Below are 72,089 nucleotides of genomic sequence, written 5' to 3'. Positions count from 1 at the left end.
ATAAAAGTAAATTAGTTTTTGGGTTAAATATGTTTTTAGTCTCTATAAAATTATAAACTTTCAAGTTTAGTCCCTAAATTTTTTTATTCACTTTTAGTCGCTATTTGCATTTTATAGGGACTATTTTGGAGGACTAAAAGTATCCGCTTTTTATAAAAAGTTTTTAAAATAGGGACTATTTTTAATTCGAAATCCTTGACCTCTTTGAACCAGATTTCTTCAGTGCAGAGCATGATCTCAAAATATAATGCACAACATCCTAAGAGCAGCCAGGTTCGAAAACTTGACTCTTGGAAATCGCTTTAATTGATTCAATTTTCGTTGTAAGTTGATTTCCAACTTCTTCTAATTCACGCAATTCTTCCTTGGCTACCTGATAGTACTATGTAAGATCTTCATCCTTGTTCTGCATATAAGAACAGGTCAAATTACAAATTCATAATGTATGCTTGTAGATTAGTTGCATAGATATAGTTCAAAATTTTCCCTTTCATAAATACAATCAAAAGTAGCCAGGGGCTAGATGCTTGATTTTTTTATGATTAAATTATTTGTTATTATTCAAAATTTCAGACGATAATTGCACTATTGCAGCACGAAAGATAAATACATATCAACTCTCACATAACTTTTACAAGTGTATGTCCTGGAAGTGAGGGATGCAACTTTCATGTGCAAATATGTACAACAAAAATATACCACTACATAACGGTACCACCAAGGATATTCAACTTTGTATTTCAACAATTATATGATGCTCAAACGATATTCGATCAACATTTTCATTGTTTTCTCTTATGTTTTCATCGCATTTATCCGTGCTCTGAATTTCCATTTCTAATCTTGATTAAGAGTTATTATTGGGCCACCGACATTATGATCCAGGTATTCAATATTGAGCATTGTCCCAATTTTAACTTTTTTTTTTGGGTTCAAATTTTCCCTCCTAAGTGAGAAAATTTGGAGCTTGTATGCCAAGAAATGCGATGCAAATCTAACATATTCATATATCTATCTGTGAAGAGGCAAAAAGAATAGGTCATATCTTAATTTTGGTTCCCTTTCTACTCTCAACATATATCTCTTAGAAGTAACTCTTCATGGTTGGGAGATTTTTGTCGTTTAAGTTTGGGAAGATGTTAGAGGGACAAAGACTTCACATTTTATGAAACATGACGCAAACAAGTATTTATAAATAGAGACAGTATCATTTTACAAATCAGTTTTGTAGGGTTGAGTTATGTTCAACCCAGATTCTAATATGGTATCATAATTTATTCAAAATTCATTGGACCACCTGCTATTAGGTCAACGCTATCAAACCACTCGGGTTCAATCTGTTTATTATTTGACAACTAAGCCACAGTCTCATGAAATCATTTTGTTACACACATTTATTATAAAAAAAGGAATATGAAAACGGTTAATTTACAAGACCCTTCAATTAAAATTCATCCCTTCTCGACATCAAACGAAACACAAACATGTTTTGATTCCACCACACTAATCATACATAATCAAAGGAAAAACAAAGTTTACTCCACAACTTATAGTTGATAAAGTTGTGTAAAGCAACTTTATTCAATAATCCACCCAAAACAAAAACAATAGTACATGAAAATTCAACCATAACACAACATAGGAAAATAAGGATTGATCAATGAGCACGCCTACAAATAGTGAAACCATCACCAATTGAAGCAAGACAAATTTCAATACGAGTGTCACTTGCAATTGCATTGTTGAAAGCAATTGCATCTTGCCTTATTTTTTTTCTCCTGGGATCTAGAAGAGCTTCTTCAGGCCATGCAACTGTTCCACCCCAAAGGGTGTTATCATAGATAATTAATCCACCAATCTTAATCAGTTTAATAAGCCTCTCATGGTAATTCCAGTAATTATGTTTATCAGCATCAACAAAGGCAAAGTCAAAATTTTCATCATTTGAAGGCTGCAAACATATATAGCAAAATCAAATCACTAGCCAACAACATAATTGCCTACTAGAAATAATGAAGACACTAAAATTAGAGATAGATAATTTTCCTTTGGTTTTTAATGTATGAAGCATGGATACTCCTCGGATAAGACGTGTTCCGGTGTCAGACACTTGTCGTGTCCGACGTCGACACGGCACGGACACATACTTACACTGAATTATGTGATTTTCTCAAATTATTAACGATGTCGATGTCCGTATCGTGTTCGTGTCCATATCCATACTTCATAGTTTTTAATTAATTTTTTATCGTAGTATTAAATATAAAACAAAAAGTAATTCAAAGTCATAGTTTTAAATTGCAATCCACAATTGTAGTAAAAGATTTTGAGGTATACACATCACAGCGACATTAATTACAACCACAATTTCGACTCTATCAATCACATATTTTTCGCATTTTGCCACAACATAAAGGTTCGCAGTTTAACGACAACTGCATTTTAAAACAATGTCCAAAACATAAACAAGTTTAGGCAAAGAGTTGTGAATACTCACATCTTCTAAGAGTTTATCAAGAACTGGTAAAGCTGGAGACTCTATGAAGTCAATTTTGTGTTCTACACCAGCCTTTTTTATGAATGGAAGTCCTACTTCATAAGCTTTTCGGTCTGGATCCAAAGCTATGATCTACAACAACCATGCAATGGAGTTAAATCACCTTTACACTGGATGCAATTGCAATTTAGTTGTGCGTGAAAATCAACAATACTGGAAAATTGAACGGTTGGTAGAAACATTTCATAATATATACATGAGTCTGAGTTCGAACTCCAGTTTCTAACTCATTCACCTTATGAAGTAAATTTCTAGCAATTAGACTACTGACATAAAAATTTATTTGAATTAAATAAAAAATATCCATAAATAGAACCATTGTATTAATATAGATAAGAAAATTGAAACTAAATTCAATTTTAAAAAATACAACATGAATATTTAAATCAAAATTTAGATAAGTTTAGATAATATAAATATTATAAAATTGAAATATGCAGTGTCAGATTTCGAACCCCGAACGCCTCACTTATTCACCTAAAAGGTGAATTCTAAACAACTAGGCTACTTAACCAAGAAAAATAAGGTAAAGAGAGTTCTCGTGAGCTTAACTAAGTTGGTTGAGACATTGCATAATGTATGCAGGGGCCGGGGCTCGAACCTTAAACCTTGCATAATATACGCAGGATTCATTCATGTACACATGCAGTGTTAAGTTAATTTTTTACATGCTTTCAATTATGTGTTGTCATATCAATTTACGACAAATCACATGTTATCAAATACATTGATTAAATGCTTCTTTAAAAAAATACATTAATTAAATGACATGGTATGAAAGCCCGAGTACGATTTCTAGTGGAAACAATATTTGGTCAAACTTTACTTACATCCTGACTGAACCCCGAATTACTATGACCCTTTTCTCATATAAATCGGAGTGTTAACATAAAAAAAAATACATTATTAATTGATGTGACAACACATCATTAGATATATGTGTAAAATAATTTTACATTGACAGTACATAAACAAATTGAATTCTTAGTATTATTATTTGAACAATTCTTTTATAAATGGTGTTTAGAAGCAAATCGATAATTAGCAACAAAGAAATAAGAGATTAATTTCATATTTCCTCTACAACTGTACAAGAAAAATCTAAGGATCATTAACATGTACATATTTGGACAAGGTTAAATTTTTACTATGATCTTAGATCAAGTTCAAATCTAGGGGATTTTCATTTGATTTTCATGAGTGGAGCACTCAACCTCTTAGATGTTTAGAAGTGGCTCTATCTATAACTTAATTTTTTGTTTTTTGTTTTAGTTTCGGTGGTGTCGTTGTTTAGATGTTTTGAATGTAATTGTTTTCTTTGTAACATTTCGATCTTAGCACTCCTTCTACTATGTTTGTTTCGCTTTAATATCTCTTTGGCCTTTTCAAAAGGGAAAATGCTTAAGGTAGCGATAAACACTACAGCGAGAACATTACTAAAGCTTATTACCGCTATGCAATTGAAAATCCACTACCCACTATCCCATTTTTGCCGGCCAGCATGAGATGTGATTGGTTTCACAGCAGTTTGCGAAAAGTTTGCGATAAAAAGTCAGGCGAGAAAAAGCGCCGCTGTTTTAAAAAAAAAATCGTACACCAAAAATACACATGGATATGTTGGAGATATATGAATATGCAAACCTTTCCATCATCAGGAATGTTAAGTGCTGTGAGGAAAAGAGAGTATCCAGTGAAAACTCCAATTTCAATTGTCTTTTTAGCATTCAACAGCTTCAAGAGTATGCCCATTAGCTGACCCGCATCAGGGTCAGTGCCCATGAAGTGCCTAATATAAGTAATAATAATAATGAATGAATGACAATGACATTACATTAAACAAATTACTTGCATCATAAATTTATAATATTAGAGTTGCCAACACACATGTATGGTAAAAGGAATTTTGTCTTTCTCGTAATCACCATTGATTATGTTTGCATATAATAGATTCAATGTGATTAACATTAACTATCCAACTTGGACCTCAAGTTATCATATTACATCTTGCAAGATGTATGATGATTTGAGGTGCAAACGGCATTGTTAACATTAATCGCATTAGAGATATTATATACAAACATAATCAATCAATAATAATAATGAGAAAGATATAATTCCTTTATATGGAACATGCATAATCTAATTGAAATGCGGGGCCGACTTAAGGTCCAACCTCTTAAATTAATCAAGGGTTGAGAGCCTAATTTTTTTTAGTTAATAATGGAAAAAGGCCCCCAAATAAAATAATTTATATTATTATAATTTACACGTTTATCTCATTTATGCAATTTCACAATTTTATTTTACAATCTCAAAGATAACAATTTTGATGGACAACCAAAAAATAATTTTATTTTATTATTAAAAATCATAAATATTGTCAATATTAAACCATACTTTTTGACATAATTAATTGTGTAGCTAATAAATTACGTACATAGGGTAGCTTGCAGTGGCATTCCTTAATTCTTTGAGAGTCTCTTGTTCTCGTGGGTAAACACTGGTTTCAAGTATATACTAACACAAAACTTTTGGTTAATTAAGCAAATAAGATTGAACAATTTATTTATTGAAGCCAACTAATTAGAAAAATATAATCCAACATAATAAAGTTAAAAAACGAACCTTGGTCAAATTCCCACTCTGCAATATACCATCATATTTACTTGCTACGTTTTCCATTTCTCTCAATTTATTTTTAGACTTGCAACACCTCCCCAACTTCGACCATTTTTAAAGGAAGATTTTTTTTACTGGAAGTGGGGGTTGTGTGTTGCAAATGTGCAACCTCCACATGCTCATGGCATTAGATTTGGTAGGGTGGTGGGGGTTGTGTTTAGCAAAATTTTCTTCTACAATTAATTCATTCAAGGTACAAACTTAACAAAAATAGAATCATTGCATATGCTTATGGAACAACGACAAGTGCTTTTTACTATTCTTTCTTGACCATAGTAAAATTAAGTCTTGTCACGGTGAACTTGACTCAATTGATAGAGACATTGCATAATATATGTAGAGGTTGTGGTTCGAACCAAACACCTACTTATTAACTTTTAAAAAGTGAATTTTTATCCACTAGATTATTTGACAAAAAAAAAAAAATTAAGGCTTTAACTTGAGACTTTAACTAGAGTCTACCCGAGTATTGCACGGGTCAACTATATGAGATTTTTATTATTAATTATTATGGTTTATGTAAATTGATATCTCAACTATCTGGTTAAACAACAAAAGATATTTGAATTTTTAAGAGATTGATTTAGTCATAAAAAAAAAAAAAAGAAGAGGTCTTGGATCCACAAGTTACATGATTGAAAGAAGAGGTCTTGGATCCACAAGTCACATCATAGATTATTTCGAGAGAAACATGAAGAGGTTTTGAGTGAAGTTCAAACATGTCAGTTTCTTAATTGAATGTTTTTGGGTGAGGTTCCAACGTATTATGTTTTCAACATTACTTTCAATCAAATCTCGTTGGTTTTTTTCTTTCTTTCTCATCTCATTGTATTGAAATTGTTTTTTATTTATAAGGAGATGTTGCATCCACGTAATTCAACTACAATGTGAGACCACAAGGATAGTACTTTAAAACTCAAAGACAATTCAACATGTTGTTGTCCAAATTGTTGTTAGAGGGACATAATCTAGTGACTTTATTGCACAAACTTTCAACTACATATATTTTCTTTTTCAAAAGATTAGCTCTAGTGGAAATATATTCATATTACAATTGTTAAGAGTCCCACATCGGTTAGGAGTTGGCCTGACAATTTGTTTATAAGTGGGGGCAATCCTCACCTCACAAGCCGGTTTTGTGGGGTTGTATTAGGCCCAACCACGATTTCTAATATGGTATCAGAGCCTCTTCACGATTCTTTGGGCCACCTGTTATCAGGTTTCCGTTATCGGGCCACCCGTCATTTATGTTCACGCTTCAGATGTCTAATCCTGAGCGTGAGGGGGTGTGTTAAGAGTCCCACATCGGTTAGGAGTTGGCCTGACAATTTGTTTATAAGTGGGGGCAATCCTCACAGCCTCTTCACGATTCTTTGGGCCACCTGTTATCAGGTTTCCGTTATCGGGCCACCCGTCATTTATGTTCACGCTTCAGATGTCTAATCCTGAGCGTGAGGGGGTGTGTTAAGAGTCCCACATCGGTTAGGAGTTGGCCTGACAATTTGTTTATAAGTGGGGGCAATCCTCACCTTGTTTATAAGTGGGGGCAATCCTCACCTCACAAGCCGGTTTTGTGGGGTTGTGTTAGGCCCAACCACGATTTCTAATAACAATCACATTTGGTTTGAGTTTTAGCTGTCAGTTTTTCTTGTTGCATTTGCTCAGATTTTAGATGGTGGTTTCATATTGATATTGTTACCAAGTAAATTCGTTTCTGGCATGTCTTATGCCATCTGATACTTATGCCATCTGATATATTTATTTGTTGGCCTTTAAAAAAAACATAAATATCCGCAACGACTTTTTTTTTGGAAAGGAAGTATTTAAAAAAAAAAGGACAAAATTTAGATACAATTTGATCTGTCCAATGAAGATCGAGAAAAGAGTACGGCTGTGTTGGACGTTCTGTTGCGGTGAACATTGATCTTTCACAGTGGTCTTCACAACAGAGGAGAATTGTGTCTGAGCATATTAGCACTCTGAAACTTAAATCAGTATGAGAATGTGGTGAATATGTGCGAAACGGAGTAAAAGTGAATCATATCTTGGAAGTGACCCTATGTCACCCTTATATAGACGTTTAGGAGAATAACTACCTCCGTGAAATGCGGCGCCTCTGTAGAAGGCAATTAGAGATGGCTTCAACAACTCAGATGGGCCGAGTTGTGCTCCAGTGCAGTGTTTCACACAGAGCTTAACCTATGTCTTCACCGTTGTTGGGTCCTAGTTTATTGGCTCTTAGCCGGTCCGAAACATAATTCTTTAAATACTTTTTATATGATTTTTCGAAATCCATAATTCTCTCAAAAAGTTTTTATAGTTAAGAAAATATAGTTTTAATTAAAATCATATGAAAAGCTAAAAATGTACTAAGTCTTGTTGTTTAAGAAACTCAAATACTGATAGCTTAGCACTAGGTCGGTGGTCCCCTTAATTGATTTGGTATTTTACAAATCAATTGAATTTTGCATATGGGGGCCATGCTGGTATAATTGGTCCGATCAGTGTGTGGTGGCTTGAGATTTTTGGTGGACCTTTAGTGGATTCTATTCTATCACATCCTGTAGGTTTTCTGTACAACAAATCTGATTGAGCATCACCTTTTGTGGAAGAATTAAACAACCATTACTTATTTTACCCAACCAGGACCTTCCAACAAAGAACAACAATCTATATATAGGAAGAGGCTATAACCAACAAGACAAATTTTTACGGTCTTTAGTAATTTTTACTTTTGAAAAACTGTTGGTAATTTAGCTGACGATCAATAAAAATTAACGACAGAGAGTGAATTTGCAAGTAGAGTAAAAATGAACTTGTTAGTATCACTTGTAAATTTACTCATGTAGCGAATTTTCAGCAAATGTTTGGATAAATTACTGATTCGTACAAGAAGATCATAAGGGTGGTTATTGAAAAAACAATAATAAAGCAGCACATTGTGTTTGTGGTTTAGTGTGTTGAAGGCTCGTTATAGGGAAGAAGGGGGGTAGGCTCGGTTCGGCTTGGTGGCGGAGTATGGTGAACATTCGTGATGGTATAGGCATGGGTGTAGGGAGTTGGTTCAATGATAATATTTTTAGGGAGGTCGGTGGTGGTAGTACGTAGTACTTTTTTCTGGACGGATAAGTGGATAGGCGATGTTCCCTTGTGTGATAGGTATAGTCGCTTGTATGCTTTAGCGGAAAAACCTTTATGTTCGGTAGCAGAGATGCATCACTTAGGATGGGATGAGGGGAGAAGCGTGGAAGTGGAGACGACAGTTATTTGCGTGGGATGAGGATCTTCTTAGGAACTGTTGTTTTCTGCTTCATAACATTGTTTTGCAAGACCATGTTCTTGACCGTTGGAAACGGTTATTGGGCCCAATCAAAGGTTTCTTAGTAAGTGATGTTTACCACATGTTTACAGCATTTGATCAGAATAATGCGCATGGTAAACATGACTAATGTTGGCTTAAGCATGTCCCACTTAAGGTGTCTTTATTTGTGCGGCGTATCTTCCGCAACCGTCTTCCAACAAAGGATAATCTCTCTTCGCGAGGTATTATTCATGCAGAAGCTAATGTTCGCGTAGGTGGTTGCGGGGTTCATGAGTCAGCGGATAACCTCTTCATTACTTGCAGTCATTTTGGTCAATTTGGTCCCTCATTCGCGGTTGGCTAGGCATCTCTTCAATTGATAATTTTTGTGCTGCATACCATTATCTTCACTTCTGCCAGCTAGGTGGTTTTCCTAAACAAACACACATGTTCCTGAAACTCATATGGTTCTCATGTGGTTGGACGATTTGGAAAGAACGAAACAATCAGATATTCAACAACAAATCTCCTGAGCTTCATCAATTGCTAGATAAAATCAAATTACTCTCTTTTACATGGCTTAAGGCTAAATTGACAACTTTTGCCTACACTTATCATGAGTGGTGGCGACACCCTTTATTTTGTCTCGGCGTTTCTTTGTAATTGTTCATGATGTATTGCAGCAACTCGCTATTGTTTAATGCTTTTGTAACAACTCTTTTTGTCCTCCCTTAGCACACCTTGTGCAAGGGGGCCCTTTGATGTGTTAATATATATCTCATTTTAGCTTGTTCAAAAAAATTAAGTTTGATGACCTCCGAGGAGTGGCATCATAAAGGCTGAGAAGGTAAATCACATGGACAAGTTGCGTGATCCTTGCCTTTGTTCCACCAAGTCGTGGCAGGGGTGTTGAGGAAGGTACTTACTCTATGGAAAATTACTTTTCTCACTTATGAAATCGCTCATTCTTTTATATCAACATCTTCAAGATCGGTTAAACTGACTTAAAAGTGATTGAACCAATATTAAAAGTACTTGCGGTAGTTAACTGCCGTTAAAAATGTCGAACAGTTAAGTGTCGCTGATATAAGGGAATGAACAATTTCATAAGTGATAAGAGTAGTTTTCTGCTCTGAGTGGCTTAGACCACTATTGATGGTGAGCCTAAACCAGAACATGTTGCCCACAATTTTTGAAGGCAGTATAAACTTTGCTCTATGTTCATTAACATACTCATATTTGATAAGATAAAGCTTCAACATGAGTTTATAAGTGAGTGTAATCCTTATTTTACTAGCCGATTTTATAGTGTTCCGCTATATCCTACTATGATTCTAAGATTGAGGCAAAGCTCATAAAAAAAAAACCGTTTAGACAACAAAATTATATGTTTTTTTTGAACTTATTTAATTACAAGAAAACAATTGTACTGAAATCCTTTAATATTTCAATGTACCATAGAAATTCCTTCAAAAAAAAATGTAAATAAAGTATGACATAATATAATTTTTTCCATTTTTCATTTTGGACTGGTAGGTCACAACTCCATACTATATTTGTCCAATCACAATTTATTGTTGCCTGATTAATTTGGGTGTTTGTTTGAGTACGACTACCATCCCGAGCAATTTCTTTACAATTAAATAGAAATAAATTATTTTACTTTCTTTTATTTTAAAATTGAATCAAATCATCTATCCACTTATTTTGAGTTAGAGTTTGGAGTTGGGATCATGACCCTAGCCAGATCTTGCTATATTTGTTCGATCAAGATTACTACATGCAAGAGGAAATTAGGTGTATTTCTACCCTCTTCCATCCACCTTTATGTTAATCTCATCCATTGCACTAATAATCTAATGAAAATATTATATTAGCACATTTTAATGGTGAGACACTATGTAGTTTGTCAAGGTCAACTGTTATGGCTCAAGTCAGATTAAACTTGTAAAAACAAACGAGAGATGTTTACTATTACCTTCTAACATACGACACTTGGTTTATTAGATAAAAGACTTCTATATTGGGATACAAGATCACCAAACTCGTTGATGAGAGTAGTGGTGGTTGTGATGTCATCATACAAAACTTTTGAATCAATTTCAATCAGGACATCATGCATTCCATTTGAAATAGTCACTTTAATCGAATCTAGTAAGTCTAAAGACTCGACCTCTAGAATTGTGGCGAACGAATGGAAGATGGTTGAAAGTAGTTGCATCTACATTACACTTGATCATGCCTACCGGCGGTTTCAGCTGAAAGTATGCTCACACTTCAAATTCAATCTGACTTGTGCACTATTAACTAACTTATTCGCTATAAATTCATATGATATCATTTAGCTTAGGATTAAATATGTTTTTAGTTCCAACAAAATGGGGACCTTTCAAGTTTATACCTTACTTTTTTTGACTTAAATGATCTTTTAGTCCCCTATTTACATATTTTTTAACTTTTAGCCCCTCATTTTTTTGAAAGCAGCTTTTTTATCCCCACTATTAAGAAAGTTAATATTGTTTCCGTCCTCCTTTTGTATAGGTGGTGCACTCACTAATGATGTGGCGCTGACTTGACATTAGCGCACCTATTCCAAGTCACTAATGTCAAGTCATAAAAATTATTCTTCAATAAAATGTCTCAATTGTGTAGGGACTACAAACATATTTAACCATTTAAGATTTAAGTTATTGTTTATCTACTATTTTTACAAAGAGTATAAAAGTAAATTAGTTTTTGGGTTAAATATGTTTTTAGTCTCTATAAAATTACAAACTTTCAAGTTTAGTCCCTAAATTTTTTTATTCACTTTTAGTCCCTATTTGCATTTTATAGGGACTATTTTGGAGGACTAAAAGTATCCGCTTTTTATAAAAAGTTTTTAAAATAGGGACTATTTTTACAAACTATAATATTTTAAAGGACTAAAATTATCATTAAAATTTCGTAGGGACTGAACTTAAAAACTCATAATTTTGCATGGACTAAAAACATATTTAACCGTTAATTTTTTAATGCATACAATTCACTTATAATATTTGTTTGTATTGAAATGGGTTATGATTCGGCTCAAAATTAGGAAAATGGCAATACACCTCTTCTGTAGAATAGACCATTGTAGTATAACATGGTATCACCATACTGTATGATAGGGGACCACCCTGAAGGTGACTTGGTCGCATCGCTTTCAACACCCGGGACAATGTACAACTACATTATGAAGACTTCAAAACCAGCAACGTAAGTGGCTACACTTCTTTAAATGCAAAAGCAATTTACATTAATGCATTTTTTTTCTTTCACTTTCCACGTCCGTTAAATCTACGTCATCAAACCAAATAATCAGACTCAAATGGTTAATGAGCTTTATCAAAGAATAAATCATTTAAAGAATCCAAGTTCGAATCAAATTGAACTAAACCATTTTTTATTATACTTACCTTACAACCGAACTCTGGATTACTAAGATCTTCTTCCTCTTGTTAGCACCAAAAATGAAAATATGAGGTATCATACAACTCTCACTTGTTAAGTTTTCCATCATATCAAGGAGAATCCCACCTCATTTCATTTAAAAGATTCAAATATATGTAGAGCTACAATGATAATACTAAGGTCGAGGTGTATATGTGGCTCCCCGTGTTAGAAAATGAGCAACCACGCTTACTTGTTAGAGTAATCAACATCAATTTTTTTTAAAACTTATGCTTTCAATTATAACTATTTAAAAGTTGCATATATAATTTAGGCTTAATTGCATGTTTGGTCCCTTATGTTTATTTTAGTTTTCAAGTTGGTCCCTTACGTTTTGAAAGTTTCAAGTTGGTCCCTTACGTTTTAAAAGTTTTCAAGTTGGTCCCTTACGTTTTGAAAGTTTCAAGTTGGTCCCTTATGTTTATTTTAGTTTTCAAGTTGGTCCCTTATGTTTATTTTAGTTTTCAAGTCGGTCCAAAACATAAGGGACCAACTTGAAAACTAAAATAAACATAAGGGACCAACTTGAAAACTAAAATAAACATAAGGGACCAACTTGAAAACTAAAATAAACATAAGGGACTAACTTGAAACTTTCAAAACGTAAGGGACCAACTTGAAAACTAAAATAAACGTATGGGACCAACTTGAAACTTTCAAAACATAAGGGACAAACTTGAAAACTAAAATAAACATAAGGGACCAAACATGCAATTAAGCCTATAATTTATTAACAGCCTATTTGAATTGGTTTATTGAGTTTATACATTGATATAAGCACTTTAAGGCTGTTTAAGAGAACTTGTAAAACAACTTATGACATATTCATAAGTTGCTTTCGATTAATTTCTATAAGCGCACCAAGATAGCTCGTGAAATAAAATAGAATTGAAGGTATATCCTAACGATGATTGAAGGTACTGTAGCTATTAAATTAACCAGGGTAGCACTGTTTTTGCTATAAACACAAAATTATCAAGCAAATTTGAAATGAATTCTATATTGGTGATCCTTAGTTGTTTGAATTTTGTGGTGAATTTTGGTGATCCTAACCTTATCTTTGAATACAAGCTTAGCACATGATTATGCCTGCCCGTAAGGATTAGTAGAGACATTCATTCGCTTAATTAATTTATGGATGGAACTTTTATTTCTGTACTTTATTAATGCAAATGTAGTATACAGCCAAAAGAAAAGGACTAAGACATTAGTGAACTTCCTCTAAACGAAGCAAATTAGAGATTCTCATTGTTTTCTTATAATGATTAATTTTTCACTGTAGGAAACTTGTGTTTAGTAGAAGCAAAAAATCATAGATTAAAGACAAAAAAAAACGTGGGTATAGTCCTAAATATTTATAATTACTACCGACGATAAATTATTTCGTGGCCAATAGTTCACAGTACCAACAGTTTTAATTTGTGCGTCCCTATAGATTATAGTGACGGGTTTCTATCTAATTGGAAAAAACCACGGGGTTTACCTTCCGTTCTTGGAGTTCTGTCGAGAAGTAAGTAAAACATGGTTAAAATTTGCTCCATCTAAAAATCGAACTTGGTTCTTCCAAATGGGGGCACTTCAGTGCCTTTGTAGCGGGAAAAGCATGTGCCTTTGTCCCAATAAAGCGCTGACACGTGGCACAGCTTTGTTAAAAAAAAAACGAGAACAGCAACAGAAAAGACAATGGGAACAAGGGAAAAACGTAAAGCGCGTATGATTGACTCCCACATCAAATGTTTACTTTTGTGAATGGACGTCTTTTATATAAGATTTTTTTTGCATCGAGGGGCTTAGGCAAAAGGATCCTATTCCTCTTCTAATTTTCTCATCATGGTGGAAGGATTAGCTAGTTTGGTTGATAAGTGAATTTGGGTTATCTAAGGGTTATACAAATTTCCTTCTCACTTCTCTAGTTTGTTGATGGTACTTTATTTATAGATGAAGCATGTGGAGCGATCTTTGGGCTTTAATGATAGTTTTAAAGGTTAAATAAGTTTTTAACCCTATAAATATATCATATTTTACACAACGGTCCTTTAAATATTTTCCGCCAACATTTTTTTTTTTGGTTCAGAATTTGGAGTTTTGATTCGACAAAAATCGGGGCACGTTAGGATGAAATCGCAGCACAATTTTGTGGATAACGATCAGTTCGTACTATGTACGAATTGCAAATCGTGGCACGATTGGTGAAAATCAGGGCACGATTTTTCTCAGGATCTGAGTACTATATAAGGTTTTATTCTTCATGTTTTGTGAAGGCTTCAAGAGAGAGAAACTTGGGTAATCAAAGGAGGTAACTTTAAGGTTGAGAGTCTTTGGTGAGGTTTCTCTTGAGAGTTTCTCTTTGAAGAAATTTACTCGTAAACCATAGACGGACAATTTAATTGGTGTGATGACATGTCACCTTACATTATTTTTGCATGTTTTTAGTCATTTCAGTAGTTAATTGAGTCAATAAAGTGGAGTTTTAGAGAAGTTGTTCATGATTTAAGGGATATTTTATAATGTTTTCAAATTGAGTCATGTAATTGTGTTTCTTCCTTAAACCAGACAACCTAGGTGTTTTAAGTCTTTTAGTGAAAAATCATGTAATTCAGCAAATCAAGACACCTCCCTCATAGAAGTTTGGAAGACATGAAATGAAGTTCAAGAAGCTTGTAAAGACATCACAAGTTGGGGAATTATGTTCCAAGTCCCAAGACTAACGTGGAGAAAGAAAACACTTGAAAAGACGAAGAAAAAGGTGAAAACGACACAAGAGACTGAGACCACGCGCGGGGAACAGAGATAAACATGTTCTCTCTTTGCTGCCACGCATGAGGCCAATATCAAAGTAACCTCAAGCAGCAACAACAACAACAATAACAAACTTAGATCTAATCAAGAAACCAAGTGTAAAGCACAAAACCACAAGTAAAAGATAAAGAGAAAAGAGAAACAAACGCATCAATAAATATTAAGATTCATAGGAATAAAATGTTTCAGAAAATGTTATTCTCAGGATTGTAAATTTAATCTTTGAAACAAACACATCCTATAATCACATAAACATGTTCATTGTGCTTCACCATGTAAGAAAAAAATTATTGACATCAAGTTGATGCAAATATCAAGGAAACTGTGGTGAGTTTAGCCACTAGTGAATAAGACTGTAACATTTGACAATTAGTCTTGCTCTGAATCTCTCCCTAGTACCATATGTGTTATGCTTATCTTATAAATCCATCTAAAGCCAATTGGTGTGACATTAAGAGGGCGATCAACAACTTTTCAAGTATCAATTTTGTCCTACAAGTTAAGTTTGAATTGCATGATTCAAGCACTGAAATTTACTAGCTTCAACATAGATTTTTGTCTCATTATGTGTTGTAAGGGGAAAAAGTTATAAAGATTTTTGTATGATGATATGTAGTACGTAGAAGCAACAATCTTCCGAATTATAATCTACCTTTTTTCTATTCTTTCTATAAATCCAGTCATGGTGGCTATAAAATATTTCAAGAATCTTTTAAGTTCATCTACTACTCAGGTACGTCCCCAGGCAGAGAGTAGGTCTCAATTCTGTCCCCAATTAGATACGCTTGCTAAAGAAACTCTTAGCCAAACTATGGCTTATGAGGAAATTACTACTACCTTGAATCATATGCACCCTTATAAAGCTCCGGGGCCAGATGGTTTTCAAGGTATTTTCTTCAAACAATATTGGCACCTTATTGGAAAAGATGTGTGTGATTTGATTAACCAAGCTTTTGCAACGGGGAAGTTTGATAATTCTCTTGCTCACACTCTTATTGTGTTGATTCCTAAAGTTGAGCAACCCTCTAATTTCAAAGATTTTCGCCCTATAAGCTTATGTAATACAATATACAAGCTCATCACAAAGGTCCTTGTTAATAGACTAAGACCGATGCTAGATCAAATTATTGGTCCCTTTCAAAGTAGTTTTCTCCCTGGTCATAGTACTAGCGACAACGCCATTATCCTTCAAGAAGTGATTCACACCATGCGAAAATCGAAAAGAGAGAAAGGAGATGTTGTTTATAAACTGGATCTGGAGAAAGCCTATGATAATGTTAGTTGAGATTTTCTCAAGTCTTGTTTGGGGGACTTCGGATTTCCTACTTTAACTATTAATCTAATCATGCACTGTGTGACCTCGTCTTCTCTTTCTCTAATTTGGAACGGGAACCGACTTCCATCTTTCATCCCTACTAAAGGTCTCCGCCAAGGCGACCCTCTCTCACCTTACCTCTTTGTGATGTGCATGGAAAAACATATGATTCTGGAAGCAGTTGATGACTCTAGATGGAAACCGGTGACCTTATCGAGAAATAGTCCTCCGTTATCCCATCTTTTTTTCGCAGATGATGTGTTGCTTTTTTTCAAAGCAACGGTTTCCCAAGCTCGGGTGATGGAAGACATTTTTTCTAAATTTGCTGGTGCTTCAGGGTTGAAGGTTAGTATTTCTAAGTCAAGGGCTTTTTTCTCAATTCTTGTCACGCGCTCAAAAATCAATACCATGGTATCTGTCACGGGGATTCGCAACACTTCTTCTCTTGATAAATACTTAGGTTTCCCCATTTTTCATGGTAGAATGAAAAGGGTCGACTATGAGTTTCTGATTGACAAGGTCCAATCCCGTTTAGCTTCGTGGAAAAATAAATTATTAAATAAAGCTGGCAGGTTGACTCTGGCCAAGTCTGTCATCAATGTTATTCCTACCTATTATATGCAAATCTCTTGGATCCCTAAAAGCATTTTTAATCAACTAGATAAAATGACTAGGAAGTTTATCTGGAAGGGCACTGATGGTAAAGGAGTTCACTTGGTGAGTTGGGATAAAATCACCGGCCCAAATCTCTCGGGGGGCTTGGTGTTCGTGTGACTCGCAATGCTAATACCGCTTTACTTGGAAAATTGGTGTGGGATATTCATACTAATGTTAACAAATCTTGGGTTCACATCTTGTCCAACAACTTGGAGTAGTGTTCTAGATGTTCCAAAGAAGAATGGTTCCACCACTTGGAACTCAATTTTGAAGGCGAGGTCGGTTTGCGAGATGGCTTTATGTTTCGGCTAGGTAACGACACCACTTCCTTTTGGTATTCCTCCTGGACCACCTTGGGGAACTTTGCTAGTATGGTTCCGTGGGTTGATATTCATGACATATCCTTGTGTATTCGTGACTTAATAATAGATGGTAATTGGAACTTTAACCCGTTGTATACTATTATTCCCAACAATATTCGAAACCATGTGAAATACATGCCCCCCTGCTTGCATAATGATGTTCCAGATCGCATCACTTGGGCCGACCATCTGGATGGTATTTATACAGCTAGGTCGGGATACTCCTGGCTCCTAACTACTCATTCTGAAGACCACCATGATGAAGATGTTTCTTGGAATTGGATTTGGAAAATGAAAGCCCCAGAGAAGATCTAGCTTCTCTTTTGGACCGCTAGTCATAATTCACTCCCCACAAAATCGCTTTTGCACCGTCGCGGTATGGTTTTGTCTCCTATATGTTATAGATGTAATGATCATGTGGAAGATGTGTTGGAACAAAATATGTTTAACAATAAACCTTAAAGAGTTTTGATGATAACAAGGTATTAAAAATTGTAAATTGGATTAGCTAATATTTGTTCAAGTGTACAGGACCATAATTATAAAGTTACATCATCATTGGTTCTGAATGAGCAAATAAAGAGCTATGGAAACAACAAAAATTTGAAGCTTGGACGCTCCTGAAGGCAACTTGCTCCTGAAGAAAAAGCGCTCCTGAAGAAATAGCGCTCCTGAAGTAAGCTGCTCCTGAAGAATAGTGCTCCTGAAGACAAGAGGTCCAGAAGTCACATCATCAGAAGCTGCATCATCAGAAGCTGCAGAAGTCATCTCATCAGAAGCTGCTTCATCAGAAGCCATTTCACCAGAAGCTGAATATCAACTGGATTTGCAAAGAATCAAGAATTGAAGAATTATCAATGCAAAAGCTGTCTATTGGATTCGAAAACACAAACAAAGGATTAGTGGAGTTTGCAACGGTCATTTCAAAGGTGTTTGAAGGCATGTGTTTGCAATTTGGACGAAAGCGTTGACATTGTACTTTGTACGAATTGTACAACCACGTTCTCCACTACTCTGTTTTGTGTCTGCACTTCAAGACAAGAAAACAGCTCCAGAATACGGTCTCGCCTGCATAGATGTTCCTTTGGATAAGGAATGGATTTCAAATTTGTTCTTCATAGGACAACAACCAAATCAGGCAAAAGATCATTGGTGAAAGATCAAGCTTCAACAACGACTCTTTGGTGTGCTGGCAATTTCACAACGTCTCTTTCACACCTCTATATAAAGGAGTGAAGACCTAGAGAATTGGTAATGCAAGAACGCTGAACGAAAGACTCACAAAGATTTTCACAAGTACCAAACCTCTGCTGAAATTGTTCTGCATTCACTTAGAATTTCTGTGTCTCAAAGTCATATCTTAGAAATTCTTAAGTCCATTGAGTCTGTATCTGATTTGTATTGTGAGCACCTCTGATTGTATATCAAGTGTTCAACCTTAAACAATTTTCTGTGTAATTTTGTTTAGTTAGGAAGTCTCTTGCAGTTGTGCTTGAGCAGGAAGTCTCTTGATTGTGTTCTTGAGCAAAGGAAGTCTCTTGCTTGTGTGCTTGAGCATTGGAAGTCTCTTGCTTGTGTGCTTGAGCATTTGTAATCAGATATTACTCATAGTGAAATCTCCTTGGAAGTGCAAGGGGGACTGGACTACTTCCGGATTGTGGAAGGAACCAGTATAATTGCTTTGTGTCGTTCTTCTTCTCTCTCTCTGTTTTATTCCGCTGCATTTAGATTCTGATCATCACTTCAGAAGCTGTCTCACTTAGCTTCTGATCAGTGTATTCAGTTATTTAGAGAAACGAAGAATTTTTCAAAACACAATTCAACCCCCCTTCTTGTGTTTTTCTCACCTTCAATTGGTATCTAGAGCCTTGGTCTGTTGTGTATCACTTAACCGTGCAACAGTCAAAGATCTGAGAAAAACATGACTACTCCTCCTCCTGATGGTGATACTAGCTATAAAAATGTCTCACATGATTATAGTGATAGTAAGAAAACCAGTGTTGGAAAAATTCCAAAGTTCAATGGAGATGCTGAAGAGTTCTCTTGGTGGAAGACCAATTTTTACAGTTACATCATGAGCCTAGATGAAGAATTGTGGGATATTCTGGAAGACGGCGTTGGTGGTTTAGTCCTTGATGAAGAAGGAGCTGCTGTGGATAGAAAGAAACATACTCCAGAACTGAGGAAACTTTACAAGAAGCATCATATTATCAGAGGAGCTCTTGTCACTGCCATACCCAAAGCAGAATACATGAAGATGAGTGACAAATCCACTGCTAAAGCTATGTTTGCTTCTCTCTGTTCAAATTATGAAGGGAGCAAGAAGGTCAAAGAAGCAAAGGCTCTCCTGCTTGTACATCAGTATGAGTTATTCAAAATGAAGGATGATGAAACTATTGAGGAGATGTACTCAAGGTTTCAAACCTTAGTTTCTGGTCTACAGATTCTAAAGAAGAGCTATGTTGCTTCTGATCATGTAAGCAAGATACTCAGAAGCTTACCTGCCAGATGGAGACCAAAAGTGACTGCCATTGAGGAAGCTAAAGATTTAAACACTTTAAGTGTCGAAGATCTTGTTAGTTCTCTCAAAGTTCATGAGTTAAGTCTTAATGAACATGAGTCTACTAAGAAGAGTAAATCAATAGCTCTTCCATCCAAAGGCAAGTCATCAAAAGCTCTCAAAGTGGTTGAATCTGAAGAGGAAGAACAGTCAAGTTCAGACTCTGAACCAGATGCTGCTGAAATGGCCATGCTCTCAAACAGACTTCAATATCTGGCCAAGAAGAACAGAAAGTTTCTCTCCAGAAGGGGTAACTCCAGAAGCTTAAGGAAAGAAGATCAGAAGGGATGCTTCAACTGTAAGAAGCCAGGTCACTTCATTGCTGAATGCCCTGATCTTCAAAGAGAAAAGTCAAAGGACAAGTCAAAGAGGTCTACATTCAAACCAAGCAAATTCAAGAAGCAGATTAAGCAGAGTTTAATGGCAACCTGGGATGATTTGGGTAGTGAATCTGGATCTGATAAAGAGGAAGCTGATGAAGATGCAAAGGTAGCTGTTGGGTTGGTAGCAACAGCAACTTCAGAAGCTGGATCAGATTCAGACTCAGAAGATGAAAATGAGGTATATTCCAAAATTCCCAGAGATGAACTTGTTGAGTCACTTAAAGAACTTCTTACACATTTTGAAGTAAGAACCAATGAGTTGAAGGATTTAAAAGAAAAATATGCTGATTTGGTACAACAGCAAAAATCAACTTTATTGGATCTGAAAGCTTCTGAACAAGGACTTAGGGGCTTTGACTTCATGTGTAAAACATATGAAGACCAGCTCAGGTTCTTATGTCAGAAGCTACAAGAAAAGTGTAATGAAAAACCTTTAAGTAATCATGAAATTGCTCTTGAAGACTTCATTATATCTGGCATTGACAGAAGCAGAGTGGCTTCTATGATTTATAGCATTTACAAGAACAATGGCAGAGGAATTGGCTTTCCAGAAGTGAAACTGGAGAAAACCAATCTAAAGTCTTGTTGTGAATGCATCAAGGAAGGTCTGAAAACATTCTTTGTACCAGAAGGGGCTGAGTTGGAAACTGTTGTTCAATCAGAACCTGAAGCTTCTAGTTCTAAGGCTAAGATTACTTCAAAGCCAAAGAACTCTAAGTCAAAGGCTATGATCAAATCTGATTCCAAAACTTCAAAGGTTAGGATCCTGAAAAGATCAGAACCTATTCCTCAGAGTCTGGTGAAACCAAAATCTGGGGTTCTGAAGTCTAAGTTTCAGAAGAAGACAGTTACTGCTTCTGAAGTACCAAAACCTAAGGTGATGGTTAATCAGAAGCAACCCAACTCACAGCACAAGGTACAAGAAGTGAAGAGTAAAGCCTTAAGTACTAACCTTCCAGGACCCATAGAACAATGGGTACCTAAATCTAAAAATGTCAATGATGCAGGTATGTCTAAGAGCAGTGCCAAAGCAAAGATCATGGTACCTAGACAGCGGTTGCTCAAGACACATGACAGGAGACAAGTCCATGTTCCTCAGCCTAACAATGAAAGAGGGAGGAAATGTGAAATTTGGAGGCAACCAGTCAGGCAGGATCATAGGTACAGGAACTATTGGTAATTCCTCTACCTCAATTAATAATGTATGGTTGGTAGATGGTCTTGAACATAACCTTTTGAGCATAAGTCAATTTTGTGATAATGGTTATGATGTGCTTTTTGAAAAACCCAACTGTACAGTAATCAACAAGAAAGACAAATCCATTGTGTTCAAGGGAAAGAGAGTTGACAATGTCTATAAAATCAATTTTTCTGAACTAGCTGATCAGAAGGTGATTTGCCTACTATCAGTGAATGATAAGAAATGGATGTGGCACAGAAGGTTGGGACATGCTAACTGGAGGTTAATCTCTAAGCTTAGTAAGTTACAACTTGTGAAAGGGCTACCAGACATTGACTATCATTCAGATGCACTTTGTGGTGCATGTCAGAGAGGGAAAATTGTGAAATCATCTTTTAAAACCAAAGACATTGTCTCAACCTCAAGACCTTTAGAATTACTCCATATTGATTTATTTGGACCAGTGAGTACTGCATCCTTATATGGAAGTAGATATGGATTAGTCATTGTTGATGATTACAGCAGATGGACTTGGGTGAAATTCATAAAGAGTAAAGATGTTGCGTGTGATGTATTCAGTAGCTTCTGCACTCAAATTCAATCTGAAAAAGAATCAAAAATTTTGAAAGTCAGAAGTGATCATGGTGGAGAATTTGAAAATGAGCCATTTGAAGCTTTTTGTGAAAAACATGGAATTTTCCATGAATTCTCTTCTCCTAGAACACCACAACAAAATGGAGTTGTAGAGAGAAAGAATAGAACTTTACAAGAAATGGCCAGAACCATGATTCATGAAAACAATTTACCAAAACATTTTTGGGCAGAAGCAGTGAATACAGCATGCTATGTTCAAAACAGGATCTATATTAGACCTATTTTGGAGAAAACAGCATATGAACTCTTTAAAGGAAGAAAACCCAATATCTCTTACTTTCATCAATTTGGATGTACTTGTTACATTCTGAACAACAAGCTCTACCTAAAGAAATTTGATGCCAAGGCCCAAAGAGGAATCTTTTTAGGTTACTCTGAAAGGTCAAAGGCATACAGAGTGTATAATTCAGAAACACTCTGTGTTGAAGAATCTATGCACGTTAAATTTGATGACAAGGAGCTTGAAGATAAAACTTCAAAGCAGGGTGAAAGTTTTGCAGAGATACAGGTTCCTGAAGCTACTCCAGAACCTGATCAGATAGCTGAGTCTGAAGATAGTCCAGAAGCTGAACCCACATCAGAAGCGCAAGATGAAACTGCTTCTGATGAAGCACAAGATGGCTCACATCAAGAAGATCCTCCCAGAAACACATTCAAACACAAGTCTTCACATCCTGAGGAGCTAATCATTGGAAACAAAGATAGTCCAAGAAGAACAAGATCACATTTCAGACAAGAAGAGTCAATGATTGGACTAATCTCAATGATTGAACCTACAACAGTTGATGAAGCACTTTCAGATGATGGATGGATCCTAGCTATGCAAGAAGAGTTGAATCAATTTCAAAGAAATGATGTGTGGGATCTGGTACCCAAACCTCAGCACAAGAACATTATTGGAACAAAATGGGTATTCAGAAACAAGCTAAATGAGCAAGGTGAAGTAACAAGAAACAAAGCCAGACTTGTTGCACAAGGGTATAGTCAACAAGAAGGCATTGATTACACTGAAACGTTTGCTCCAGTTGCAAGATTGGAAGCAATCAGGTTACTTCTTTCCTATGCAGTTAATCATGGCATAATATTATATCAGATGGATGTCAAGAGTGCATTTCTCAATGGTGTCATAGAAGAAGAAGTGTATGTTAAGCAACCTCCTGGATTTGAGGATATTAAATATCCTGACCATGTTTTTAAATTGAAGAAATCACTATATGGCTTGAAACAAGCTCCCAGAGCTTGGTATGATAGACTAAGTAATTTCTTAATCAAAAATGATTTTAAGAGAGGACAGGTTGACACTACACTCTTCAGAAGGACCCTTGGGAAAGATATTCTTGTTGTGCAAATATATGTTGATGATATAATATTTGGTTCTACTAATTCATCTCTTTGCAAGGAATTTTCTGAGTTAATGCAGGATGAATTTGAAATGAGCATGATGGGAGAGCTGAAGTTCTTCCTTGGCATTCAAATCAATCAATGCAAAGATGGAGTCTATGTTCATCAATCAAAGTACACAAAGGAGCTTCTGAAGAAGTTCAAACTTGAAGATTGTAAAGTGATGAACACTCCAATGCATCCTACGTGCAACCTGAGCAAAGAAGATGAAGGAGCTAAAGTAGATCAGAAGCTGTATAGAGGTATGATTGGTTCTTTGTTATACCTCACTGCATCTAGGCCAGATATTTTATTCAGTGTATGCTTGTGTGCAAGATTCCAATCAGATCCTAGAGAATCTCATATGACTGCTGTCAAGAGAATCTTCAGGTATTTGAAGGGAACAACTAATCTTGGACTCCTTTATAGGAAATCCTTAGATTATAAGCTAATTGGATTCTGTGATGCTGATTATGCTGGTGATAGGATTGAAAGAAAATCAACCAGTGGCAATTGTCAATTTCTGGGTGATAATCTTATATCCTGGGCTAGCAAAAGACAAACAACTATTGCTATGTCTACAGCAGAAGCAGAATACATTTCAGCTGCAAGTTGTTGTACACAACTACTTTGGATGAAACATCAGTTGGAAGATTATCAGATAACTGCTAACAGTATTCCCATTTATTGTGATAATACTGCTGCTATTTGTTTGTCTAAAAATCCAATTTTGCATTCAAGAGCTAAGCACATTGAAATCAAACACCATTTTATCAGAGATTATGTTCAAAAAGGAATTTTAGATATACAATTCATTGATACTGAAAATCAATGGGCTGATATATTTACTAAGCCTTTAACTGTTGAAAGATTTGATTTTATAAAGAAAAATTTGAACATGCACTTCGTGTCTGATTAAATGTTTGCTTGCTCCTGAATAGGATTTTAGGTTCTGAAGTTAGTTCAGAAGCAGTAGTCCATCAGAAGCTCTTTATTGAGGTTCTGAGGAAAACTCGCTTCTGATGATGACATCAGCATCTGAAGTCCAGAAGCTGGATTTGTTGCTTCTGAATAGTTGGATTAGTGGAAACGTTAGGAGTTACTTTTTAAAGTAACTTCTGGCCCACTAACTTGGTAGTTACTCTGTGAACTTCTTACGTGGCCTGTATGTGTTGGTGTATAACTAAAAGGGCAATGATGATTTAAAAGCTATGAAAGTACTTTTCACGCGCCCCCAATTTTGTCATTAATGTTATGTTTGTTTGTCTCTTTTGAATTGCAATCGTTTTACTTTTAACACTTTGTCAATTCACACACTACTCACTCACAACAAACACATTTGCTCTCAAACCGTTTGCGAAGTAAGCGCATTCTCTCAATCTTAGAACCCTAAAAATCTTCATCTTCTTCAAATCTTCGTCAATCATCAAATGGCATCATCAAGCTCGCAACGAAAAGTTTCAGTATCTACTTCAAGAATGGTCCCTGAATATGACTACAGAGGAAGAAGCATGAAATTGGAAGAATGGGATTTGCAAGTTCAGATAGAGAATCCAGTGGACTTTGATTCTCTGAATTTTCATGGGTGTTCTATCAGAAGCTACTATGAAGAGCAAGGACTCATGGATTATTTCAGAATGTTGAATGGACCAACATATGAAGCTCTGGTTAGACACTTCTGGGTTAGAGCAAAATTTTACAACAAAGCGGCATCCTTATCTGAGGAAAGTCAAATGGTGCTAATGTATCCTGAATTAGAAGGGAAAACAAGAGAAGAAATGGGTCTTGCGCCATTTGTTGAAGATGAAATCAGGTCCAGCATCTGTGGTATTCCAATAAGAATTGCACAATGGCACATAGAGTATGTTCTCAAGGCTGTAGCCTCTGGATACTACTCTGGAATTGATCTTTCAGATGCTGCTGAAAAACGCATTTGGAAAAAGCAAGCCAACTTGGTGATTTACAATTCTGAGAAGGAGAAGAAATATGCTGAATTGAGCATGGAAACCAAGATGCTTCTGAAGATTCAGAATGAGACCCTGTTTCCAAGTGGTGACTGTGTGAAGCCAAATCTAGCTCAGAAGGTCCTTCTCCAGCACTTCATCAAGAAGGAAAAGGTGAATGTGCCCAAATACATGTTCAAGTACTTGGTAGAGTGTTTGAAACAGAGTCAGCTACTGGATAAACCCTTGGTTCCTTATGGAAGACTCCTCTCAGAGATATTCTATCAAGGAGGTATCTTGGACAGTCTCAGTCAATCTCAAGGCTTCACAGATCAGCTACTTGACACAAAAACTGGAAAATTCATTAATGCTCATACTCTCTTGAATATGAAGCTAGTCAGTGAAGTCACCAAACTTCAAACTGATTTAAGTGAATCATTTGTTAAGTCTGATCTTATGAAGGACTTTCCACCTATCTGCAAGAAGGATCCCATTGAAGTGCAGATGTACTATATCAAGGAACATTTTGAGGCAACCAATGAGAGAATCAGATTGGAAGATATTCCAGAGGAAATGTATGGTGGTGCTCTGCCACGAGCCAGAGGCAGAAAGTCAAAAAGGAAGATGACTGCAGAGCAATATCTAGAGGTTGAACAACCTACTAAAAAGGCAAAAGTTGCTGCTGACAAGCTCAAAATTGGAAGTTCATCAGTACCTTCTATTGAAGAAGCCATTGAAGACATGGACTCCAGGATGATCATGGGTGTTGACATTTCTCTTGATCAACCTGCTATACCAAAGAGGAAGAGAAAGCCAGCCTTGAGGAGAACCAAGGATTTTCCTCATATCACCTTAAGAGCTCAAGCTGCTTCTGATTTGAAGTTAAAAGAGTTACAAGAGAAGAAAGCAGCCGCTGAAAAGGTTCTGGAAATTGCTGCTGAGCTACGAGAGTCTGTAGTTTCAGAAGCCAAGCAACTGTTGCAGGTGTCCAGTGAATCTGCTAAAGAGGATTCTGATCCTGAACCAGAAAAGGTAATTAATATATCTTCAGATTCCGCATCCGCATCATTATCAGATTCTGATGATTCTGATGATGATATACCCTTAGCTCAACTATTTCGAAAACCAGTAAAAAGCCAATCAACATCATCCAAAACCAACGATAAGCCCTCTCAGTCAACTACTTATGAACCAGTTGGTCACATAATTATTGAGAAGTTGGCTGAACTGGCTGAGCAGAGAGAAAGAGTCATTGACACTATTTTTCGCCTTCACCCTCAACCTCTTAACATTCAACCTCTCAACATGATTCCTCCTGAAAATGTTGAGTCCACCTCAGAAAAAGCCTCTGAAACAACTCCAGAAGCAGCTGCTTCTGAAAATGTTGTTTCAGAAAACCCTCATCAACAAACACCTGAACCACATAAACCCACAACACCCCCACAATCACCAATAGCCATCACTGACCCCCAACTCAACACTCAAACAACAACTTCACCACAACAACCACCATCTGAAACTGAATTTCAACCTTTACCTGAACACTCTCCTGAACCAACTCCCATGGATGTTGACATCTCTCTAGTCAATGTTCAAGCCTCAACCTCCACCACACACATTGATTCTGACCAGCCCTCATCTTCTAACACACAAACACACCTTACCATTCCCGTTCCTAACCCTATTCAAGACTTAGAAATCAGTGATTCTGATCTTGAAATCCTTGAACATCCACCCACAAACATCCTGGAATCTGGATATATCAATTCTGAGCTTCTGACAATCTTGAGTCAGATGCACAATCTGGTGGATCAAAGAAGGACAATTGATCTCACAGGTGCATATGAAGACTCCTGGGCATCTCTTCAGAACAGGGCAGCTGAGCTTATTGAAGAAATCAAGGCTAAATGCATCAGAGTCAAGCAAGCTTCAGTCAGAAGGCTAATGGAAAATCTGAATCAGAGTCTTAGAGTAAGAAGTTCTACACTGCTTCTGGCAAACCAGCCTTTCTTCTTTGAAACGGATTACTTGACCAGAGAAGCAAGGCTGTGTAAGCTTCTGAAGAAACAGATGGCACAGCAGCAGCAAGAAGCTAAAGAAAGGGAACAAGCTCTTCTTCAGAGGCAACAACAACTTGAAGAATTGTTGAAGAAGAAGATTGAAGAAATGGAAGAGATGAAGAAACAACAACAAACCAACCCTTAGTTGCACACCCTTGTGTTTTTCTTTGTTTGTTGTTTGTTTTATTTTCTTAGTCCTTGCTTCTGAAATCATCTTGTCTTATTTCTTTTGCTTCTGAATGCTTACTGATTCTGACTGTTTAGCTGCTTCTGACAATTGAATATACATGATTTTTGCTCTGATTTATTTAGTTCATTGCTTAGTATACTCTCTCACGTTTGAGTTTTTCTCATATCTTTTTGTCTTTTGTGCTTAGATTTATTTTAATTTTTGATAATGACAAAAGGGGGAGTATATGTGACAAGTATTTAAAGGCTCTGAGCCCCATTAATGGCATTTGAAATTTTTGAAAAACTTCTATCTTTTTACCTTATTGGTATAAGCTATGAATGAACGAAGGAGTATCAAAATTCAAGTAAAGTTAATTGAACCATTCTTCTTATCTATAAGTAAATTCTTTCAATGATTCAATTTTGCTTTTAAGCTCTGATAATAATTATTGCGCAAAATGAATTTAATTAACCTGGATAGAACTTAGGGGGAGCTTACAAACCTCACCTTAAAGACTGTCAGACTCAGGGGGAGTTTGAGCTTACAAACCTCAGATTCTGAGCTTACAAACCTCAGAACCCCAAAGTCAACTTGTTAATTAGATTAACAACAATTGATCAATTTTAAATACTTTTGTTTGTCATCATCAAAAAGGGGGAGATTGTTGGAACAAAATATGTTTAACAATAAACCTTAAAGAGTTTTGATGATAACAAGGTATTAAAAATTGTAAATTGGATTAGCTAATATTTGTTCAAGTGTACAGGACCATAATTATAAAGTTACATCATCATTGGTTCTGAATGAGCAAATAAAGAGCTATGGAAACAACAAAAATTTGAAGCTTGGACGCTCCTGAAGGCAACTTGCTCCTGAAGAAAAAGCGCTCCTGAAGAAATAGCGCTCCTGAAGTAAGCTGCTCCTGAAGAATAGTGCTCCTGAAGACAAGAGGTCCAGAAGTCACATCATCAGAAGCTGCATCATCAGAAGCTGCAGAAGTCATCTCATCAGAAGCTGCTTCATCAGAAGCCATTTCACCAGAAGCTGAATATCAACTGGATTTGCAAAGAATCAAGAATTGAAGAATTATCAATGCAAAAGCTGTCTATTGGATTCGAAAACACAAACAAAGGATTAGTGGAGTTTGCAACGGTCATTTCAAAGGTGTTTGAAGGCATGTGTTTGCAATTTGGACGAAAGCGTTGACATTGTACTTTGTACGAATTGTACAACCACGTTCTCCACTACTCTGTTTTGTGTCTGCACTTCAAGACAAGAAAACAGCTCCAGAATACGGTCTCGCCTGCATAGATGTTCCTTTGGATAAGGAATGGATTTCAAATTTGTTCTTCATAGGACAACAACCAAATCAGGCAAAAGATCATTGGTGAAAGATCAAGCTTCAACAACGACTCTTTGGTGTGCTGGCAATTTCACAACGTCTCTTTCACACCTCTATATAAAGGAGTGAAGACCTAGAGAATTGGTAATGCAAGAACGCTGAACGAAAGACTCACAAAGATTTTCACAAGTACCAAACCTCTGCTGAAATTGTTCTGCATTCACTTAGAATTTCTGTGTCTCAAAGTCATATCTTAGAAATTCTTAAGTCCATTGAGTCTGTATCTGATTTGTATTGTGAGCACCTCTGATTGTATATCAAGTGTTCAACCTTAAACAATTTTCTGTGTAATTTTGTTTAGTTAGGAAGTCTCTTGCAGTTGTGCTTGAGCAGGAAGTCTCTTGATTGTGTTCTTGAGCAAAGGAAGTCTCTTGCTTGTGTGCTTGAGCATTGGAAGTCTCTTGCTTGTGTGCTTGAGCATTTGTAATCAGATATTACTCATAGTGAAATCTCCTTGGAAGTGCAAGGGGGACTGGACTACTTCCGGATTGTGGAAGGAACCAGTATAATTGCTTTGTGTCGTTCTTCTTCTCTCTCTCTGTTTTATTCCGCTGCATTTAGATTCTGATCATCACTTCAGAAGCTGTCTCACTTAGCTTCTGATCAGTGTATTCAGTTATTTAGAGAAACGAAGAATTTTTCAAAACACAATTCAACCCCCCTTCTTGTGTTTTTCTCACCTTCAAGATGTTTTACACTGCCTCAGGGATTGCCCTCTTTCTGCTTGTATTTGGAGATCCTTGGGGTATAATGGTATTGCGTTCTTCCATGAGTTAAACACTCACGTGTGGCTCAAAAAAGGTCTCCGACTCTCGGATCCTTTGATTTTTTTGGCAGGCATCTGGTGTATTTGGAAAGCCCGGAATGCAATGTGTCTTGGTAATGAACATGTTAGCTATCATCAACTGCGACACAATGATGGGAGCTATCTTAGTTCTCTTTCAACGTCTTTGGGTGAAGGTCTTGTCTCTCGCTCGCAACAACGCTGGACTTCTTGGCACCCCTCCAGTATGCAAGCTATAATTCTTAATGTTGATGGGAGCAGTTTCGGCAACCCTGGCCGTTCTGGCTTTGGCGGTGTTCTTCGTACTTCAGACGGAACTTGGCTTTGTGGATTCTCAGGTTTTTTAGGTTTTTCGAATAACTTGCACGTGGAACTGCTTGCGATCATGCACGGTTTGAAGTTGACTTGGGAGAAAGGGCACCGAAATGTGATTTGTTATTCTGATTCCCTCCACGCTATAAACTTAATTCAAGCTCCCCTCAATGCTTGGCATGTTTATGCCACTATCATCAGAAATGTTAAGGATCTTCTTAATCTCCCTTGAAATGTGCAGTTAACTCACACCCTTCGAGAGGCTAATGCGTGTGCGAATTTTCTAGCTAAACATGGTGCCATTCACGATTCTTCTTTGGAGAACCCCATCCCGAGCTTGGAAGATTTACTTCTTGCTGATGCTTCTAGAGTACAGTTCTTAAGGCTGTAGCCTAGTTTTTTTTTCTCTTTTTCTTTTTCTTTCCTTTTTCTCCTTCTATCAAAAAAAATTAGTAGAGAAATCTTATCGAAGAGACAAAAATCTTTGGAACATTAATTCATAACTTCCATCAAGTTACAAATATTTATAAAAACTTATTTTCGTATTTTCATGCATATTTTCACATTTTCACTTTTGTTGAATAACATAGTTGAATTTATATGATTTTTATTTGTCCATGATAGCGAAATAAGCTTGAAAACTAGTTACAAGTCATAAATCTTTGGTTACTCAAAGTTAGGGGTGGGAACAGGTCAGACCGTCCGACAGGGGCCTATGGCCTAGCCTATTTAAAGCCTAGCTCGGTCCAGCTCGTTTATTAACAAGGTCAGGCTTAAGCTTTTTATAAAGCATATTTAATTAAATAGGTCAGGCTAAGGCTTACAAAAAAGCCTATTAATCCCGTCGGGCTGGCCTATTAAGCTTTTTATGTATAATATATCTTTCATTATTGATATCGTTGAATTTTTTTCTCATAAACTCAAGCCTTCATATGATTGGTTATTTAGTAGCACATATATTGGTGTGATTAGACCTTCATAAGATTTCATTATTTAGTTGCAGATATATTCATGTGCTTTAGGCCTTCGTAAATTTTGGCCTATTTAGTAGTAGGCTTACATGTGTTGCTAGACTTTAGTGTAAAATATGCTTTTAAATAGGCTTTCAGGCTTCATCGGACCTTTAAATAGGCCAGATCAGACCTCGAAAATGAGCTTGTGACAGGTAATAGGCCAGACTCAGGCCTATAATTTTTGAAGTAGGCCAGGCTTAAGCCTTACAAAGCCCGGCCCGGCCTAGCCTATTTCCACCCCTACTCAAAGTCTTAAACCTAAATATATATAGAGCAATGATATTTGAACAACCATTTAGTACAACCTATTTGACAACCTTCCTTTTCTCTCTTTTCATTGGTCAAAAACAATGGAGAGAGAAAAAGTAAGAGAGAGAGAATAAGAATATAATGTGAGTATGAGAGAGAAAGTTGTCTAAAAGTTGTCACAAAATGGTTGTACAAATATCATTTCTCTATATATACTATCCCAATGGGGACTTTTTGGAAGCAAAGATTGGTCATAATCCTAGTTTCAGTTGGTTAAGCATTTCTACATCTCGTGTGTTGCAGGCCCGACCTTGAGGGAGTGCAAGGTGCTCAATCAAGCCGGGCCTCCAAAAGCAATGAGCCTCAAAAAAATTAACTCTAATACCCTCCTCCATTTAAATAAAAATTATATGTGTTACTTCTTTACACGTTTGAGTTTTTTCTAGACTTTAGTTCTCCTATCTGGACATAAATCTAATACAATCAAACCACCCCCAATTTATATAATCACTTAAGCAGTCAATTTGAAAACCTATTTCATTGAAAGAATCACAACAATCATTTCTTTTTCACATAAACCATTCGTTTTTCCCTTTTCCCCAACGGATAAGTGACAAATCTAAACAACGACGTTAGTAAATTCTACCTCTCTTTCGCTTAATTTTTTTGTATTTCGTTTCATGTTTAGAATCCCTTCTGATTCTGATTTTTTAATAAAGCTTAGCTACACAAAAAAAAATTGTTTTTATTTTATTGGGGGCCTATTTTAAATAGAGCCGAGCCTCCTATTTCATAGGGACGGCCCTGGTGTGTTGGTATCCATTGAAACATAGGCGATGTTAATAACATTAGGGGAAATACTTCCGTGACATAGTTTTGGTGCCATTGGTGCCATTGGGGAAATCCTAGCCATTGATGTGTGTGGATGTGTGTGGGAATGTGTGTGTGATGTGTGTGTGTGTGGTGGAGATGCAAGCTATGGCACCAATGACACCAAAGCTATGACACCAAAGTGCTACTCTAACATTAGAGTGTGGATAACTTTTATAATTCAATTCCCTATTTTTTTTATTTCTTATTATGAGTTTATCATTAAACATTGTATTTTCACTTTACATAATTCATCTTCAAACTCATTGGTTAAGTTCTCTAGGAGACAAGTTAATTACTCCCTCCGTCCCATATTACTTGACCTATTTAGAATATTTGCACTATTCATGTAACATGTTTTGACTCTATTTTTCTACTAATATATAAAAACAAAATATAGCATATAAGATGTTGTTAGATTCGTCTCGATTAATATTTTCAAAATATCAAATTTTCTTAATTTTTTCTACTAGATTATTAAAGAAATTTAAGCTTAAAATTGTGCATTGGCATACGTGACGGAGTCAACTAGGTCAAGTAATATGGGACGGAGGGAGTAACATAGTAGCCCATAAATTAACTAAGGCAATCATCGACCTCCACTTTATAGTCTCCGAAAACCTTCTCTAAAGTCAAATTTCGTTGCATATTCCCTGAAAGGTGAATAATTTCTCTAACCAATGCCTTATGCAATGCTTATTCCTTCTTTTGAGATCCCATTTTTTTTTATTCTCTTCAACCAACAATGAGATTTCTTTCATACTCATTTCAGCTTCTTTATTAAGGTCTTCAAACAGGTTGACTCTAGAGGAGGCTTTAGGAGAGTATGAAAGTAGGAGAAATGGTATACGTACTAAAATCCTATAAATTTTTCAATTAAACCATGTGTTTGTTTTCAAATAATAAAAGTGTCATTTTAAGCGCAAAAAAAAGGTGTGCCATCTCCAGGTGAAATTAGGAAAAATTGTGGAGAGCTACCAATTATTTTATTTTATTTTTGAAGGAGGAGAGCTACCAAATTTAATTTTTTGAAGGAGGAGAGCTACCAAATTATTATTTTTTTTTTGAAGGAGGAGAGCTACCAAATTTAATTTTTTGAAGGAGGAGAGCTACCAAATTTAAAAGATAAGAAAAATATCACTTCTTAGTCAAGAAGAAGAAGAGAAAGTACTCCTTCCGGTCACTATTATAAGTAAAAGTTGATTTTTTAGGTTCATTCAATAAATAATGTATGTAGTCCATATATAGACCACATACATCATTCTTTGAATGAATCTAAAAAGTTAACTTTTACTTATAATAGTGACCGGAGGGAGTATTATTCAACCAAAACAAAAATAATATAACGTGTCACATTATTATTACTTCTACAAGTTGTTCCACTGACATTTTTGACGAGATGTTACACCGACGTGACATCCCTAAAGTAATACCCCTATGTCCTACAAAATAATCATAACACTCAAGTTAAAGACGAGGCATTCTTTCATGACACAAACATAAATGATTAGAGCATTATTATAATAGAGAGACTCGTTTTTTATTGTTAAATGGGTCTCATGTGTACACATCACTTATTTTAAATTTTTTAATAGTATTATCTAATGAGAACTCAATCTCTCATAAAAATTTCTTAAATTGGACCCATTAATCAATTATTAATTTTATACTCCCTCCAGTCCTATTTATAAGAGAAATTTTGGTCAACAAAAGATGATGTATCTAGTTACAATTCAGTCCAAATCCATCAACTTTTTTTTACTCAACTTTCTCTTGTAAATAGGACCGGAAGGAGTATCATTACATTTCAATTTTTTAATATTAAAAGAGTGAGGGACTCGCTTAAAAGTGGGGGTCTTAAATAAGACCCCGAATCTTATAAGACCCTGAAAAAGATTCTCCCTAATGAGGGTACCTAATAGGTACCGGGTCTTAAATGGTTAAGACCTTCCCATTTGAGATGGTCTTAGTGTTTGGTCACACATATATAAAAAAGTTTTTTTTTAACATTAAATTATTTTATTATTAGAGAAAATCTATTAATGCGTGTATGTTGAAACTTCATTTATGTTTGTGACCATAGTAGACTTTCCCATTAAAGATAGGAGAAAGTTAACCATTAGGGTATTTGTTAAACATCCTAAACAAGTAACTTTTTATTAAAACTTGTGTAATCATTACTTGATCAAAAGTAACATCTTATATTTTCAAGGCAAAATATTTATTTTGTAGATTCCTTAATCATTGCCCTGAGGACACCGATTAGCAAAACCCTTAAATATAATCTATTCGTTTTAAAATGAATGTAGTTTAAGGTTTTTACACACAAATTAGAAATTATAATAATGATGTCAAAAGATATGACAGTTTTACTAGACTACATTTATTTACTATTGATGTAATGCTTTGAAAGTATTGTACACTCAATTAATTATAGGATACAATTGGACGTAAAATAATAATTCTACATTGAAAAGTGCAAGTGACATTCATTATGAAACAATTTTTTTGATTAAAACAACACTCATTTTAAAACGGATAGAGTATTGCTTCCTCCGTCTTATTTTAAGTGACATACTTTGAAAGTATGCACTATTTACATAATATATTTTTATCGTGTTTTTCTATTAATATACAAGACAAATAACATATAACATGCTGAATTCGTTTCGATGAATATCAAATTTTTATAATTTTTTTCTAATAGATTATTAAAGATATTTAAGATCAAAATTGTACCTTGACATGTGTGACAGAGTCAACGGTCCTATTTAAAGATATTTAAGATCAAAATTGTACCTTGACATGTGTGACAGAGTCAACGGTCCTATTTATAAGAAACATTTGACTTTTTAAATTCATTGAGTAATTGATGTATTTTGTTTAGAATATAGACCAAATACATCATTTATACAATGAATCAAAAAAGTCAAATATTTCTGATAAATAGGACCAGATGGAGTAATATGGGACAGAGTAGATATAATGATCATTTAATGTATCAAAATTTTAAATAGATAAGCGACAATTTTTTTACAACTCTCTTGTACTCACCTTATGTTCTTGTTCTCTCTGTTCTTTTCTCTCTTTTATTTTTTACCAATTAGAAGAGAGAAAAAGAATATTGTCACGAAAGTAGTTGCCACAAATTATTGTATAAATATCATTACTCTTTTAAAAAAATGTCTTTGATTGTACACTTCATTAGTTAAATTAGTTTCAGACATTAAAATAGTCTTTCAATATTGATATTAACTATTTTCATATTGAGATTAATAGTAATGAATACATCCTTATAGAACCTTTTTTATAACATACTATAGAAATTTTATAACAATAAATATGTATATTGAATGACTTATATAACAATCCTTATAGAACTATTGTAGTTATTTGTTACACATTTAGATATCAAAATGACTATTAATCTTTTGTTTGTGAATGGAGTATCGACGCAACAGTAAAGACTATTTTTATAGACGCGTATAACTTTTATGGACAGTGAAGCTTTATCTCAAGAATTAAAACAGAATTACATTCCTCGAGAGAGTGGTCGCTGGTCTGCATTAAATATGACCTATGAAGCTCGGATACTCCAAAATGGAGAGGTATCCGTATCAGATACGTATCGGATACCGATACTTTACGGATACTCGCGGATACGTATCCACAGAATATCATAATTAATTATTATAATTTTTAAAAAATATTTTATCGGATACATATAAGATACTCCACAGATACACAAAGATATTTATAAGATACTTCATAGATACATATCCTAGAAAAGATGAAGGGTAAAAAAGTGAGATAATGTTGTAAAAATTCAGTAGAGATGTGTATGGTTCAATTTTAGACCTGCATCATTAGAATTGTTTCTCGATGAACCGCTAAATTTATACTTCTTGTGGATGAAGGTAATGAGAGAGAGGTGAGTCAATTAATCAACATTAGATAAAATTTGCGTTGAGTTCTTTTAATGATGTTTCTCTCGATATCCCAACATATGAAAATATAATATTGGTTTATAAGAAAACTTTACTTTTTTTTTATTTTGATCACATGTATTATTTTTTTTAAATTGTGACTTCTATAATAATATAATAATAAAAAGTAATCAATGCTTATTTTCTTCAAGTATTTTACACACATATGAGTTTTACTATCAAAAATTTGTCAACGTATCTTAGCCGCATCGTATCCTAAATTTAAAAAAATTCGTGTATCTGCGTACCCGTATTGTACCCGCACCCGTATCCGTACTCGGGCTTTATAGGATATGACATACATGAGAGGAGATTAGTTTTCATATTTTTTTATTTATCTTAAATAATTATTGATTATTAATGTGAGATCAATTTCACCGTCTGCTAATAATAAGAGTTTGTTTAACGCAAAAACAAACATCTATATGAACTAAGTGTCTCATTTATTCCATTTTCAGAGGAGCCAAAATTTATTCTGAAATGGTAAAATTGATTCTAACATGTTTGATTAGAAATGATTTTGGCTCTAATTTATGTGAATTAAACATTTATAATTTTAAGTATGATCAATTTTAGAGCCAAAATCATAAATTTTAAGAGAAAAGTAATACCTAAAGAATGATACATATGTTTTTAATTAGAAAATTTATTTTGGTGGTGGCCGGGTTCGAACCCCGGACCTTGCATATTTTTATGCATCGTCCTTACCAATTGAGCTAAAAGTAATTGATGTTACATTGAATATTAAAAATAACAGATATTTTAGGATAAGTTTTTATTGCAAATGTGGTACTCCATCCGTCTCAGATTAACTGAGTCATTTGCACATTTCACACAAATTAAAAAAAAATGTATAAATAAATGAGAGAGAAAATGATTTTAAGTGATTTTGTTAAGTATTAGTGCATTCTCCACTATCATAAATGCAAAGTGAAATATATTGAATTGAGAGTAATGAAAGTAATACTCCCTCCGTTTCAAAATGAGTGTCGTTTTAACCAAAAAAATTTGTTTCAAAATGAATGACACTTTACATTTTCAATGCAACTTTAATTTCTTTTTTCCAACTTTGCCCTCAATGAATACTCCAACTTTTCTCTCTCTCACAATTTTCAATGCAACTTTAAGTTTGTCTTTGTCAAATACAGTAAGACTATTTTAGAAAAATTGTTATGACATTTGACTACTTTATTCCATTCCTTAATCTGTGTGCAATTTGTAACACCCTATTTCTATTAAAGTGATAATACAAGCGAATAAAACATATATTCAAGAAATAGACGCTACGTCTCAACAAAATCCAAAACAACATGCATGTATAAAATATCTCAACAGTCGCAGCGGATACAATTCATACATCTCCAAAATATACATGACATGATATCAAAATACATCAACATATAAATCCTCCAAATCCCGACAAGTGGGAAAATCTCAATAATAAAATAAAAACCAACAACAGCATAAAGACACTGACAACCTAATCAGAGCCTAAACCTACGACTCCAAAACGATAACGGAGATTAGCTCCCGCTATCCAAGCACTCACCAAAAGCGAACTACTCTGCACAGCGTCTACCCATCCATACAGACAGGTAGGCGGTCAAAACCACTGGAGGTTAACTTTACATTAATCATAATCAATAAATAATAATTTGACATAAATCAATTCAATTCTTCACTAATCAACATGAGCAATTAACTTTTATATACACATTCACAAAACAATTCCAATTGTTGCAAGTATATGAATTCGTCACAAGCTATACATCATCATTCTTCGTTCAACGGCAACAATCAAGACTCATGTTAATATGATATGCACCTATACTCGACGCATACATGCATGTGGTACCAAATCTCCTCAAGGTCGTCACCCATGATGCCACAAAAACATCACTATCAACGGCTATAGTCAACGGCAATATGGATATAACATCCGACACGACATATGATGCATGAACATATGACTCAATCCACCATGCATATGTTCACAACAATTCAACGACTATAGTCAACGGCTATGAATTAACGGCTATAAATCAACAGCTATAATCAACATTCGACTATATCATATAGTTCAACAACTCCATACCATTTCTCACAATTCAATTAATGAAGAAAATACAATACATTATGATAAACATCATATTCAACACCGAACAACCATTCACATATCTTCATTTAGTCATATCAAACTATCCACGAAAGATTTATAAAGTAATCGGCTCAAAGGAACCATTTTCAACCATGTTCGTCTATCGTTATCCGATTTTCAAAATAATTGAAGCTATTGAACCAAAACCAAGTAAACAAGATCCAATGCCTCAACTAAGTATACCTCTAGACTACATATAAGTCCAGTAGAGTATACAATTACGTTTCACCAGCTAAACACGATGAATTCATGAGAATCACAAAGTTCGTCTCTCTTTATCACTTTTCAAGAAAATCCCATTCTTAAAGCAAAACAAGTTAAGACTTGATGAAACCGATCACAACCATTTTTAGAAATCATATAAACATTATACAACCTTAACCCCACTCCATTTTCCGGAGAAAACGAGTTCCGGAAAAATCGACGTTCTTGGACCATTTTTCAAAAGTTAAGTTAAATTCAAAATTTCAAGTCCAATTCGATTCACCCGATGTTCCAGTATGTTTAAGTGTATAAACAGAGGTTAAACAAGTCAAAAGAATCATTTTAGAAAGCCCGGATTGGTCCCTAAGTGCACGAAACGAAAAATCAAAAATTGCTGAACAGGGGGTAGCACGCTTAAGCGACCGCTGCTCGCTTAAGCGTCCAAGTTACAGAAGCAACAGGGACTGCTCGCTTGCAGCACGCTTTCAGCATGCTACTGGCTCGCTTAAGCGTGGTCTGCACGCTTAAGCGTCCTGCTTCAATTCTGTCAAAAATCAGTTATGGGTTCCAACCCTTTTTCACCCAAAATCCCAATTTTGATCATTCTAAACCCCAAAACTTAATTCAAAAGATGTTTACAGGTCATATACAATTCAAAACACTCAAACATACACAAGTTTTGAGATTACAACTTCAATTTATCAATAATTCACCAATTCACCAAACTCTCACAACTTTCAACAACTACAACAAACTCATCAATAATTCATCATTTCAATGATACCCATTACATCAATTCAACAACAACATATGTCAAGATAACAACAACAACATTTGAACATGAATTCATTCACAATTCATCAACCACAACTTCATTCATCACCAATTTCACACAAAAACACATCATGTTCATATAAACCCATTTTAACATACAAATTCAACAACAACAACAACACAATTATCATTCAATTCATGTATATAATCTTATCATGAAAATTAAGCACGAATTTCTACAACTAAAATCAAATTAACCACTTAACCACAACAACAATTATGCAAAGAATTAGGGTAGGAATTAAACTACAAGATTATGATTAAAGTCTAACCCCCTTAACTTAATTCTTCACAAACTCTAACTAGGGCTTCACCTTAGCTCCAATCCTTGAAGCTCTACCTTCCTCTAGCTCTCCCTAGCTTTCCTTCTTCAAACCCTTCTCTTCTCTCTTGCTCTTTCTCTCTTTACCTCTTCTCTCAAAATTGTGAAATGATTATGTAAACCCTATTTTCTCTAAGAAAGTTGCTTTTTTGACATAGAAAACTTCACATTGACACAAGTAAAATACGTAAATGCCCCCAGCGGTAGTTAACTACCGTTCTGGAAACCGCCGACAGTTAACTGCCGCTGGCACTCAGCGGTAATTAACTACCGCTAGAAATTGCTTTTCTGCACATGCCCACTTTTCTGCCACCAACTTCCATTTTTTAATTGCTTTTATGATTTTTTAATTTTGTAGAAAACACGTTCTTCACCCTTCTTCAATGGAATCAAGCAATATTTTGGAATCAAGCAATATTTTTCACCGTTCTTCACCCTTCTTCATTGATTCCTTCATCGTTCAAACACCAAACACCAATAATCCTCTCTACAATGGAATCAAGCAATATTTGGAAATTTTTCTGAATTTGCTTGAACTGAGTTTCACAACACAAATATCAGTGAAAGTATTATTGGGTGAAAGTTCAATTGGGCGTTTAAAATACAATCAATGTTTCAATCTGTTTTTCCATGCTTAACGGCCTCACAAACGATCCTTGTACATCAATTCCAGTTTTCGGACCATTCTCCTTTTCTCCGTCAATCGCCTCAGAGCACGAATCCGACTTCGTTTTAAACGATCTATGATTCATGTTGGTACAACGAATCCAGCTTGGGTTAGATCCAGTACTGCTTGAGGATGCCATAATTTTGTAAATTTACAGTTGAAGAACGAAGAGAAAGGATTGTTGAGGGTTTATATGAACATGAATTAAAACGAAGAACAAAAGCAATTAAAAAATGGAAGTTTTTTTTTTTTGAAGTTAAACATACCTTCCATTAATAAGGAGTTGTGGCAGAACAAGTGTGCAGAAAAGCAATTTCTAGCGGTAGTTAACTACCGCTGAGTGCCAGCGGCAGTTAACTGCCGGCGGTTTCCAGAACTGTAGTTAACTACCGGTGGGGGCATTTACGTATTTTACTTATGTCAATGTGAAGTTTTCTATGTCAAAAAAGCAATTTTCTTTCTCTAACACTATAGTTTATATAGGCTCTACATAATTGGGCTCAACTCACAATGCCTTAATGGGCCTAACCCATTACCAATCTAATTCAAAATGTTACTACCCACTTAACGGTAAAATGTAATAATAACGGTCACTTACCGGTTATAAAACAATTCACTACAACTCCATAGTACTTAGTAAAATAACAACTCTCACTAAGCACCAAAAACAATTCTCATCAAAATTACTAAATTACCCCTTCTCACAAAATGACCAAAATACCCCCTGAGTCCAAAATGACTAAAATACCCTTCTAACACCGAATTCTACAACTCCCAACCAAAAATACACACAGAGGCAATTAATCACATAAGAGCACATATAAATACACATAAAAACAATTAAATTAAATCTAGCGAAAAATCAGGCTGTTACACAATTGGCTAAAACGACACTTATTTTGAAACGGATGGAGTATTAATTAGAGTTATATTTGGAAAAAAGTAATTAATGTTGCATTGAAAAGTTAAATGGGTCAAGTTTTTTAGGACAATATTTTTTGCAAATGGCTCATTTGTTATGGGACGGAGAGAGTAAAAAAGATATAGTTTAACTATTAACACTTTGACTCTCCTTCTTTCAAGATTTAAGTTTGAATTATCTTGATATTGATTTATTTGGATTAGTGTATATTCTCTCTGTCCCAAAATGTAAGCAAAAATGGATCAACGTAAGTTGATGTATCTGATATAAATTTTGAACCACATACATTAACTTTTGTTGACCTATTTTTGCTTACATTTTGGGACGGAAGGAGTACTTATTTTTGCGATGACAATAAAAGAAGCACACTTTCAGGTCCCAAACTAATATTACATGGTCAATCCAAGTGGATTCAAATAATTTTAACGATTAAAAGTTAGAATTTGCAACTTTTGATTTTAGAATTGGCTTTTACACGTCAATTTATACTTTAATTTACTTTTACATGAATGTACACAAACACAAATAACTTTACATTCAATTCATTTTTACTCAAAATCAATTTTATAGAATTAACTAGCATGGACACCCGTGCCAAGCACGGGCTAGAATGTCGTTATATTTGATGGAGGGAATATTGTAATGTATCAGGTGTTACTTAAAATTTTAGATGGAGTTTTGGTTGTATCATTATCACTTGTGTGGTTTCTCTTTATCCAAATTGTCGATCTACATCAACGTAGGCTCCCACAGAAAGCCCAACGGTGGTATCACATCCGGGTTCGACATTGTGGGGGATCGAGAGTTGTTCTTGGTGGTGGACTACAGACACAAAGATCCTAACACTTAATGGAGAGATGTTAATGTCTCAAGTGTGAGTTAAAATTCCGTATTGTATGCAAGAGTAGATGTGAGAAACATATAAGTGAAATGACTCATATACATAATGCCTTAAGACTTTGAAAGAAGATAGGATGTGAATCTCACTTCTGTGATTGATCTTAGCTTTATGTGATAATACAATCCATTGTAGGATCCTAGCCTAAGGTGATGATTTGTTTCGTTATTTTTTGAGTGTCATTTGTTTAATTTTTCATCTTAAATTTTAGTTTTTGAATGTGATTAGCTTTCATGCACAAAAAAAAAATTAACCTTTGTCATTTCAAATTCCTTCACTTATGGTATTTCATGGGATCTTGCAATGGAAAAATGTATATGTATGATGAGTTGACAAAATACATATTTGTTAGACATTTTAAATAGATGTACATATTTTCAATAAATCTAATATTTTGGTAGCATAACTGCCCGGTAATATTCAACTTCTTCAACAAATCCATAAAATCACCAGCAATTCATTATGTTTCCTATGCTCTCACGAATAAAACGATACACTCCTTATTTTTTTTCTCTTTTCATTTCTATCAAGTTCAAATTCATTTTTAATCTTCTTTTCTTTTATAATTTACTTTATCTCTTCTCATGAAAGAAAGAAACAAACACCCCTCTATGAAACTGCCGCCAACCCATTTTTTTTTACCATGTCGTGTCTCTGACCTTATGTGATATCTCACCAGATCACATACATAATAGTCTCACACTTAAGGGAGAGATGTTTATGTTTCATATGTGAGTTAAACTTGTGTGCAATAATATACATTTTGAGTAACATATAAGCAAGAAGAACAATATACCTAATGTCTTAAGATTTTACGCAAAGATTTGATGTCAATCTCACTTGTGGAGTTTCTCATAGTCAAATGTGATGGTCCAACCCATTGTAGACTCCCACAGAACTCTAAACATTATAATGAGTTAAACTTGTGTGCAATAATATACATTGAGTAACATATAAGCAAGAAGAACAATATACCTAATGTCTTAAGATTTTACGCGAAGATGTGTTGTCAATATCACTTGTGGAGTTTCTCATAGTCAAATGTGATGGTCCAACCCATTGTAGACTCCCTCAGAACTCTAAACATTAAATTTTTTTTTAGTTTTTGAATTTCATTTGTTTAACTTTTTATATCAAGTATAAGTTTTTGGATGTCATTTCCTTTCATGCAATTTTTTTATCCAATCAATATTATATCAAATACCTCCATATTTGGTCTTTGGGTGAACGAACATGCGAATGAAAAAATACAAATGTGTTATGCTGAATTGAAAAAGTACATGATTATTAAACATTATATAAAGATGTGGCGTTTTTTTAACCGAGTATATTTTTGGTGAAATATTTACTCTTAAATTTCCAACACTTTTTAACTGACCCATAAAATTGTCAGTAACTCGCTATATTTCCGATACTTCCATGGACAAAACACACACTATTTTTTTCCCTTATCATTTCTTTCATGTTCAAATTTCTTTTCATATTCTAATTTAATTTTATTGTTGCTAAATTTATTTCTCTCGTTTCATGAAAGATGGGAACACAAACTTCCCTCCGCAAAAACACCATTAATCCATTTTTTTTAACCATGTTGTGTCTTCGCCAAACCTTATTTGACTATCAACAAATTACAGACGCATTGAGTCTCACACTTTAGAGATATATGTTCATGTGTACATTGTGACTTAAAGTTCCACATTATTGGATGCCAAAGTAGACGTTGAGAAACATATAAGTAAGATGACCAATACACCTAATGTGCTTAGTAAATTCTTTATATGTTGTTGCGTTTTTTTACCCGAATCTAACTTTTTGGTAAATTAGTTTTTTTAACGCAATCTAACTTTTTGGTAAATTAATTACACAAAAATCTTCAACTCCTTCAACAATTTCATAAAATCACTTGCAACTTACTTCGTTCTTTATAACCTCATGGACAAAATACACAATTCTTATTTTTTTTAACCGGTATCAGTTCTCTCAATCTCAAATTTATTTTTCATCTTCTAATTTCTTTGATCTCTTCTCATGAAATAAAGGAAAAAAACACACTTTTAGTAAATTACCATTAATCTACCTTTTTGATCTAATTTCTTTGATCTCTTCTCATGAAATAAAGGAAAAAAAACACACTTTTAGTAAATTACCATTAATCTACCTTTTTGATCATGTTGTACATCGGTTTGACCTTATTTGGCTATGTCACGTAATTACGGACACAGAGAATGTCACACTTGAGGGAGATATGTTATCGTGTAAAATAAGAGTTAAAGTTCTACAATGAAAGGAATAGTAGATATTGAATAAGATATAAGTGAGATGACTCACAAACGTGTGCCTAAATAATTTGGGAGAAATTGTGGTGTCGATATCATTTGTCTAGTTTCTTTTAGCCTAATGCAAAGATACAACCCAATGTAGGTTACACTTGCAGTCCCGAAATTATGATGATTTATTTTGTTAGCTTTTGAATGTCATTTGTTTAATTTTTTTATGTTAAATATTATATTTTGGAAGTCGTTCGCTTTCATGCAATTTTTATTTGTCAAGGCGATAACTTTTTTTTATTTAACCTCTATTATTTTAAGTTCCTTCACTTTTAGTCTTTAGTGGGATATGACAAAGGAAAAACGTTTATGTGTTATGCTGAGTTGAAAAATACATGTTTATTGTACATTTTAAATTGATGTGACATTTTTAATGAGTCTAATATTTTTGGTAGAATAAGTAATATCCAACTCCTTCAACAAACTCATAAAACTACCCACAACTCACTCGTTTTCCTTGTCATTTCTTTCTAGTTCAAATAATTTTTCTAATTTAATTTCTCTCTTCTCATAAAATAAATGAGAAAAAAAAAACACATCTTTATGAAACCACCACCAAGCCACCTTTTTTTACCATGTTGTGCCTCTGGCCTTATTTGACTATTTCATCATATCATAGACATAGAGAGTCTCACGTTTAAGGGAGAAATGCTAATTTGTCATGTGTGAGTAAAAATTCTATATTGCCAGCAAGATTTGATATTTATGAACATATAAATGAGATGAGTAATATACATATTGTCTTAAGGTTTTGGATGAAGATGTGGGGTTTCTCATTTTGAAACACAATACCTTGGTATATGTTCCTCATCAATATTATTGGACATCCAACTTTAAATCTTAATTTGTGGTTTGAAATATGCAACTGTTAATATCATTCAAGAACTCAATTGAATACCATTTGCTTTGTAGCTTTTTATTTTGGTCAGATTGACAAATCAAATCAAAGCTAATATTTTCCTTCTCGTTTTCTGGAAACAACGATAGAATAATATTGTTAAAGTGCTCAAAAGGGTCCAAAGTTTAAGCAAGTATCCCTCGCTCTTGATTTTTTTGGAGATCTATATATTTTCCAAATTATTTGGATAAACAAAGTCAATAAGGGAACACAATGAATAAGTTTGATCTAACCCACTTGTTTTGGCCTGGGACTACTTTTAAGGTCTCGTGTTTGATTATCTCTGCTGCCTTCATATCAATTTTAAGGTCTCGTATTTTCTTTTCAAATCCATGTATCAATGCTTCATTGATTTTCAATGGAATATTGAAGGATGAACTGGTTGTACGAACACCTGGAATTAACATGTAAGTTATGACCCTAGGAAAAAATGGTCAAATTGATAATAGATTAGAGCCTCGTAAGTATGTGGATAGCAGTTCAATTTCTGCCTCATGTGTATGGAAAATATTCAGCTGAGATGAGAGAACTCGTCTTATGTATCCCACAGGTTTTCCAACTAAGATTAGTCACTGCTAAGCGGTGATGTAAGCTTTATACCAATTTCATGATAACTCGAAAAAATATCAAATATAAAATTAGTTACCAAACTTAATTGAAACATTTAATTAGTATATCTAATAAACATTAAAAATCAATATTTATTATTATTAATAATAATATAATAATAATAACAATAATATTTAAAAATTGATAATTTCAGCAAGCATTTATTTTGTATTATTTTCGACCAAAAATTTTCATCAATAAGTTAATCGATTGTTAGAGCATCCACAATGGACCTCTCCTTTTGGTTGCTTAAATGAGTCTCTATGTACATGCCACTTGCTCTTATAATTAATACTTAATAAGATTTAATCTTTCAAACTCTAGGAGTATATATGTTACCAGAATAACTCAAGGACTTTCTCTTAGTTCGTTCCTTTTATTTTTCTTTTGGTTTTCTTTACTTTTTATTTTTTTGTTATTTACTTTTTTCTTGGTTTGGTGTTTGCCCCTCAGCTTTTTGCTTAGCTTTATTGAGAAGGTTTTGGTCCATCCTCCAACTCCTTTTGTTTTTGTTTCCTTTTATTTATGCATTTATAAAGTGATGCAGCTGGTTCATAATTGAACCCCATTTAACTAAAAAAATAAAAAATCTCTCAAACTCAACACTTCAAAAAATATTAAATGGGTCTTAGTAATAAATAATTGTTGTGCATTTTATATTAAATGTGTAGTTTTTTAATAAATAATAGTTGTTTTCAATAAGAAGTTATTACTTTCAGTTGCTTTAACATGTGCAATATTGCATCTAAAAACCCATAGGTCTAGTAGCCACTGTATATGTTCTACGACTAATTTTCTAGTTCTATCTAGTGGAGGTTCGGTTTAAAATTAACATAAAAAAAAATACACATATGTTGGCTAGTGCCCCTTTTAAAATAGATATATTTTGATTAATGTGTATATACACTCTTTACAACTTTGTTTGTATGAGAGGTAGTACAATACTTATATTATTGAGTAAACGTGTTTTATTCAAAATATTGATTGTTATAATGATTTTTTTAAATTACCATTTACATGCTCTTCAAAGTCGAATGAGGTTTGGGTTTTATCATTTTTTAAAAGTGAAAACGAACCAAACTGAATCGATGGTGTACAGTTTGGTTCGACCAAAACTGCATTTAAATAAAAGAGGAATTCCCTCAAAAAAAAAATAAGAGGAATTTTTTTTCTTCAAATGTTTGTATTTATTTAATACTGAAAATAAAATATATGAAATTTCGTGAGAACACATAATTCAGAAATAAAGTTGCAATAAAAATTTAGATTTTTTTTTTAGCAAAATTCAGAAATAATCATAGTAATAAAATTCAGAAAAACTTTTGCAACGTAAGAATCTAGAATATGTCAAAAAAGAAACTTAAGAATCCAGAAGAGAAGCTGCAACAAAGAAAAATGAAACCCTAATTCAAAATTCTTATAATGTAACACTAATCCAAACAACACAAAGAAGAAAAATAAACAAAAGCCTTAAAAAGACTAAAATACACACTTATTACATATGATTCGTGGTATAAAATGAGTAAATGACAAATTACCAAAAAAAACTAAAGTTTGGCCCTGACAGTTAATATAGGATGCGCGACCTTGAACTGAATATATAGATAGGAAACTACTTTGTTCTCAATATTATAAAGGTCTCTGCAAAATAATGAACACATTGTAACCAAAACCGATAAAAGAAATTTCAATAATGTTGAGTTTTCTCCCAATTAGAAGAAACACAACCAAACTGAAAGGAATTAAAGTCGATTAAACTGAGATATACTTTAGTTATAAATCCGATAAGTTCTTTGTAAATTTGAGGAACATTGAGTAGAAATATGGTCATCTGCAAACAAATATATGGGAAAATAAATATGTTACATTAATAGCAAAAGAAATTTAATAAATAAGATCATATCGTTATATGATGAAAATAATGTCTCAAATGAAGCATTTTCAAAAATGATATATAGTAGACAATTATTTGGAACAAAATATAAATCATGAGAGAATTGGAACAAAATATAAATCATGAGAGAAGATTCAAGATCCCTTTCGTTTATGCCTTTCTTCAGCTTCAAAATCAATTTCTCAACAAATTATTTGATAACTAACATTCTCCCTCTTATTTTCTCCTGTACAGCTAAAAATCTAACTATTAGCAATAAAATCCTAAACCATGGTTACAAACCATGATGAAGGGGAACGGTCTCATGCAATCAACAATAAAATTTGATGAAATTGTAGGAACTAAAGGTGTTCTTGATCTTCTTACCGTTCTCAAAACCATTTTTGAAAAATAGTAATAGTGATGAGAATAGGATGGGAGATAAAGATCTGAGCTATTTTATTTCCTTTTTGTGACAAAAAGAATCATTACCTTTCACTATTTTATTTTGGTTTTAATTTGATTTTAATAGGTGAGAAACAATTCAACGATAGTCTTGAATTAGACCAATTGTCAACATTTTTTTTTAGGACTGTTATAAGTGTTGAATAATTTGAATTTAATTTCATTAATTGGCAGTTGATAGTTTCTTGTTTGATTTTTTTATGGGCAGTTTCTTGTTTGATTTGATATCAGGCGATTAAATTTCTAGATATCATTTTGATCATAATAATAAATCGAATGATTTCTTAAAATAGAGGCAGTATATGGAAGTATGTGTTGAGACTGAAATATCAGGTGCTAAGCATATACCATGTAATGGAAATTTGAATTTTTCTAGCATTAATTAGCATGACATTAATTAGAATGAGACTATAACATGCCACATGTACTTTTGAATGAAAATGGTTTCACTTGTTTATATTGTAGATGTAGATGTAGATGTAGATTGTAGATGTAGATAAGGATACGGATAGAGATATTGATAGTTTAGCCGAGATTGTTGTCTTTTTTTTTTTAATATAATTTTAAAATAAATAAAAAAATATGGGTATGAAATAAAGGCAAATAAATATTATCGATGTTGATGAGTGACTCAAACAACCATAAGTATGTGTTTTATCATGCAATTTGTAAAAAAATTAACAAAGAAGTTTGAGTATGTGTTGATGGCAGAAATAAATAAATATGGGGAGATAAAAATGGAATGCTTGATTAGGTGATAAAGAGTATTTGATGCATGTGAACTAATTTATCAAATGAAATGAATGGATGAGATTTGATGTTAAAATAATTTATGTGAAATAATATATATCAACGCCATGTTTAGTGAAAATGAGTGATTGACAATAGAAACGAAAAAACTTAATAAATTAAATCAGTTCTTTTGAATAGGAGCAAATGAAAATAATAAAGAAAATAGTGAGGTTTAGATAAAATTCATTGAAAAAAAATAACTAAAATAAATTTGCTACATTTTCGCAGGGGTCGGTCTTGTTCTACAACATACATGAATAGTTTGCACCACAAAAATGTAAGATAAAAATATAATATCTTGAGAACTATCAACTAATATGTTACCCAAAAATACTTGAGAATTCTCTGTTTTTTTTTTTTTAAGGAAGAATTCTCTTTTATATGCACAACTTCAACGTTGGAAGAACAAAACATTGACATGCCTTTCACATATCTCTCATTATTAATAGTGGCAAAAAAAATAGTTTTGGAATGAAGAAATCTGATTCAAAACGTCTTTCAATTACGTCGCTTCAAATTAATAGAAAAATAATGAAATTCATTAAAACGTGAAGCAAACTTTTTCAAAAGGTGTAAATATATATGGGGATGAAAACCCTAAAATTAACAGAGCCGACAGCTAAACCTATAAAAGGGAATCAAGGGAAAAAAAAAGGTGCCTAAATCAATTTGATAATAATGAAATCAATAAAATTGAATTGGTCAGGAGGTAGAAATATTTGCATTTCAAATAAATGATATTATAAACAATTTGTACGAAAGATGCATATACAAATGATGAAAGACAAATTGACTATATATAGGAAAAAAAAACTCAAGACTGGCTAACTTAATATGATGATGTGTTGATTACAATTTGATTGGATGATAATTAAGAATTATGTACCAACATGTAATTGGTACATATCTTGTCATAAGCCGTTAGAACTCGAGGGTATCATAGGATGAATATGTGAATTTGAACAAAATACATGGATATATACAACATGTAGTGGAGTAATATCATAAATTGAATCAATTTTTGAAATTAGAGTGATGAAAAAAATATGTTAAGAAGAAAAGTGTTTCAATAAAATAAAAGAGAGATTTTGAGAATAATTTTAAAATTTTAGTATGAATTCTAAATGATGTGAAGATGTTTGAGACGGACAAACAATATTTATAGGAAAAAAGAAGCAAGTAAGTCACATCAATTATGCCATTAATTTAGTAATGAAATTAGTAACACATTAAATAGTAAAAATAATTTGAATAAAATATTCCATTTATTTTTTTGTCATTATAAGCCTTTTAGTCAACTTGCATAATCATGTTAATTACATAAGTCTTGCACAAATCACATAATATGTACCAATTACACAAAACATTAAATGCACCTTCAATATAAGGATGCCATGTGTACTATCAAAATAAAATAGTGTAAATATATATAATAGAGATTCACTCAAAATCAATCATTATCAATGTGGAACCAAAGATACACTTTATAGTTGTTGGTTACGTAATTACTAATTTTTAAACACAAATTTTAGTTGAACTCATTTTTTCATGAAATATATGCAAATATAAACATATCTTTACCCCATTCTATTGGTATTACTCACCCCGTCCCGCAATAGACGATCCATTTGAAAATGTGCAATTTTGACATAACTTACTTTGATCGTATTTTTCTATTAATATACAAAGATAAATAATATCATATAAGATGTCGTTAGATTTGTCTCGGTGAGTATTTTCAAAATATCAAATTTTCATAATTTTTTCTAATATATTGTTCAAGATATTTAAGCTCAAAGTTATGCATTGACATTCGTAATAAGATCAACTGTGTCAAATATTATGGGACGGAGGGAGTACTTTTCTTTAAAATTTATGATAATGAGAATTAAATAGTTAATGGCAATAGTTTTGTAAAACTGTCATTTTTCCCTTCATTAGATAAGGAAGTATTAGTCAAAAGAAAAAGAAAAATCCTATCCAATCTTGTTCTGACAGAGTTAATACGAAAACGACTACTACGAATTTAAGTTACCTCTTCCTCTTCTCCCTCTTTCTTCACTCTTCTCCTTTCTTTCATTCATCTTCTTCCTCTTCCTCTTCCTCTTCCATTCATCTTCTTCTTGAAAACCATAACCTTCACATTCCTTCTCAAACCCCTAACAAACTCTTCCTCTCTAATCTCTCAACAAACTCGACGCAAAATCATCATCTCCGATGGCCGGACAATTCTCCAGCTCCGTCGAATTCGGTCTCAACCTCTCAAAACGAATTCAGCACACAAAACTATCAGCTCCAGCTCCAGCACTGGAGATGACGAGGTCGATAGATGAACACCTACCGTCAGCGCCGATGTGTTACGCGGTGATACCTGATCCAGACATAGTAGACAATCCTGACATTCGTAGCTATCAACCGTATGTGTACGGACGGTGTGATCCTCCGGCGTTGATACCGCTTCTGCTTCATGAAATCGCTATGGATGTTGAGTGTTGTTTGGATACGGCGTTTGTAACTGTCACCGGACGGTGGCGCGTGCACTGCGTGAGGGGAAGTTGTTTGTGTGATTGTCAAGTTGCTATTCCTATCGGAGAACAGGTGAATCAACTTTTTCTTATTTTTAATTATTTTTTATCAATTATTTTAATTATTTTTATTGAGAGAATTATTTTAATTTTTTATGTAAAGCATTTATATAAAACGTATATATATTCATAATAATCAATTCAATCTAAAGTTATCAAGCTCATCAATACAAATAAGTTAAAACAAGTTTATAATTCTCGACCAAAATTGATATAATGGTTAAACCTTCAGCTCATATCAACGGTTTGTTGATACAATTTTTTAGCTCACATCAGTTGTAACTTGTGAGTTAGGATTATCATTTGAATTTTAAGTAAATTTCATCGTTAATCTTAACAAGTATAGTGGTTTTGTGCGACTTTGCATCAATTATATCTTCCATGATCTGAATTCTTTATGATAAAGAAAAAAAAAAACTTTATGACCGTAACAACTACTACCTCCGTCCCAATTTAATTGACACAATTTTGTTTTTCACACATATTAAGAAAAATATATAAATAAAGGGGAAAGAAATGATGAAAGTTGTATTGAAAATTGAAATGAGTCAGTTATTTTGGGACACTTTTTTTTAGAAAATGGGTCAGTTATTCCGGGACGGAGGGAGTAGTATTATTACTTTTATATTTAACAATCAGTATCATTTAAAATAAAATAAAAAACAGTTTTGATAATTAATATTAGAAAGTAGTTTCTCCTTTATATAGATGAAAATTTGTTTTAGCTGCTTAATCAATGCTCTCGGAGCACTATTTAACATTCTCTATAGATATAATATAATAACCAAAAAGTAAAGGTCTATAGTATTTTATAATATTAAAAGGAATTTTTTTTTGTCTTTATATATTTGTTCTTTTTTGTCTTTTTTCAATTTGTTTAAAAATGTTTGGAAGAAAGAAACAAAAAAGAAAGTTGGCGTGAGTCTCGTGTGAAGTCAATAATACAATTTTCTTCTAATTAAATAAATAAATCACTTCCTGGTTTTTCTGTCATTTTCTTCTGGCATTCGAACCTATTATTATAGGAACTGTTTGCATTTTGTTTTTTTGGAACTAGGGTAAATTTAACTATTATATTGTGATATATATGTAATGATTGATAGTTGAATAAAGCTCAATCTTGCTTTTTGTTGGACAGTAACAACAGCAATTGAAAGGTTGAATAGTTTGTCGTGGAAAGTTGTCGTTTTCAGGATGATCAAAATATCTGTTTTCTTTCTTTATAAATTAGGAGTAATGATATTTTGACATCCATTTGATGACAACTTTGTTGACAATCTTGTTTTTCTCACTTATTATTGGTAAAAAACAATGGAGAGAGAAAAAGGAAGAGAGAGGATAACAACATCATGTGAGTATGAGAGAGAAAGTTGTCCAAAAGTTGTCAAAAAATGGTTGTCAAAATATCATTTCTCATAAACTAGTACTCCCAGTCCCTCCGTAGAGTTAAATGTACATAGTATTACTTTACTCATTCATGAAAATAAGTAGAATTACTTTATTACTTTAGTTAATCATGGTAATATTTTTCCCTTGATTAATTAAAGTAATAGAGTAATTCTATTATTTTCATGAATGAGTAAAGTAATACTATGTACATTTAACTCTACTACTAATGTTAATATTTATAAGGAGAATGCTAACTAGAGCTCCAAGGATATTGATTAAGTATCTAAAATAAGTAAGTTTTTATGATAAAAAAGTTATGTAATTATTATTTAATCAAAAGTATCATCTTGTATTTTCAAGACAAAACTTCTATTTTAAAAAAATTGACTACTATTAAATTCATTATATCGATTATTTCCATGCCAGAATAGAAATGTGAAATTGTTACTTATGTGTCATAAAATTATGTTCTATTTGTTTTCATAAAAAAACTTTAGGTTATTTTTTTTTGTTCTGTTATTTTCTTGTTTTATTCAAGTAAATAGATATGTTCATCATCTAATATGCATGGATTTATTTTTGTGGTGATCTAATACGCATGATTTTGTAAATTAAAAGGATGTTTAAATGATTTTTTACCTTTTTTTTTGAGAAAATTAATGCTTTTTTTGTAATAATAATAATAATATCAAATTGCTATCATTTTGTTTTTCCAAATGCATGAAAGAAAGTAATCATGATTCATGACGATAACATAAAAGGGAACACATCCAAGGAGAATAAAATAAAAAGCCAAGCAATGTTTTTGTAAATTTCCTTTCTTACAAAAATTAAGGGGACCACAACTAGGGTGAGATGAGAACACAAGGTTAAAATACGAGTATTTTTCTATAAGTGTGTACCAAGGGCAAGGAACAACTTTGACTCCTTATCTTCCATTAAAGGAAACTTTAGTCCTTCTATTTTATTTTTAGATTCGTACTATACTTGCTTAATGAACACATACACGACACAAGAACATGCATGCTTTTTGCATATGAAATATTTTTAATTAAAAACTTGATATAATAAATCTTAGTTGTAGTAAAACAAAGTAAATTCTAGCTTAACGAGCCTTAGACATGAAGCAACGTTAAAACTCTTGGTGAGAGTTTACTGTCCATTTGAGTTCCACAACGCTCAAGGGATTAGTCTTTGCAGTTACGCGCACGAATACCCGATTTACTCCAAAAAACAAAGTAAATGGTAGCAACTTTATCAACCGATGCGTAAATCACAACTTTGCGATGAAATTTGGTAAACATACCATAACATAATACAATAAGTCACTCATTTTCAGTACCTTAGTTAGGTCCATAGTAGTTAATAGCGGATAGCGGCGCGTAGCTGCCGACCCCAAAAATGCTATAGCGGGATAGCGCATAGCGCTATGACCGCTATTTCGTAAATATAAAAACAACAAAAATAAGGAAACAGAGAGAGCAATATAGAGTTTTATATGAACAAAACAGAGGATTGTTTGTACAAACTACAAACAGAAACAGAGAGAGCAGAATGGAGTTTGGAATCAATAATAAGAGAGAGCAGAATGGAGTTTGGAATCAATAATAACAAAGAAAACTAGAACAAAAAAGTAACAGAACAACAGAGTTTTGAGATTGTTAAACAAAAAAATAACAGGATAACAGAGCAAACACGACAAAGTAGAGGAAGATTTATAGCAGAGGTGAAGAAGTTTTACAGAACAGCAGAAAAGCAGAGGAAGATTTACAGAAATACCCTTGTTTTTTTTTTAACCAAGGACAATTTTGTATTTTCTCTTAAAATGAAATAGCGGTTCTAAACTGCAAAACCGCTACGAAGCATTGCGTCGCTATAGCGCCACTATCTCACACCGCAACGCTATGGTTTGTTGCGTAGCGCTCCGGCACCGCACCGCACCGCGCGGCTGCTATAGCGCCGCTATTGGCCGCTATTGACTACTATGGTTAGGTCCACCATAGATAGTGAGAGTGAGAATTATTTTTTGTGTAATTTGTGCTATAAAAGAAATATTCAAGCTTAGAACAAAATTTTATGGTACAGTTCTAAGATGTGCAATGTTTTATGTGACTAACAACATTTGTTTAGACAAGAATACGCACTTTTAGGACTGAATGATTAAGTATAATCCATTCCTAGGAATCTAGGATTCATATCTTTGCAATGGGCTAGTTTAGACAATTATGGTATCTTGAGTTATGTATTCATCCTGCTTGGTAACAGTGTATTGAAGTTGGTTTATCAGTTGGGAGAACATCTTCATCAATGTACATTTGCTCAACAAAGTTGTGTTTCTTATTTGTTCATCTTTTATCATTGATATTTGGTCAAAGTGTTTGCAGTATAGAGTGTTGTCCTGTTTCTTAGTTTTATCATTTTATCTCATGATGAGAATGCATACCAATTTTTCCTTCAACTGTTGCAGACTTGTATTTTGTATTGTTTCATAAGTTCTCAAGTTAAATATGATGTGGCTAACAGGGTTCACTTCTAGGTGTCGAGGTCAATGATTTTGGAAGATCCTATCATACTGAATTGGTCTCTCTAAAGGATGAAAAAGAAAAGCAGAAAATGGCCAAAGCTAAAGACGGATACTATTTGAAAAGCCAAATATACATTGTTAAGATTCCACAGGTTATTATCACATACCAGAACACATTAATCTCCCTTCATAATGGATAGTTATTGACATGTACATCATATATATTTAAAACTTCATTCTGTCTTTCAGTTTAAGGGAGGCTCCATTTTCTCAGTTAAGATCAGATGGTCCCAGAAAATATTATTTCGTGATGGCGAGTTCTGTCTTAACATCCCTTTCTGCTTTCCTTCATATGTCAACCCTGTTGGAAGAACAATTTCTAAGAAAGAGAAGATATTTTTGAAATTGAATTCTGGTACTGCAAATGAAGTGTTATGCAAAGCAACTAGCCATCCTCTTAAGGTAAAACATATCGCATATTGTGTGCTGTTTTCAAATTTACAATGTTCAATTTGGCTTCTTTTAATCCCTAAATTTTTTTGGCTTCTTTTAGACTTAAAATAAACATCAGCTTTATTACTTTCCAGGGAGTAATGCGCCAAGCTGGAAAATTAAGTTTATCATATGAAGCAGTGGTACCAGCTTGGTCAAGTACAGACTTCAGTTTCTCGTACACGGTATTAGAAGCATAGAATTTTTTAATTTTTTTTTTAATGCGATCCCCTAAAAAGGAAGAAATTCTGCATGATAGACATTCAGGATACTATATCAGCATTAACTTAACTTGCTGGTGCTTTTACAGGTTTCTTCAAGTGACATATTTGGCGGTGTTCTCTTACAATCCCCTTTCCTGCGTGATTTTGATGAAAGAGAGATATTTTGCTTGTATCTTTACCCTGGAGATTTCCAAGATAGAAAGGTTTGTTTCAATATTATGAGAGATATTTTGCTTGTATCTTTACCCTGGAGATTTCCAAGATAGAAAGGTTTGTTTCAATATTATGCCATGTCCATTTTTTTTTCTTTTGAAAAATATAATTTTTTTATGATTGTTAAGACAGAAAAGCTAGGTAAGATAGTGTGTGTGTGTGTGTGTGTGTGTGTAACATCAAATGGTTACATTGTAGTTTGCATAGGTCCATGTTTGTTTCAAACTTAAGCAAATTTAATGGAGCATTTATACATTGATAGGTTTTTAAAAAGGATGTGGTGTTCGTAGTAGATATAAGTGCAAGCATGAAGGGAAGTCCTCTTGAAAATGCAAAGAATGCATTGGTAGCATCACTCTCTAAATTAAACCCACAAGATAGATTTAACATTATAGCTTTCAATGGGGAGGCCTATTTATTCTCGCCAAAGATGGAACCATCTACAGTGGAAGCAATTTTAAAGGCTTCCAAGTGGGTTGACACTACTTTTATAGCAAATGGTGGTACAAACATCATGCTTCCCTTAACTCAGGTAATTCTAATTAATTTACATTTCCCAAACGACGTGCCTTCTTTTCTTACTTCATTGCTTGTTAATCAAAACCGCTCTTACTTCTTGATGTCCCTGTATAATCTGCTTATAATGTTAGCCATGAATTTGGAAGGTAGATGGATTGCTGGTATGGAGTACTTTCCTTATATTAAGTAGCGTACAATGCAGTGTTTATTTGATGTCCTATTTTTGCTCTATCTTAGGCAATGACCCTACTACGGAAATCAAGTGATTCAGTCCCTCTTATTTTTCTTATTACTGATGGGTCTGTTGAAGATGAAAGAGAGATATGTGAATTTGTGAAAAGCTATGTAACGAGTGGGCAATCAGTTCGCACACCCCGCATTTGTACTTTTGGCATAGGCAAGAGTTCTAGCTTCCTCTTCTCTTTGTGGTCATTAGAAAATAGATTATCTGATATCATTAATTAACAATGTTTGTTTGACACTTCAGCCTCTTCTAACGGAAAATAGATTTTTTGTTGCAACACTTTTAATAACTTTTCTGTTTTCTAATTTGAAAATTTCAGGTTTATATTGTAATCACTACTTCCTGCAAATGCTAGCACAAGTTGGGAGGGGTCACTATGATGCCGTTTATGATTTAGGTCAGTATCTTTGCTTGTCCAGCTAACCAAACATTCCTGCTTGAAGTTAGCACTGCAGATTGATGCTTAAACAAGAAAGCTTTATTGTTTTGTCATAGAGTCGCAATAAGTACTAATCAGTGTGTATGCTGAAAAACAAGCTAACAAATTGTGTTTTTTTTTTTTTTTTGAATACCTGAATGAACCCTCAAGTATTCAGGCTTTTCAAAAGATGTCAATTATTTTGTATTCCCAAGGGATACAAAATTAATTGCAAAATAATATCGTATCTAGGCATTTCATTGATCTATCTCTCTGTCTCTCTAAATCATGTCCAGATACAATTGACATTCGAATGCAAAGGCTATTCAGTACTGCTTCATCGGTTATAGTTTCTGATATCACCATCAAAAGTTTAGAAGGGCTTGATTCGCAGGAGGTACATATCCAGTAAAGTTTTGTCTTCAATTATAACTGGATACACGTGTTCTAGTAAGCTAGTTTACTTAGTGATCATATGTTACATTATGTCAAAAAAAAAAATGTACATGTTACATCTATTTGATGTTTAACTATACTTTGATTAATGCAGTTGTTCCCAACTCATATTCCTGACCTATCATCTGGAAGTCCATTGATCATATCAGGTAGATACAATGGAACTTTTCCTGAACCTGTCAAGGTTACTGGTACTTTGGCAGATAGGACCAGCTTCGTAATGGACCTTAAAGTGAAGAGAGAAAAGGATATGAAACTCACTAATGTAATATCTCGAACTCTTAGGCTTCATTATCACTTGTTCCTCATTTTGTTGAGAATCTAAAATTCATATTATCTTGGTGTATGGTTGGATATGTGTTAGCAAAAATGGATTTTTGTTAAAATTGAGCCTGTAAGGTGTTTTATGTTTAGATACATAACGATGAGTTAACAATAAAGCTGCTGATAAAATCACGTTTGAGGACAAAAACAACAAATCTCAGCTTCAAGTTAAAATACATTCCAGAGGAACAATTAATTATATTCAAGAGCACCTAAAAGTCTCAAATAATTCTATGCATCAAGAATTATTTCTGCTCTTACAAAAGTGAATGCAACACTTAGCAAATGTTGACTGCATATTACTATGCAACTCATAAGCACGGCAGCTCTTACACGAGTATCACCTTGTTCTCAGATTCATGCTCTTGGCTATTTGTAGATTCTTTAGATATTGTGATTGCTGAATGCATACTCAATTATGCTCTGAAATGCATCTTGATATAAATTTTGGTATTTACTCCAGGTCTTTTCAAAGAGACATATTGACCTAGTCACTGCTCGTGCCTGGTTATTAAAAAGTCAAGAGCTGGAGGAGAAGGTTTGTCTACGTTATTGTACTTCTATGCTTGTTAGATTTCATTTCGTTCATTAAAACAAAAGGAAACTAAAAAAGCAAAAATGGAAAATATGTGGAGAAAAGTTTCTATTCAAATTTCAATCATTGACTTCAAACAAAGTAATTCTGATTTTACTCACAATGTTAGAAAGAGTTATACTCCAAGTGGTTAAACAGTTGTAATTTATTATTTGTATTTCTCCCCCACTCATTTCTAACCAAATGCTAAACTGCTCTCTAATAGGTTTCTAAAATGAGCATTCAAAATAACGTTCCATCAGAGTATACTTTCATGGAGATGATTCTTGTGAATAAAAATGATGTCAAGAAGGCACCTGAAGCATTTCTGTTACAAAAGGTACCTTTGGTATTTAAATATATAATAATGGCATATATTATTACCCTTCCGTAAACTATTAGAGTAGTTCCATTATTTTTCCCTTTTGCACAATATGTATCAGATTGAACCTGTGTCCGTTACACATACACGGCACTGACACATTGTATTGTATAATTACGTACAATCACTATTATTTTCTTAAATTGTTGCATTTGTCTTTGTGTCACTGTCGTGTCTGGTATCCGTTTCAGTGTTTCATAGTGTATGATTACCTACACCTCTTCAAAACAGGCATACGGCACACTTAGCTTCAAGGGATTGGAAGTTGAAATCCCAAAGTTATTTCTTGGAGGACTGAGTCATGGATTTGGTGACTTGAAAGCAACTGCTGAGAACATTCCACCAGCAACAAAAGAAGCAAAACCATCTGAAGGACTATTGGGGAAGGCAGCTTCTACTTGTTGTGGTAGGGTGGCTGACACATGTTGTGGCATGTGTTTGCTAAAGACATGCTCTTTTGTGAATGATCAATGCACCATAGTTTGCACTCAACTCTGTGCAGCATTAGCTTGTTTTGAGTTAATTAAATGCTGTATTGAGCTCTGTGATTGTGAGTGTGATTGCTTGTAGTGAAATTATATGTCCAGTTGAACATAAGGTTATTGTTATGAAAATTTACTAAGCAGTGTACTATATGTAAGATATTGTATAATAATAATAATGTTTACAATCAATAATATGATAGGATAGCTTATCCTATCATATGATAGGATAGCTTAGTCAAAAAAAAAGGATAGCTTATCCTATCCAATCTTCTTCATCTGACCACCAAACAGACAAAGCATTTAGTTTGTTGTCTAAAGTGGGAGAGGTGGTAAAATGGAGTACATATTGAACAGAAACTGATTGCACCATTTTTGGTCCTTGATTAATGGCCTTATGTTTTCTTCTAATTTCAAGAATTTTAAAGTTCTAGCTGTGATTTTTATTTTAAACAAAGAAATATATGTAATTGACTAAATTTAAATGAGAAATGTTATTTGAACATCCACTTTTCGAGACAATTTATAGGACAACCAAAATATACAAAGAAATGTAAGGATTGACACAAAAACCAAAACAATGGAGAAAGAAAGTAAGATTACAATATGAATATGAGAAAAAAAGTTGTCACAAAATGTTTGTTCAAATATCATTTTTAAATAGTATACTACTATTTTAGTTATAAAAATTAAAAAAAAAATTTAAGAAAAAAAAGAGAGATGTACAGGCCACAGGGTAAAAAAACATGTCATGTTAGTTTAAAGTAATAGTTGTAGAGAATGTATCGGACTAAGTGATTTCCTCCAATCAAGATACAACTTGTAGTAATTTGGGTATATTGCTCAATGTTTTGTCATTGTGTGAAGTTTGGTGTTTAGCCAACTAATCTTGATCAGATGGTTAGTTTGTTTGATTGTTTGATTTGTGGTTTGTTCAACTGATAAGGTGATATGTAGGTTAAATTGCACGTCGAATAATGATCTTTTTTTTATCAGGTGATTACGTTGAGTTAGAGACTCTATTTCTCAGTTGTGGATTTTTAGACTACTTTAAAGAGCGTCTGGTGTTGAATGTTGAACCTACTACCTAAGAAGGCATGAAAAATAAAGGAAAACGAAAGAGATATGTAAAGACTTGTTTGATTCATTGTGTGTTGAATATAGCCTTCAAAGAAAAACATTTATAGACTTAGACTAATTAAGCAACATGCCATGATTTTAACTACTAACTATTATATTACATCACGGTTAACAGTACTAATGTAGATAACTAACATGTAAGCTGAGTTACATCCCAAAAAAAGTCTTGTCGGCTAGTAATTTACATCCATATCAGCCAACCATGTCATCCATAACTCTATTATTAAGGGAATATGTCTTCATGCATGTCTTAGCTAATATATTGCTCATACGGCTGAGTTGAGGGCAAAAATGTTTTAGTCACTGCTCGGTTGTCATCTACTCATGTTCTCTACATTCCTAACTTCTAAGGTAGTGCATATTTGACTACATTTGTCATTCAAACGAACTCTAGGTCAGTTTTACCTGACGTTAAATCAATATTGTAGCCTTTTTGATCTCATTAACCATTACCACGACATTGATAAGGGAAAATTGCTGTTGACACATTGCATAAGGCTGTGTCACACATGTAAAATACGTTTTTGTCCCCTCGGCAGTTAACTGCTGAATTATGAAACCAGCTGCAGTTAACTACCGAGGAAAACTTCGGCAGTTAACTACCGAGGAAAATTGAAAACTTCGGCAGTTAACTGCCGAAGAATCCTCAAACCCCCCCTTTTTTTTTTTTCAAAAACCATTAATTTTTTTATTCTTTAAACCTAAATTTTCCTTAATTAAATTTAATTCTTTAATCCTTTTAAGGAATTAAACACAATTTTTTTTATGATTTCATTCATGTGATTTTGTTGCCATAAATGAAGAAATATGAGAGATGAATAATTTCTGCAATCGGTAGTTAATGGACCCAAAATGATAATTCAATAAAAAAAATGCAACAAGAAAAAACGTTACAAATGATAGAATAATTATATTTGTAATTATTAGTAATTAATTATAATATTTAAAATATTTTTTTGTTGTTCACAGATTATTTTTTATGATTTCACAATTTTTTTTATGATTTCATTCATGTGATTTTGTTGCCATAAATGAAGAAATATGAGAGATGAATAATATCTGCAATCGGTAGTTAATGGACCCAAAATGATAATTCAATAAAAAAAATGCAACAAGAAAAAACGTTACAAATGATAGAATAATTATATTTGTAATTATTAGTAATTAATTATAATATTTAAGATATTTTTTTGTTGTTCACATATTATAATATTTCAGATATTATTCATCTCTCTTTCAAATAATTATATTTGTAATTATTCTATCAATAATACCTTTTTTTTTGTACAAATAAAACCACTTTTCTATTCTTAAAAAAAAAACATTTTTTTAATTAATAAACGTGATTGAATATGTAGTAATTCTAGGATCTCATATTTTTTTATTTATGGCAACAAAATCATATGAATGAAATCAACAACTTTATAAAAAGAATCGTGTATTTAATGGCAACAAAATACATATTTCTTCATTTATGACAACAAAATCACATGAATGAAATCATGAAAAGAATTATGTTTAATTCCTTAAAAGGATTAAAGAATTAAATTTAATTAAGGAAAATTTAGGTTTAAAGAATAAAAAGAATTAATGGTTTTTGTAAAAAAAAAAAAGGGGGGTTTGAGGATTCCTCGGCAGTTAACTGCCGAAGTTTTCAATTTTCCTCGGTAGTTAACTGCCGAAGTTTTCCTCGGTAGTTAACTGCAACCGGTTTCATAATTCGGCAGTTAACTGCCGAGGGGGCAAAAACGTATTTTACATGTGTGACACAGCCTTATGCAATGTGTCAACAGCAATTTTCTTGATAAGGTCCAATACAACATCCAATCCTATTTTGACTCGAAAGCCACGTTTGACCGTCAACTGATTTGAATGTAAACTAATGAAACTTCCATTAAAATGTTGACGTCATAATGAACCATGAGGTAAATTATTGGACGTCAGTACAACATCCGATAAAACAACCATTAAAATGATAAAATACATATAGAAAAAGGGACATGCACTAAAAATAGCCTGTGCAACCTTAATTTTCATTGGAGATCAACATTGTAAAACTAATTTATAGTGCATGTCCCTTTTTCTCTTATGTATTTCAACATTTTAATGGGGGTCGAAATTTCAACAATGGGTCCATCTTCCTCATAATGTTGTGGGTGTAAAAAAACATAATCCTTTTTTTTTTTAGAAAAATGAGATACTCTCTCACTAGAATTGAGTCAAATTATTTGAGAAGCTATTAAAATATTTATTGTATATCCAATAACTATTGACAAAATTTAGATGATGAAATGCATTTGTTTAGAACATATGAAGTGTGTTTTTTTGGTTCAGATTGATATATCAATTTTGATTTATTATAATATAAATGCAACTAATGATGATTTGGCCGTCAACATTATAAATGTGTATTCCGATCACTTTAATTTTACCTTTTTTTTTGCATTATGTTATTAATTTGAATGGAATGAGTTCGTTTGCAGGTTCATCTTTTTGTTTCAGCCATACGGAATTTGTATTGTTTTTTATGTAATTTATCGGTTTGAATGAGTGAATACTTTATTTTAAATTTAATAAAAAAAACATGAAAGATTATAAAAAATAATTTGATACAAAAATCTCATGTCATGAGAATTATGCTTTTATTCATAAATGAATACAACGGCAATATTAATAATGTTTTTTTAAGCATCATAATGTTTTATTATAAACCATATTCTGATCCAACTCATTAATTTTTAAATTTTTCTTAATATATTTTCTTATAATTTTTCCAAAACTTCTTCTATCTCTAATGATCTAATTATTTTTATCTGATCTACTCATTTTACTATAGTATTTAAAAATAAATAATTTGTCAAAAAAAAATTAATAAATAAATAAAATCCAAAACTAAAATGGATAAGTACCATTTTGTCAAGAAAGGATGTATGAGGATTATAACCTATTTTTGTCCATGTTCTTGTAGACTTTCGGTCGTAGCAAGTCATTGTCGTTTGTAAGTCTTAACCACTTTCAGTTGTCTCTCCTTCACATTCACATCTCACGTGTAAGGTATCTTTCTGTCTGAACATTCATTCAGAAATTAAAAGAAAAATAAAAAAATCAAATTATTTTCCCCTTTCATTGTGTAACGTTGTATTCTATTGAGATAGGAAAAGTATATACCTTCTTTGGCATTCAAAACAATTACAAACATGGACCCACCCCCCCCCCCCCCATTTTTTTTTGTGATTATTTAATTACTGAATTTATATGAATTTTAATTTATGTGAATTATTGTTATTTCTTGCAGTTTGGTTCTTCAAATGAGACCTCCTTTTGTTGGATTCATCAGAATACTTGGCCTTCTTGTTTTTGTTTCAGCTTGCTGGTAAGTGTTTTTTTTTTAGGTGCTAGTGTTTCAAAGCTCCTTAATATTAAGCTCGTTTGGATTGACTTATTTGAACTTATCTATTGTCATAAGCACTTGTGAGTGTTTTCAGCTTATTTCCATAAGCTCTAGAATTGTTTATCATATGAAAACAATTTGACTTCACTTTTTTGTTTGTTATATGAAAACAATTCAAATTTATTCTTCTGCTGGTCTATTTGTGAACATAAGATTTTATCTTTATGTTGAATGTCTTTTGTTTTTATATCTGAAATTTAATATTTTTGGCATCTGAGTGAGGGAAAAAAGTAGCTTAGCATCTTGTGTTTTCTTGGTTGTTTACATTTCAATTTATAATTCTGAATATTTGAATGATTCTTGCTTTTCCATTCTTCTTCTGCTTATCTTGTATCATGTAATAGCTTCTCCTTCCAGAAATTTAACTAGTAAAAGAAATGACTTTGGATAAAATGTACCTTACATGCATCAGATTAATAACTGTTAAGTAGGAATTATTATAGCAAAAGTAGTTGCTCTTGAATATTGATGATAGAACCATGCATTTTCATTTATACATCAAAATTTCAATAATTTATATGTTAATTGCACAAGACAAAAGATGGGTATGGCTCATAGTTTACTGATAAGTGGGCAGGTCGCTTGAGCCGGTGTGGAAGGTGAATCCCCCCTGTGCCGTTCAAGGGTAATCTCGTAAACCGGACCGTAGTATTTAAATATAAGTTATAATGTGTAAACCCTAAGCTTGAATAATAGAAAGTTACTGCAGCTGCATTGCAGTCAGAGATGTAAACACAATTGGCCAAACTCCGCACTCAAATCTTGTGTGTTCTTTGTTTGCGTTTTCCGTATGTGTTTATTAATTCTATAGAAACGCGGTTGCTGTTTTAGTGACAACTTTTTCAAGATTTATAGGTTAGGTTATATATTGCCGTCGCGTTGTTATCTTCGATACTAAGAGTGTCACAGTCAAATGCTTCGGTCGCGGGTCCTTTTTTAAAAACCTTGGCTGTGTGTGTGTAATGTCAAATTGATGTGCTTAAAAGTGCGCATCTTGTGGCAATGAACTGACTTTGATTTTTCCAAAGTTGCAGTTCTTCTACCGATGGAAGTACGAACATGCAGAAAACATTAGCGATCATAAAGCCGGATGGATTGCTTGGTAACTACACAGATGATATCAAGAGAACAATTTTTGAGTATGGTTTCAGCATTGTCAAGGAAAAGATTGTTCAACTTGATGAGGCCACTGTGAAAAGATTTTATGCAGAGCACTCTTCAAAGAGCTTCTTTTCCAGCCTTGTTAAATACATGACCAGGTATCCTATAGACTATAGTTGCCTAGACTCTTGTTGCATGATGGTGGTATATACTATACCGATCTTAATTTGCGGTTGCGGTTACACTGTGAACCTTTATATTGTGGTAAAATGTGGGTAAATGCGGCCACAACTGCTGATGCGGATACCTCTAAAACCGCTATATTGCGGTTGAAGACTGCAATTTAGAACTATTTCCTAAAAGAAACTTGAGGTTTTTATTTTATGTAGCTGAGGAAATTCTAGCTTTACACTTGCTGTTAATGGTTCATCAGTATGATTTCTGTATACCACTGATCAGTTTAATCATATTTGATTGACATTTACTTTCCTTCCTTCATGTCTTCTAGTCTTTTATCATCCTAAATCACCTCTTTTGCTTCGCCATAACTATAATCAGTGGACCGGTGTTAGTCATGGTTTTGGAGAAGGATAATGCTATTGCTGATTGGCGCGCTTTGATGGGCCCTACGGATGCAAGCAAGGCTAAGATTACTCACCCTCACAGGTCATGCATGTTACTAATCAAACTTATTGTGCTTGGTTTGTGAAATTTCTCTATGCTTAATTAGTTTACTAATTTGAACAGCATCAGAGCAAAATATGGATTGAATACCGAAAAAAATTGTGTTCATGGTTCAGACTCTCCCAAATCTGCACAAAGAGAGATACCATTTTTCTTCAAAGAGCTCTCTCCAGGTCAATGATTTTACTTCTACTTATAAGAAAAAAATGTGTATATTGTTCCGTCTATAGGGTATAAAGAATAACAAAATTTGTATTTTTGATCGAAAAGGTTCTGTTCGAATTATTATAACCTCGCCATTTCTCTCAAAATGTATGTTATTTTCTAGAAAACTTATTAGTTCTTACTTTTGCCTCGCCAATTTTATATTTTGCAGATGTAATTACACAACATGATGAATTGTAGCTGGTGAAAGTTTGAAGCAGAAACACAGCCTTTGGTTTTTGTGAGGCTCACTACATTTACATAGTTCAAATACAAGGCTTCTATGTTTTTCGAGGCCAATTTATCATATAATTAATTAATCTTATACATTCTGTTGAGAATGTGATTTCAGTAAGAATATTGAATTGTTGATGATAAGCTCTGAAGCATGGATACCTCTAGGATTGGACATGTACGTGTCCGACACTCATTGCACTCGAACGACACGTATCGGACAACTCAGACAAGTGTTCCAAATAATTTTTTTTCTCTTTGATTCGACACTTTTTGGATTGGTGCCCGAAAGTTGTATGACACTCCTACAACACGTGTCGGACAACTTAAACAAATATCCCAATAAAATTTATTGTCCTTAACCTGTCATTGACAATCATTGCTTCAACACATATTTAACCTTTGTATCTTATATAAGAATATTATTTTATTTTACGAAAAGGTCAAATATTATTGTATCTTATATAAGAATATTTTTAATCAAATAAATTGCTCAATTTAATTATTTTGGTCTTTAGAAGAATTGGTAAAGACCACTGGAACTCATAGTCTCACACATTGCAAGGTCTCGGGTTCAAAACCGGATGAAGGCATCCAACCTAACAAGTTCGGTATTAACAAGTGAGTTAGGCTTTACAGTCTAAATTGCTCAATTTAGATCCTTTATAAATAATATTTTATCTAATTACAGTAAATAAATAAACATATGTGTAGCAGTGTCGATGTCCTATGTTTTGTCATATTAGCAATGTTGACGTGTTTGTGTTTGTGTCTTGTCAGGTATGTGACTCATAGATGATGGGAACACTTATTAATACAACTTTGATCCTATATTTTCTTAGCTTGTTTTCTTGTTACTGGTAAAATATTTTTACTCATTTCAGCTAAAGATGATTCTTTTGGGGTGTGTTTGGTTGGAGAGTTTAGAGGGATGAGAGTATTTACTTTTTATTTTTAAAATACGGACACTAGGAAATGTTTTTTAAAAACTTAACATATTAACATGATAAACAATCATATAATTCATCAATCACACTTAATTTATTTTAGAAAAACATGTTTTATAGTCTGTACTTTAAAAAAGAAAAGTAAACTCTCCCCTCCATTTTCCTCATAAACCCTCAATCCAAACACACCCTTAGAAATGAAATTTAAAGATTTATACCGCATCACATTGCGAATTCTGCTACTGTTTTATGTTTGACCAGGATTACGTTGATTTTTTGCAAAATTATTGTTATGGAAGAAGGAAATTAACAAATAAACTCATTTCTCATACATGAAATCATGATACAACCAACATTTATTGTAGTTGGCATAGGGTACACAGTACCTAATCATACACACTAATGTATCAGATTAAGCTAACTAACTCTAGGAAGCTTGCATTACAAGTAAACTTATGATCTAGTATTATTCTTCTCTTCATACTCTAATAATTATTTTTTGTTTTCATTTCTTAGAATATGTGTGCATTTTAGCTTGCTAATAAGAGGATAAGAGACTTTTAGAACGAGTCATTATGATAGAGAGAAGACGAAATGTTAGCTAGTGATGATGTGTTTACTGAAATAATGAAAATAGTTCTTTTGTCATTTTCATTATTTTTAGAAATACAAGACAATTGTTCAATTCAAGAGTCTCTTTTTTTCTTTTTTTTCTTTTTTTGACAAGAAGAGTCTCTTTTCTTCTTGTTAAAAGGTAAAACTAACATATATTTAAGGAAATAAAAATATAAAAAAAAAATGTTTTCACAAAGTAAACGGACATTCTTGATTTAAGATGTTGGGATACTCTACCTACCTTTATTCGGGAGGATTTTTTCTAAAATAAAGTTGAGTTTCTCAATTATTAGTTTAATAATGCTATTTAGAGTTTGGTTTATGTCCCCTTCTTCTTTTCATTTTCTTAATAATATTATTGGATTATTGCAAATGATTGTTTTTGTCCAAGGTACCAACATAATTGAGATATAAGGTGTAAAGGAATAAAAGGGAAGGACTCATTGAAACCATCCTTAGAATTGGGAGTGGAAATGCTCACAATTGTGCCATTTGAACTATCAATCAACCTGATTATTTTCATGAGAAATTATAGGATGATGATTTATCCCCAAAGGAAAGAGGCAAGTTGGCTTGAAAATGCAAAGCTCTGGCAGTATTAAGGTTTCAATGTTTACTTTCCAAGACTCTATTTTGTTAAAGAGTTCCAATGCAGCTACGTTGATGAATAATGTCATGATTATAAAACCATGTCTGCATTTGCTTAAACAAAAATTCAAAACCATTGGCGTGAGTTGACGGGAAAAAATGTCCCCAAGTTGACGATTGGTTTGATAAATCAAGAATTTCTCGTATTATCGTTTGCCCGTAGAGGAGGATACAATACATTTGTGAGAAAGCTATGGCTACCCAAAAATATTATGAAAAAGAATTTCAGTGTTTTGTCATTTTTATCTCTAAGGCAGTGTCTATGTCATTTATGAATGTATTGAAATTGGAGGAATATTTGTGAGTGTGTTTTCTATTGGTAAGTTTATGAATTAAACTGGCTAACAAAACATATATTCGATGATCAAATTCTTTTTTTTTAAAAAGTCAAACTATTCCACCAAAATTTGGTACGAGGAGAATCAAACATGAAACCTCAAGTCAACACCACAATGTTAATTCAAGTGGTTTCAATGACCAAATTCATTAAGAAAAATAACACCCACTAATACTTCTGTAAATTTGGCAATTTTAAAAAATATAATGACAACGCTTGAGATATTCAAAGACTAAATGTTTGCTTACTTAACATATTAATGATTATTTTTTTTTGAAGAGGCTAAAATGAAATTGTATTACCACATCAAAAAGACCTTCCTAGCACAAGATGTGCCAAGGAAGAAACACCAGAATACAAACAGAATCCAAACAGAATTTACAAGGCAAAGCCAAACCGCAAAGCGGACAAAAAAAGCAGAAGAAAATAACAACTAGCCAATGCCTAAAATGGTTAACGGACGAAGCCACCAACAATGATAATTGAGGGGAAGGTTAGCGTGTTTCCCCTTCAACCACCTGAACGTTAAGAACTTAATCTTATCAACCACCTGCGGAATAGAGCATTTTTTATCATTGAAGACCCTGTTATTTCTTTCTTTCCAAATTTCCCACACTGTCGCAAACCAAATAACCTGTAGAATAGAACTCTTTGACTTGGCTGCACCACCAAGAAATCTGAATTGGATAAAATGACTTGTTACATCGTAAGGCATAACATAATAAATGCCGATCCACCTAAGGACAAAGAACCAAACAGACCCAAAAAAATCACAATGTAATAACAAATGAGATGATGTTTCTATTTTCCCACAGTCACCAACGCACAGCTGAGAATCGAAGTCTAAAACCTGCCGACGGAAAAGGTTGTCCTTGGTAGGAAGCCTATCATGAAACAGACACCAAGCAAATAAAACCACCTTCAAAGGTACATCCTTATGCCACAGTAAAGATGCGGGTACCGAAATATCAACAGAAGAATTATTATTCAGAAAATTATAAGCACTACGAACTGTATACACGGAAGATGTATCCAACCTCCATAGCATCTTATCAGTTTTATCAACCTGCAAAGAGACATTTTGAAGTAAAGTCCTAAGCTCCCCCACTAACTCCTCCTCCCATGTAAATAACCTCCGCCTCCACCGCCAGGCACCTCCCTCAACCCCCCACCCTAACTCATGCTTAACAAAAATATTGAGATATTCAAAGACTAAATGTTTGCTTACTTAACATATTAATGATTATAATAAGGGAAATGTTAACGAGTGTTCTTGAGGTACTCTTTAAAGCCTATAAAGAGTAACTTTTTATGAAAATATGTGTAATTAATGCATTGGAAATCAAAATATTTAACTTTTTTAAAAAATAATTTCTTCTTTTGAAATTTTTAAAGAGTGTCTCGAAAGGCGGGAGCACTCGTTAACAAGACCCTTATAATAATAGCAAAACAACAATGATAAAATTTGTTCTTACTTAGATTACTTTTTTTTCCAATTGAATTGGTTTATTCTGCTTGATTATTATAAGAAATAATTGTGACTTTTTCATTGAGAAAAAATATATTCAATCTTGACATTATAATTAGAGCAAATTGCACTCACCTCCCCTGAGGTTTTGTTAAAAGACACACACACCCCCTCTAGTTTTGAAAATACATTAACCTCCCTTAATTATTTCATTATTGAGGCACTTTCCCCCTTAGTCACTGACGGCTGTTACTTTTAACGGTGCAATCCAAAATCTTTCCATTCATCTTTATTCAAAGTTCTTCATCTTAATTCATGGATTTATGCGATTCTCCTGGTTCAATAGACACCGTCGTTTATATGTTTTCTCCAATTTTCACTATTTCTTCATCTCTTTTAACCCTCTTCACCGTTCATATATTATCTCCAATTTTCATTATTTCTTGATCTCTTCAACTCTCTTCATCGTTTTCATTTTCTACAATTTATTATAAGTTTTTTTACATTCTATAAAATTTAACTGGGTGCATATGAATTTGGAGCATAAGGTGTTTGTTGATTTGTCTGAGTGATATCTATTTGTTTATTTGTACAAGTTGATTATGTATAACTGGGATGAATTTGTATTATTTAAACCATGTATGCATACAGCAAGACATGGTTGTTTCTGTAATCATGCATAACATGAGTTTTTGATTTTTCTCAATCAAACAAAAAGGAACACGTCTGCACATCTGTTTGCAAGTTTATAGATATTTGTTATCCTCACTAAAGAATTGGCAAATTAGCTAATTGATATTTACTCTTGGCATACGTTTGCTTGTTATCGTGGCTGAAAAATTAGCAAATTGATAGATATTTATGGAATAATTTATGTGTTACTTTGACTAAATAATTGACTATTTGAAAGGAATTTCCATTTGGTTTGTTATCGTGACTCATGGCATAACAAAGCAATAACATACCAGGAAATGTTAGTTAACGGTGTTAATTCAAGGGAGGTTATTGTTTTTTCTAAACCAAAGAGGGTGTGAGCGTCTTTTAATAAAACCTCAGGGGAGGTGAATGCAATTTGCTCTTATAATTAAAAGATACTCCCTCTGTCCCTTAATGTAACCCCCCTTTGCATTTTTCACATTTCTTAAGAAAAGTTGTCAATGTAATTAATGTGTCTGTTTTGTGTATTAATATTACCAAATTGTCCTTTGTTTGTATGTGTATTAAATTTGACTATTCATATTTGAAGACAAGTTAGTAGTATTAATTAGGGGTATGTTTAGGAAAAAAGTAATAAATGCATCTAGTAATTTGAAAAGGGGGTTACATTTAGGGACAAAAATAAAATCAAATGGGTGGTTACAATAAGGGACGGA

General features: G+C 33.4%; 5 protein-coding genes across 10 annotated transcripts; 3 read left to right on the top strand and 2 right to left on the bottom strand.

Annotated features, from left to right (window-relative positions):
* Positions 1 to 1,467: 1,467 nt before the first annotated feature.
* On the bottom strand, positions 1,468 to 5,336 carry LOC146897336 (putative caffeoyl-CoA O-methyltransferase At4g26220). The gene is made up of 5 exons (XM_085733521.1): positions 5,183 to 5,336; positions 4,995 to 5,074; positions 4,199 to 4,343; positions 2,498 to 2,629; positions 1,468 to 1,951 (listed from the first exon to the last, which is right to left on the bottom strand). The coding sequence occupies exons 1-5, from the start codon at positions 5,237 to 5,239 to the stop codon at positions 1,658 to 1,660; spliced, it is 708 nt and encodes a 235-aa protein (XP_085589647.1). The 5' UTR covers positions 5,240 to 5,336; the 3' UTR covers positions 1,468 to 1,657.
* Positions 5,337 to 29,747: 24,411 nt separating this feature from the next.
* LOC146897335 (uncharacterized) lies at positions 29,748 to 30,365 on the top strand. Its single transcript, XM_085736408.1, has 2 exons — positions 29,748 to 30,089; positions 30,216 to 30,365. Exons 1-2 carry the CDS (start codon positions 29,748 to 29,750, stop codon positions 30,363 to 30,365), a joined length of 492 nt encoding a protein of 163 aa, XP_085592534.1.
* Positions 30,366 to 51,121: 20,756 nt separating this feature from the next.
* On the top strand, positions 51,122 to 60,082 carry LOC146897334 (uncharacterized). Its single transcript, XM_085735315.1, has 13 exons — positions 51,122 to 51,659; positions 55,559 to 55,711; positions 55,809 to 56,021; positions 56,147 to 56,236; positions 56,362 to 56,478; positions 56,751 to 57,020; positions 57,245 to 57,404; positions 57,571 to 57,648; positions 57,966 to 58,066; positions 58,220 to 58,390; positions 58,913 to 58,987; positions 59,250 to 59,363; positions 59,637 to 60,082. Exons 1-13 carry the CDS (start codon positions 51,279 to 51,281, stop codon positions 59,973 to 59,975), a joined length of 2,262 nt encoding a protein of 753 aa, XP_085591441.1. The 5' UTR covers positions 51,122 to 51,278; the 3' UTR covers positions 59,976 to 60,082.
* Positions 60,083 to 63,951: 3,869 nt separating this feature from the next.
* On the top strand, positions 63,952 to 67,149 carry LOC146897333 (Nucleoside diphosphate kinase family protein). Of its 6 annotated transcripts, XM_085735316.1 has the most exons (7): positions 63,952 to 64,081; positions 64,323 to 64,400; positions 65,056 to 65,103; positions 65,513 to 65,737; positions 66,138 to 66,245; positions 66,327 to 66,436; positions 66,640 to 67,149. In XM_085735316.1, exons 2-7 carry the CDS (start codon positions 64,336 to 64,338, stop codon positions 66,666 to 66,668), a joined length of 585 nt encoding a protein of 194 aa, XP_085591442.1. In that variant the 5' UTR covers positions 63,952 to 64,081; positions 64,323 to 64,335; the 3' UTR covers positions 66,669 to 67,149. The 6 variants fall into 6 exon arrangements, with proteins under 6 accessions (XP_085591442.1, XP_085591446.1, XP_085591444.1 ...); XM_085735320.1 differs by lacking the exon at positions 65,056 to 65,103; XM_085735318.1 differs by lacking the exon at positions 65,056 to 65,103 and having other exon boundaries at positions 65,507 to 65,737.
* Positions 67,150 to 69,681: 2,532 nt separating this feature from the next.
* On the bottom strand, positions 69,682 to 70,296 carry LOC146897332 (uncharacterized). The gene is made up of 3 exons (XM_085736406.1): positions 70,076 to 70,296; positions 69,883 to 69,985; positions 69,682 to 69,798 (listed from the first exon to the last, which is right to left on the bottom strand). Exons 1-3 carry the CDS (start codon positions 70,294 to 70,296, stop codon positions 69,682 to 69,684), a joined length of 441 nt encoding a protein of 146 aa, XP_085592532.1.
* Positions 70,297 to 72,089: the final 1,793 nt, after the last annotated feature.

Source organism: Medicago sativa, chromosome 8, assembly GCF_051527215.1.
Source record: "Medicago sativa cultivar Bolivia chromosome 8, Bolivia_mono, whole genome shotgun sequence".
NCBI classification, from domain to species: Eukaryota; Viridiplantae; Streptophyta; class Magnoliopsida; order Fabales; family Fabaceae; genus Medicago; species Medicago sativa.
The sequence above is the reverse complement of the archived record's forward strand: the minus strand, read 5'-3'. Positions and strand labels throughout refer to the sequence as shown.

Bases quoted from the DNA above. Each gene is read 5' to 3' on its own strand.
- LOC146897336 (XM_085733521.1), bottom strand. From the start codon at position 5,239: ATGGAAAACGTAGCAAGTAAATATGATGGTATATTGCAGAGTGGGAAT. The intron at 5,075-5,182 runs GTTCGTTTTTTA...GTTTTGTGTTAG, and splicing joins AGAGTGGGAATTTGACCAAG to TATATACTTGAAACCAGTGT. The intron at 4,344-4,994 runs GTACGTAATTTA...TACTTATATTAG, and splicing joins GCCACTGCAAGCTACCCTAT to GCACTTCATGGGCACTGACC.
- LOC146897335 (XM_085736408.1), top strand. From the start codon at position 29,748: ATGTGTCTTGGTAATGAACATGTTAGCTATCATCAACTGCGACACAAT. The intron at 30,090-30,215 runs GTGATTTGTTAT...TGAAATGTGCAG, and splicing joins GGGAGAAAGGGCACCGAAAT to TTAACTCACACCCTTCGAGA.
- LOC146897334 (XM_085735315.1), top strand. From the start codon at position 51,279: ATGGCCGGACAATTCTCCAGCTCCGTCGAATTCGGTCTCAACCTCTCA. The intron at 57,405-57,570 runs GCAAGAGTTCTA...TGAAAATTTCAG, and splicing joins CATTTGTACTTTTGGCATAG to GTTTATATTGTAATCACTAC. The intron at 57,649-57,965 runs GTCAGTATCTTT...AATCATGTCCAG, and splicing joins TGATGCCGTTTATGATTTAG to ATACAATTGACATTCGAATG.
- LOC146897333 (XM_085735316.1), top strand. From the start codon at position 64,336: ATGAGACCTCCTTTTGTTGGATTCATCAGAATACTTGGCCTTCTTGTT. The intron at 65,738-66,137 runs GTATCCTATAGA...AACTATAATCAG, and splicing joins CTTGTTAAATACATGACCAG to TGGACCGGTGTTAGTCATGG. The intron at 66,246-66,326 runs GTCATGCATGTT...TAATTTGAACAG, and splicing joins AAGATTACTCACCCTCACAG to CATCAGAGCAAAATATGGAT.
- LOC146897332 (XM_085736406.1), bottom strand. From the start codon at position 70,296: ATGCTATGGAGGTTGGATACATCTTCCGTGTATACAGTTCGTAGTGCT. The intron at 69,986-70,075 runs GTGCGTTGGTGA...CTTTGTCCTTAG, and splicing joins TTAGACTTCGATTCTCAGCT to GTGGATCGGCATTTATTATG. The intron at 69,799-69,882 runs GTTATTTGGTTT...TCTATTCCGCAG, and splicing joins CAAAGAGTTCTATTCTACAG to GTGGTTGATAAGATTAAGTT.